This window comes from Phaseolus vulgaris, chromosome 4 (genome assembly GCF_000499845.2).
Source record: "Phaseolus vulgaris cultivar G19833 chromosome 4, P. vulgaris v2.0, whole genome shotgun sequence".
NCBI lineage: Eukaryota > Viridiplantae > Streptophyta > Magnoliopsida > Fabales > Fabaceae > Phaseolus > Phaseolus vulgaris.
In genome coordinates this window covers 37,647,205-37,719,293 of record NC_023756.2, presented here as the reverse complement: position 1 = coordinate 37,719,293, position 72,089 = coordinate 37,647,205, and the positions used below count along the sequence as shown (strand labels likewise).

General features: G+C 32.3%; 3 protein-coding genes across 3 annotated transcripts; 2 read left to right on the top strand and 1 right to left on the bottom strand.

Moving 5' to 3' along the window:
- Positions 1 to 6,850: 6,850 nt before the first annotated feature.
- On the bottom strand, positions 6,851 to 11,323 carry LOC137837582 (VAMP-like protein YKT61). Its single transcript, XM_068646607.1, has 6 exons — positions 11,003 to 11,323; positions 10,612 to 10,709; positions 10,323 to 10,427; positions 10,093 to 10,158; positions 9,496 to 9,582; positions 6,851 to 7,154 (listed from the first exon to the last, which is right to left on the bottom strand). Exons 1-6 carry the CDS (start codon positions 11,193 to 11,195, stop codon positions 7,104 to 7,106), a joined length of 600 nt encoding a protein of 199 aa, XP_068502708.1. The 5' UTR covers positions 11,196 to 11,323; the 3' UTR covers positions 6,851 to 7,103.
- A 23,324-nt stretch (positions 11,324 to 34,647) lies between these two features.
- On the top strand, positions 34,648 to 64,060 carry LOC137837581 (two pore calcium channel protein 1B). The gene is made up of 24 exons (XM_068646606.1): positions 34,648 to 35,028; positions 36,513 to 36,656; positions 36,773 to 36,880; positions 37,560 to 37,655; positions 38,677 to 38,807; positions 39,469 to 39,529; positions 39,687 to 39,853; positions 39,960 to 40,065; positions 40,263 to 40,340; positions 43,979 to 44,040; positions 45,288 to 45,360; positions 45,460 to 45,525; positions 45,631 to 45,771; positions 47,423 to 47,480; positions 49,016 to 49,123; positions 50,947 to 51,013; positions 51,297 to 51,465; positions 51,605 to 51,669; positions 51,961 to 52,051; positions 55,506 to 55,592; positions 56,418 to 56,495; positions 62,014 to 62,051; positions 62,814 to 62,922; positions 63,706 to 64,060. The coding sequence occupies exons 1-23, from the start codon at positions 34,903 to 34,905 to the stop codon at positions 62,905 to 62,907; spliced, it is 2,214 nt and encodes a 737-aa protein (XP_068502707.1). The 5' UTR covers positions 34,648 to 34,902; the 3' UTR covers positions 62,908 to 62,922; positions 63,706 to 64,060.
- Positions 64,061 to 66,746: 2,686 nt separating this feature from the next.
- LOC137838761 (uncharacterized) lies at positions 66,747 to 67,379 on the top strand. Its single transcript, XM_068647987.1, has one exon. The coding sequence runs from the start codon at positions 66,747 to 66,749 to the stop codon at positions 67,377 to 67,379; it is 633 nt and encodes a 210-aa protein (XP_068504088.1).
- Positions 67,380 to 72,089: the final 4,710 nt, after the last annotated feature.

Here is a 72,089-nt window from a genome sequence, read left to right as displayed (position 1 = left end):
TCGTCGGCCCACTTCTTCAGCTGGGCGATCTCAGCGGCCGCCCTCCTCTTCTCAGCCTCAAGCTGCCGCCTCGCCTCGACGGCTTCATTTTGGGCCAACTCCCTCTCGGCCGACTCCTTGGCAATCTTGGTAGTTAGGTCAACATTAGCGGCCAAAGACTGCTTCAAGGACTGGGTGGCCTCCGAGAGCTGATGCTCCAAATGAGACACGGTCTCCGCGTGTCGGTCCTGCCCCTGAAGACCGTGTTATACGAGGACAACCGAGAGGCACATGAGCTCGAGGCCGCCCCTGAGGAGGTCCGTAGGGGAAACATCTCGAAGCGACTCCCGAGACTCGTCGGGGAGCGCCACACGAACTCTTCGTGTGAATTGATGGCCGCGCCCCAAGAGATCGAAGGGAGTCGGCGCAGATCTCGCCACGACATCGGATGAACCCGGGCGGGAGCGGGGAGAGGGCTGCGCCACCTCGGCCACCTCTCGACGAGGAGGAGGAGGCGTCGGCATCGAGCCGGGCGACCGGGTGGTAGTGGCAATATTGCTACCCTCCCGCGGCCGTTTCTTGGACTTCTGGGAAGGACCGGCCTGCTCCCTGGACTTGACCGCCACCTCGTCGGCTGAAGGCATCACCTCCAAGTTGCGGCGACCCTTGCGCTCGGCCGCTTTCTGTCGGTGCTTATCAAGCACGCCAATAGCACTTGGTCGCTCGTTCACCATGGTCTCTGCAACAGAAAACACAAGTTAGAAAAGGCGAAGCAAAGAAGACGACGACCGACCGACCGACTAAACGCAAAGTAAAAACCCATACCCCAAACGGCCGTCCAACGCCCAGGCTTAGCGTAAGCCCCGATCAACGTCCGACATGGAAGCCTCCTCGGGAGGGCGTCAAAGAGCGAGAGAATTTCCAGCTCATCGGCACCCTCTGTCGGCCTCGGCCATTATTTGAAGCCACAAGGCTTGCGAGTCCAGTAGAGGGGGAACCTCGATCCACCGGACTTGTCAAAAAAAAATGGCCGTCGCCTCCGGCCGAATGATGACTTTAACAAATAGCTCCTTAAACCTTTTGTAAGAGCCGGCAAAGAGGTCGAACAACACACTACCCGTCCGCCCAACCAACGAGTGCCACGAGGCCTTCTTAGCGGGGTGAGAGGCATAATAACAAAGAAAGCAAGAGGGAGAAGGATGGAGGCGCATCACGTCACACAACAAGCGAAAGGCCTGAAGGGACGCCCAGGTGTTCGGATGAACCTGGGTGGGCGCCACGTTGAGCGCCCGAAAAACGCCCATCGTGAACGTGTCAAAAGGCAAAGACACGTGGAGGTCAGAAAAAAAGCAAGTATACATATAAAAGAAAGGGGGACCGTCGCCCCATGCACACTCTCTCGGTTGGCCCACAAGGCACAACGTCGAAATAACTAGAGCGACCGCCCGGCTTTAATGCTGGGTTCTTGACGAAGAACTTGGCCACGCACTCCGCAGTGCTATAGCTGGAGGACTTCTCAATCACGTTGGAATCCACCCAGCTAAAGTCCATAAGAGGTATGGCCGAGGGAGGAGAGTCCGACCGGTCGCACGCAACCGCCGGGTCATCCTCCCTCACAACTTCTACCGGGGACGACCCCTCGGCCAACCCAACCGACTGGGAGCCGGTGGTAGAAGAACAAGAAGAAGAAGAAGAGGAAGAAGATGAAGAGGACGACCGTCCGATAGGGGAAATCGGACGACTAACAGGACACATAGGATGGGCGGAAGGAGAAGATGTTCGATCGAACGAAGATGATGTAGGCCGAGACCGGCTCGACATAACTAACCTTTTTTCTAGGAAAGGGAGTGTGGACGAGAGTTCACTCGGCTATCAGAGCTAAGGGCGAGAGGTCACTCGGCTACCAGTTCGCTCAAATAGGAAACACAAGGGTGCGACACTGTGGTGGACCACTACTTATAGGGCCCATGGGCCTCGGAATTCGAAACGTCAAATTAATCCCAACCGTTGGATCTCTTAAATCTAACGGTCCACAAATTCCCCCGCCCAAAAAACCCCTCATCAATGCACATCACATCGCGCCGTCTGAAGTCATGTCACGCCGCCCAGTTAAGTCACACCTCGAGAAATGAAACGACTGCACGCCCAAGGGAGGCAGACCGACTCCCATTATTAAAGACTCATCGGACATATCTGACACATCTGCCCTTGAGCCTGGGGGGCAAGTGTACCGGTATGGGCAAGGCCGGGTCCACTTGACCGAGACCAAGGGAACCTGGCCGAGACCTCATAAGACTTGGCCGAGAGGCCGAGACCTTAGAAGGCTTGGCCGAGACAATCAAGACCACTGGAATATGGCCGATGGCCGACCCATGTCATGATGATTTGGCCAACGGCCGACCCCCATTACAGTTAACGCTCAAAGCAATATCAGTGAAGTTAATCTATCATTAGGAATTAGGTAATGCGACCCTAAGCGGTATACACCTCGATAAACGGGCCCAACAAGGTAGGCCCATTAGAATAATATAAATAGCACGCATCCCAAGGAGTAAGGTATGTCATTTATTACTGTTCACCTACCTGAGAGCTGACCACCCGCTTTACTGACTTGAGCGTCAGAGTGCCTTCGCAGGTACCCCCACCATCCGGTGATTTGCCCGAAGATCGAGTGCTGAGTACCGAAGGATAAGTAGGAGGACGAGAAGAATCACAGTTCATCACCCAGTCATTTGCCCGACCGAAGGAAGGAGAAGAAGACTTCAACAGTTCTCTAGGTCCCATCTCCCTAACAGGAACAGTTTTTATTTATTATTATTTTTTATTTTAAAATTTTATTATTGTTTATTTGATTTTATTTTCTTTAAAAAAAATTATTTTACTCAAAATTAAGTGGTGACAATGATTATACCATTTAATCTCTAATGATGATTCTATTTATTTATTATTTATAATTATGTGATTTAATCTCTAACACTTTTACTTATTTATTTGTTTATAATTATATAATTTAATCACATTTTTCTCTTTATTCACTATTTATATTTTTTTTATATTTATGTTATTTAATTTATTTTTACTTACACATTAATCTATTTATTAATTTGTAATCGTGTTTATTCATTTATATTTATCTTGTTTACTCTGTCCTGTCGTTGTCCTCTTTATTCATTTATATTTTTGTTTTTTTATTTATTTGTGATATACTTATTCATATTTGATTATTTATTTAAAGTTCTTGCTTTGATTCTTATTTTATTTTGTATTATTTTAAACAATTTTTTTATAATACAAAGAAATACATATAAAGTAATTCTAAATATAAAGTAAAAGTAAATATTTTTTTATTTAATAAACTTTTACTATTGTTTTTATACCCTTTTTTTTATCTATTTGAATGGTGTACATAGATTATTAGTTAAGACAAATATAACATCTTCATAGTTACCATATTTTGTGATACTTGATAATGTCAAAAAAGTATGTTAGTTGAGAAAGAGTCATAAAATTCGTTACATTGGATTTAAATCATGCTAATGCATAGAGTTTTTATGTTTATGAAGTCACAATTTGATACATTGGGGGATGAAAGATAGGAATTAAACCCTAAACCCTAAACCCTAAACCCTAAACCCTGAGGTCTAAGGAAATATTTACCAAATGAGTGAATATATAGATAATTCATAATAGTGTCTTAGACTAGGATACTCATAGGTAGAACTTGATACTATCTGACACAAGCTCAACATCGTTAAGATAAGATAGTGAATATATATATCTCTTTTGTAAACTGATAAATGACCAATATTCTCAAGCAAAGTAATTATGATTGTACTAATGTTTTTAAAGAGAAATACTCAATTATCTAATCACTTCCCAAATTATCAAAAGTGAAATATGGATCCACATGTTTGATAAAGTGACATTGAGTCTTATAGTTGTTGGTCAAATCCTAGGCTCTCATTGTACATATTGTATGTTAAGTTTATTATAATTGATATTTAAGATTTACAAAGACCTTACTCTTTTTTGTGTTTTTCTTTCATATGTACTTGCAGTACGAGTAGAAGCAAAATTTGTTCAATAAAATTTGTTTAAGAAAATTTTGAAAGATCTTTTCCAAAAATGCTGACTCATGAAAAACTTGGTTTTAATATCTTTAGGGTATATAAAATATACATAGATAGTCATTTATTCTAATGTAAAATTCTTATTATTGTATAAGTTATATATTTTTATAATAATTATGAATAATTGTAAGGATGCAAAGTGTTGACATACATTTATTTGAAGTCATGTTATCACTATGTTCTATTTAAGAAAATCTTATTAAAAAATATACTCTCATTTTCTAATTAAATAACAAGTATTTATATAATAGTGTGGAATATTACATGAGTGATACAAATTGACACTTAAACAACAACTCTTGGTTTGAGCAAAGAAGATTTCAAATAAACTCTATTTCATAAATACACCACTCAAGAGTTGAAGACATTCAAATGACATATCATATTTGCTTAAGCGAGAGTTGTGTTATTCAAGTGACATATTCACAACTCAAGTGACATTGCTTTATTTCCTCTTATATACATAATTTGAAATTAAATTATCCTTAATTGGTTGATCTAATTTTAATACTTATTTACTTAATTGATGTAAGTTCGTTTAATAATGTTGGTGTGAAATTATAGAGTGTGATTGATGAATAATGTATGAAATTGATATCGTGTTGTGTAATTAATTAAGATATTCAATGATATTTTAATTTCTACTAATACATTGAATCACATAAACAAACAATTTCGGTGATGAAAGTTGATGAAAATTTCTTACATAAAGTCAAAGGTGAAGAATTAACGATACTCGATTATATATAAGAAACTATCTTATAGGAAGTTATTATTGTTATTATAAAACTATCTATTATAATAGGTGTTAACCTCTAATTAAGAACCGAGCCAAGGTTATCTTAGCGTAGAAGTGATTTAAACGAGATAAAATATAAAAAAAAAATTATTGCTTAAGTTAAAACACTTATAAATGAAAAAACTTAAATATTCAAACTTCATTTCATAAAACCTAAAACACGTTTTCTTTCCCTTATGTCTAACCTTGAGTTCATCATGGTGAAGTTAGTAAAGAAGAGAACAATAATTACCAATTAGATTTTTGTTTAAAGTTGACTTTTACCCTTTACATGTCTAGCTTATGCTATTAGACAATTGATGTACCTTATAACAGTTAAAATCAAAATCTTTGATTATGACTCAACTCGCTTAATTGTGCAACTTGCAATCTCCCTAAATAATTGTGCAACTTGCAATCTCCCTAAATAATTGCTTTAATGGGAATTGAATTCATGACATTGAATTTGATACCAATTGTTGGATTGAATATTTACCACTAGATCAAAAATTAGTCACGACGCAACTCTTTTTACTTAATAACATAACAAAATAACATAACAACTTAAGCACGATAACTCATCAACCTATATCATAAGACAACTAATGTATACTGCAACATAGTTTTATGTGCAAAAATTATTTATCATTCATGATATGTTAGGAATCTATCATAGAAACAATGTAAAAACTATATTTAGATTGCTACTAATTTCAAATACATATTCTTGTAAATCAATGGAAATATTTTGAGAATAATTGAACAAATTATATATAATTTCACTCTTTCATCTTTACCATAATATTCTAAACAAGTATAGATGTGTAGATGTAAAAAGAAATGGTCCCTTTTCGTGTTTCTCTTCTTCTATATTCTTATCTATTGATGTTTGTTTCTCTTTTGTTTTTTTCCGTTTCTGTTTTATAAAAAAATTCATTTACACACACAATAAAAAGAAGTAATGCAGATAAGTCAATAATTACTAATAAAAAATCTTATTTTATTAAATATCGAAATGGTATAACAAAACGAGGAGTGTACACGAAAACAAACAAAATTTACTAAATAAAACGAAGTGTCTTTCTAAATTTACATGTACCTTTAAAGACAATTTTAGGCTGTTTGATGTTTTCCTACCAAATTCTAAACTTTGGATTGTAGCAATATATCATTAAAATAATTATCTTGTCAACATTATTTATTAAATATTGATCACTATTTATTAGTTTCTATATTTCCTAAACCAAAATGATGCGTTCCTTGTAGGCACAACTGTTGTTTCTATAATCTTTATCGCCAAACAAAGTGACGTGGCACTGGTTGCTTCATGAACAAGTCAAGATTGAGTTACTTACTAAGAGATTAATAAAGTTTAGTACAAGGTAATATTCAAATAATATATGGAGATTATGAAGATGAGTGTGAAGTTAATATCCATTTCTCTCTTAACAAAGGTAAGATAATTTAATATGCTAAAGCAATTAAAAAGAAACCATTAAAAAACCAATCAATACTCAATTGACCTCCGAAGGATTGAGATACCGATGGATAGATAAATTTCTAAAATAAAATTTACATGCAAATAATTCATAAATAATATATTTTCCACGTCTAAATTGTTTCCGTTTCTCTACAAAATTTAAAAATCTGTATATAAAAATGTATTCTCTAGTTCACCAATCAACATCTCAATTTCCATCTTTTACATCTTTCATGAACCAGATGGAATATTTATTCCACAAGAAACCATATCTCACGCAATAACATCTCATCGCAGCTATTTTAATTGCAATATATTAAAGATACAGTCGTATGTTGGAAATGTAATGTCGAGAGTGTGACATCACTAAATGTAAATTCCAATTAATTACATGAAGCATTTTGTTGTTCGCATAGGATGGGAAAAACCACTCCAAGGTCAAGAAAATAAAGAACATGAAAGAGGGTACATGATAATGTCAAATTAACATGGAATGACTCCACCAAAACAATAACTTATGCATACTATAAATTATCATAGTAAACATCACAACAAGGTAAATGGGTATTTGAATTTGTCACACGGTAAGACAATACATATATCAGGTAAATCACATCATAATTTCAACAACCAAACAATGTAAAGTGATAGACACATGAAGCTATTTTCTCCCATCCAACAGTCTCCATACCGGAACAGGATTTAAGTGAGCTCGCTGCATACTGATGGTCAAAGCCTACAATATAGTACAACACTGATTGGTTTTCTTGGCTTGTTTGTAGAACATCTGTTTCAAACGCCAACGTCAGATTTTGAGTCCGTAAAACTAACTAGAGTAACAAATAATGCATTCATGATTAACACAAAGTTATCTTCCAACCAAACAACCAAACATTAGTGCATTAAAAGCATAAACAAATCACATTCCATATAAAGGAAACAACCACAAAGCTAACATATTCATATTAAGTCTAAAAAACACCACCTTTGCATCAACTAAGATTCTGAGATTAAATTAATCGATATCTTAATATTCAAAGGAAGAAAATGGTCATTTTTCTCTCTTTCAGAAACCAATGTGACATCTCAAATCTTTAGGCACCAAAATGGAGTTTAATTCAATAATTAAACATCAAATAAATAACCAAAAAGAAGGGATTGAAATAATTACAAGCATAAATAATCCCAGCCTTATAAGTTTACTACTTTAAAGAGTATATATAGTCTTTGCAAGAAATGATTGAAACAAAGGCAAAAAAGGAAAAAACAATTAAAGAACCTCTTGTATTTCAATTTTGCGCTAGAGCCAAAAAAAATGAGAAAAAAATACATCATCTAAAATAGACGACAAAAGATCAAGTGAAGAAATAAAATCTCATCTAGCTATTGTGCTAACTTAGGGTCTGGATGAACATCTTCATAAGTGCTTTTCAAGAGAGAAAAAAAGACAAAAATAAAAAATGAAATAAGTTTCTCAATTAAATAAAATTAGTTTATTCATAAATTAAGATGCACAAACTCTTCGGTATTAGCTTTCCCAAAATCTAACTTTTTTTTAACTTTTGCATGAGCTAAATTTTAGTTTATGAAGAACCTTATTTTATTTTTCTTATTTACTTGTCCAACCAGCACTTACGAAAAATTTATCCTAGCAGAACCTTAGTTACAATAAAAAGATATTGATTATAAAATAAATAAAAAAATATACCCTCACCAAGAGCCTATTCTTCCTTCTAATACACACTACCAGAAACCCTAAACCCACAATTTTATTATACTAAAATAATACAATTAAAAAAACAAAAAAGGGATAATTTCATAAGACTGGTTTCAAAAGGAATGTGTGGTGAAATTAAAGTATTTGATAGTGTGAAAGAATCATGTTCACTTCAAAATCATTGAATGTTTGTAGTAGTTGCTTTTGTGTGAAGAGGTTATACAATTATTTTTTGGTAGAGGTTGTACAGTTAGCCATTTGTATTTTTATCAAATAATGAATTTTTTTATATAAACGATAAAATAGCCTAATTAAAAATAACACCTAAAACAATTAAATAAAACCTATCCCCTCTATATAATGGTAAAAACACGCTACTCAAATCATCACTAGGCAGGCGTGACAACAGTGTTTTAAGATGAAAATGCACATCCTAAGAAATATTTAGAACACCATAACCTTGTCAATAATCATATTAGCAGTAAATGTCAGTTTTCAACAAAAAAATGCAGTGGGCTGGACATGTCAACCCACTAACTCAATAGGCATGTCCTGCATAACTCAATAGGTTTTCTAATTATCCATAGATGAATAAAATTGCTAGTAGCTAGAATATGACTAAATATTTACATTCACTATTTCATACACTATTAGTACATCTTTTGTTGATGGTTGATAATTGTTACATGAAAAATTTATCAATTCATGGGTGAGTTCAATGATAAAGTTGTACTGTAATCAATTATTTTGTATTATTACTTTAATTTTCTTTGTACAGTATATACTTTTATTTACTTGCAATAAATATAAAATCCTTAATTTTTAAATTTTTCCTTTGACTGTTTTAACATCATTTTAGTTGCAGTAAGCCCTCCTAAAGATTTGGATTTGGGATGAAAAAGTTGTCAATGACCTTGTTGAAGTTTTTTTATAATTGTTTTTTCAAAAACCCATGCCAGCATGATGTTATGTGGGATGGCCCAGGCAAAGTAGTCCGCAAGTCTTATATGTGGATCGGCCCATTTTTTGGCAGGCCAAAACAAACTAGGTTGACCTGCATTCTCACCCCCACGATAGCACTTTCATACATAGACTCAAAACCAAAAGCGCAGATGTGTTCAGTTCAGTGTATTGTATAAAACAAAGTCCCAAATTGACATGTTATCTATCACACATGATCCATGTTAATGCACTTTGTAAGATCACCCAATGAAAAAGCATATGTAAAAGTTTTGAAGCAATTAAAGAGATTAATCACAAAGCTACACAGTACATTCATCATGCACGCATGCTCAATGATGACCATAAACACATAGACCAGATAAAAAAAAAAATGTATGCCTGACTGTATGTAGCATTGCTGTACTAGTCCCAAATGCAAAGTTGTATAAAAGGAGTTGTTTAGATGTACCTGGGATGCGGCACTCAGATCAGAACTCTTCTCAACTAAACTGTCCAGCTTCTCCCCTCTAGCCAGCACACTATCAATAGTCTTATGCTGTTCATAAACAGAAAGAAATCATATGGTGAAAGAAACCCTCACACCAGAAAACCAGAGTCTAATCAAGCCTATTGGGTAGGACCCCCCCTCAACCCACACCTAGAATGCCCAATTCACAACTACCCATTTATTGTAACATAACCAAGTAAATGCACATAATTAGAAACAGCAACAGATCTTGAAGAAATAAACTAATAGCAACTAAATTATTGATGACCCACAGACAGACATAATGCAAAATCGAGGGTATCACAAAACAATGCCAGGAAGGGACAAATTCACATTACTTCGTTGCATTTGGGTTCATTAAAACGATGCTTAACTCGCATGCTGCTGGTATTGTAATCTAAAGCTAAATGTATTTGGGAACCAATGCCAAATTCTCAAACGAATTTCTAACAAAAATTACAAACATATAGCTATCATGTTTAAAATTGAACAACCTCATGACAAAAGATGCAGGGAATCCGCATACTGTTTTGCAAATATAAAACAATGTGTGCTTACAAGAATGATTTTTGTTTCATCTAACTCTCTCTGGATTTTCAACAACTTGTCAGCCTCTGCAGGATCCTGATGATTTTGACAGGAACAGATAAAAGGGGGTTTGAGGCATAAGTAATTATGTATAAAGGTTAGCTAAATGCAACCATCTATTACACTGAATAAAAAATTAAACAAAAAAGAACAACTCCTTTAGCTGCAGGTAATAAAATATATAGGAGGAATTTACATGCCTGGAATTTTTGCAGAGCTTCATTCAAATAGGGCCATGGTTGAGTACTGTCTTCCTGTACAGTTCTCCAAGATTCACCAAAAGCTTTTTGATATTCATCTATCACCTGCATCAGTTACAGTCAGCTCTTCCTGGCGAATCTCCACAAATTAAATAAATAAAACACAAAATCCCTTACACAATTATAACATCCTCAGCATAGTTATCATGTCTCATCCTAACAAAGGAAGCAGCAACAATCCGTAAATACAACATAACACTGAACCCACACACGGTGCTCTGACTCTCACCTGGTTTAGAAGAGAAAAGGCACTTCGAATCGGGTAATGATCATCCATAAATCCCAACGCACAAAGACCATTTCTGTTGTAGGTGTGCACCTTATACTCTGCAATAAAAATAAAATAAAAGAAACACGATTTCAATCATTTACAATTCGGCAGAAAATAAAAATCAACCCTAAAGAAAATCAAAGAAAACACCGCAGATCACAGAACACGGTTATATTCTATAAAAGAATTACGATTTCTATTATTCTCAAGGGGAGCAAAGAGGGCAAATGATGTTAGACCGAATCAGGATCAACGAAAACGACAGCGCAATAACCGAAACGCGGTGTCGGTAAACAACAAGGTTGGAAAAGAAAGAAACCCTAAGAAACGGAATCTAAGGGAGAAGAACCTTCGTGTTGTACGGATTGGCGTTGGCCTTGAGGGGTGCGTTTGGCGACGGTACGACCGACAAAGATGATGAATTCCTTGACGCTGTGGCGTTGGAAGTAGCCGAAGTGGCTAACGTCGGAAGCGTTCACGAGAATCACGGGATCGGAACCTTCGCCTGTGCATTTAAGCACCAACAACGCTGTGATCTTCATCGTTTTCTCTCTCTCGCTCTAGATTTTCTCTCTCTCTCCCTCTGTAAAAAACTCTGTAAACAGTACAAAGAGAACCAAAGAGAACAGATTGGAAACAGAAAAAATGGGTCTCTATTGCACAAAATATTGACATGTGTATTCGCATAACTTTATTTATATATAAGAATAATCTATACCTTTCTATTTAATAATATTTGAAGAGAATATATTATTTGATATTTTTTTTCTTTATTTACCATCATCTTTTACTGGAATAATTTTATCTTTTAAAAAATAAAAAATACTGTATTTATTAATAATAAAATAAAGAATTAAATATTTAAGATAATTAAATAATATATAATTATACTTTTGTTAAATTATTTTATTTTATTTTTAATTAATTATTTATATAAATAATAAAGTTATATATTTTTTTATTTTGTTAGTACCAATAATAATCGTTTGTTTGCAAGAATTATTTTGTTAATTTTCATGATTATGATTTTCAGTGTATCTAAATAGGAAAATATAAGGAAATAAGAAATAATATAACTAAAATTGCAGCAAAATTAAGAATGTGAGTAAAATAAGGAGTAATAAAATTAGATATATTTTAATTTAATTAAAGATTATTTAGTTGATTTGGTAAGGAAGCTTCAAAACCAATCTATTTGAAAACTGAGTGATTCAATTGAGAATGGTGGAAACATGGGCCTAGTATCATCGTCCTTAAGGTTGTAAATTCAAACCATGCTTTTTGGTAGTGGAGAATTCGCATTTTGAAAGTTGCATTGGAATTTATAAGATAATATTTTGAGACAATTCAAATTATAAAAGTTGGATGTGACTTCATTCTCTACAATACAAGTAACAACAGTGGAGCATAACATTCCACTTACTTTGCTTCCACCTTCCCCCTTACAAAGCACCTTTTCTTTTCTTTTCTTTTCTTCTCTTATCATTTTTCATCCACTTAAGCAACCGCAACCTAACAACATTTATAGAAGCTCAAATACATGGCACCTTCATATTAAGTTTCTTATGACAATATGATACACAATATTCCAGATTCAGGTGAAACGGGTGATGCAGGTTTGACTATAACTTGTTTCTATTTTAGAAGAAAAAAATTATATTTATTTCTGTATTTATGTTTGATGAATATAAAATTTATATTTCATTCTAATTCTTATTTTTTATTAAGAAAGTAATATCTGATTCTATATTACTGGTAATTATTAAAACACCATTATTTAATATCCTCACCTCACAAGTTGCAAATATCATATAACCAACAAAGATAACACAACGCAGCAATCACATCAAAGAGAGAAGACTCCATGCTCTGGAAATTTTCAAATCACACCATTTTCCTACCAAATCTTATGTATTAACTTCAGGACAAACTTGAATTTGTTTATCATGATAAAACTAACTCATACAAATCCAATTAACCACACACGAGTATGTCCGATTCGTTGCTTTGCCAATACCAATATTCGAATATGTATTCCATTCTGTAAACTCCAAAGTATGAAGCTAAACAAAATAGCATAAAAAAATATTTATACCTACTACTATCTGGTGGCCTACACAAGAGCTATATATATATTTTATTTCCAGAAAGTCTGAAAACCATATAATAATAGTCCCGTAATATTTGAAAAAACTCTCTCTAATTTTCCTAATAGAATAAATAAGAAAAAAAATTGACATATTCCCTCAGATAAATTGTTCTCTAAAAAAGACGATGGAAACGAATGAGTAACAAGCACGAAGCACGAAAGCGCAATTGAATGAGAAATTCTAAACCACGACTCATCTATGCGCAGTGACTAGGGTTTCAATAAAACGCAAGCCATCAAATTTTGGAGCGAACTTCTCCATTAAAGTAGATTTCTGCGACGAAGTGTTCTCTCGGATTCTACTCTCATCCTGCAAAAAATAAAACCCGCCAAACTCAGAAAATTAACCTTATTCACAAAATAATAATTTTTCTTCTATTTTGGGCATTGAAAATGGCGAAACGTTTTCGGAACCTGATGGGAAGAGGAGGAAAGGGAGACGGCGGTGGCGGATGCGGCGGCGGCGGCCAGGAGGCCTGATTTCTTCATGCAGACTGTTAGGTATGGAAGGGGAAGAATGAAGATGAAAATTTAGGGAAAATGTGATCGGAGAAAGAGAAAAAAAATGGAGTTTTGGTCTCTCAGGGAGAGGGTTTGACGGCATTACATACGTGTATATATATATATATATATATATATATATATATATATATATATATGGAAAGTCTCGGAGGTGGTTGTGGTGGTAATCAATCATACTCAATTATTGAAAACTAATAAAATAGTGCAATTAATAAATAAATGAGAACTAAATTATGTAATAACTGGATAATAAAATATAACATACACCTAAAATATTATAAACCTTTATATACAATATTAAAATAGGGCAGATTTTTTTCCTCTGAACTTACGTATTTGCCCTTCTTCTTCCTCCATATTGTGTCTCTTCCGTATTCCTTTGGTTACAAGTGTTCATTTGGAAAACTCGGGTTTCACATTTGCTTTTGTCTTGTACGCTATTTTACCTTTGTTATGGCTGTTTGTTTGTTCTAATCGCTTTTTAATATTTTTAAACCTTTACTTAATTGATGATTAAAAAATAAAATAATTGAAGTTTTATGCTCGCTAAAAGGTGATTTGTGTTGTTTAACTAATATTTGTCTTATGCTTATTATTTACGTCACTCTTTTAAGAGATATGCATCTTTAATTTTTATACACAAAGAATTTTACATTGTTAAATAGTTGAAAAGTATGTATTAGGGGTGAGAATAGAAATTTTTTATTCAATTATATTAAAGTTTAAAATTTTTGGATGGGTTGGAATTGGATTATTAGATTTATTATAACATGCGAAAAAGAAATTTCTGCGTTTTTCTGCGTAAAATTGGGGGGTGATATATTAATACGGTAAAAACAGTAAAAATATACACTTCACACTTTAATAAAAAAAAAACTAATTAAAAATATTATTATAATCAATGTTAAATATATGAAGAAACTTTTTTCGATAAAATTAGTATCTTTTTCTTATCATAACATGAACGGGTATTTATTGTTACAGGTTCTACCTACAAAAGCAGCCACTTTGATTTAATATCAATCGGTTTCCAAGTGGCATATACATTATATAATAAATAAATTATGTAATTTATTTTTAGGGTTTAGGATTTAATTGTAAAATTTATTTTTATATATTTCATGTCTTTATATTTAAAATAATAAATGATTTATTTATGCTATAACTGGGATGGTTATGCTTGATATCAAGTTAAAAATATTACAACTTAAAAGGTTGCAACAAAAACATTTATAGAGTTATATATATATATATATATATATATATATATATATATATATATATATATATAAACACTTTTTAAGTGATTTTGGTTTAGGGAGAATTTATTACTAACACTGCTCATTCTCCTAAAAAATTCTCTCAAGTTGCTAATTCAAGTTGCTCATTCTCCATATGATTCAAGTTGCTAATTCATATTTTTTCAATGGAAAATAACTAGGTAATAATGTGACAATATTTTTAATTACATGACAATATTGTTTTCTCCAACCATCAATTTTATGGATAAATAATTCATACTTATAGTACTCATTTTAAAAAAAATACTCTTAACATGTTGTTGTGGAGATACCATGCAATTAAAAGGAAATTAGAAAATCATTGTTTAAATATTTTAAGTTGGAGATGGAATGAGGTCTCTTTAAGTCATGGTTCCTAGTTATTCGGATTTAAATCTTCCATCTCTTATCAACTCTCCCAAACATGTCCAACCCAATATTAGCTATGAACAAATGTCCGGTGTTTTGGGAAAGTTTTCATTTTCGGCAATATATTGTGATTACAAGTGGGCAAATTTTTTTCGTTCCTTTATTTAATTTTGTTTGGGGTTTTTTTTTTAATAAACTAACTGCTTCAAGGTTAAATTCGATTGTTTTATTTTTAATTTGCTAGAAAAAAAAATAGAGATGAACAAAAGAGAAAAAGAAGATAAAGAATATGAGAAGGAATATAGTTTCTATTTCTTATTGAAAATAAAGTAGATGGTCATTATATATACAAAGAGTACACTCACTCCATGTCTAGTTAAAAAGAGAGAATGTAAAATAAAGAACCAATAAAGACTAGACACTTGTAAAAAAAAACCTAAAACTTAGAAGAGACAAAAGTAAAGGCTAGACATATGTATAAAGAGAAACAACTAAGAATCAAAATAGACAAAGTAATCATTAATATTAGTTTCATTCTATAAGCCTTGTATCCATATCCTTCTGTACTCCCGAAAGCTAGGGAGAAAATATTGATGAGACCTAACTTAAAACAAATAAAGATTGAGGACTTCAGACTTTGGTATAAATGTCTGTCAGTTGTTCTGTGGTGGAAATGAGAAACAAATGGATGAGATCATTCTTCAATCTTTTCCTAACAATGTGACAATCTATTTCTGTGTGTTTCATACGCTCGTGAAACACTGGATTTGTCATTGTCACAATATAAAAGAGATGGCTGCTCAAAAGGAACTTTGAAATCTTGAAGAAGATAAGTTAGCCATTGAATTTCACTTGTAACAAAGGTCATTGTCATGTATTCAGCTTCATAATAACTCTTTGATATTGTTCCTTACTTCTTTGATTTCCAAGATATGAGGGAATTCCCAAGATACACACTAAAATCAGTCACTGATTGTCTTGAATCACTGTTGGTGCCCCAATCACTATCAGAAAAGGTTTTTATGAGCACAAGTGTTTGAAGAGAAAAATAAACCAAGACTTGAAGCTCCTTTAATATATATGAAAATTATAATTGTGGCAAAATAGTGAGCAATTACAGGCTTAGAAAGAAATTTAGAAAGGTTTTGCACATAAAAAAATTATGTCAAGTTGGGTATTAGAGAGATACATAAGTCTTCCAATCAAATCTTCTATTTCTATAGGCTTGAACATATGTGAAAGGAACACTTCTAATAAAAGACAATTTTGTATTATTATCAATAGGAGTGAGTGCATGTTTGCAGGCTAAAAGACCTGCATTTGTTAACAATTTAATTGCATATTTCCTTTATTCATTATTATTACTTTCTTACTTCTTGTTAGTTTAAGACCAAGAAAATATCTTAAATCTCCAAGATCTTTAATCTTGAATGTCTAATTCAAGGCTTGTTTGATTTGATCAATCTCCTCTTTATCATTTTTTCCCCAATATTATATCATCCATATACACCAATAATTTTGTAAAAGATTATTCAGAATAATTAATGAACAAGGAATGACCATTCATATATTGAGTATATCCCGCAAAAAGCAAAAAGGATGTCAGTTCGGCAAATCATTATTTGATGGCTTGCTTAAGGCCATATAAAGCCTTTTTTTAATTTACAAACTTGTCCTACTTGAAAATAAATCAATCTAGGAGGAGAAACCATGCATACATCTTCTTTTAACTCTCCATCATAGAGCCTTAAGTCCTTAATCTTGCAAAAGTATTTGTTTTAAGCTAGGTCTCATCAATATTTTATCATCAGCTTGGGTGGAGTATCAAAGGATATGGATACAAGAATTTTACAAGGAAGCTAATATTAGTTTTTTATTTATTTTATCTTTTCTTATTATTAGTTGTTTCTATTTGTATAGGTGTATAGTTTTTTTTTTTGTCTTTTTTTATTCTTAGTTGTTCCTCTTTGTATAATAGGGGTGGAAATGTGAGCTGGCCTGCCCCGTGCAAGGAGTGCGAATTCATTTCATTGGCCCGTCCCGCATAAGAGGTAGCCCGCAGGCTTGCCCGCATAAGAAAAATATTTTTTAAGAAAAAAAATTAAAATTTTATTAATTATAAAAAACTATTTCTGCTGTTGAAAAATTAAAATTTTATTGTTTCAATTCAAGTATGAAGGTTGCTAGAAGACTTGATTAAAAATAATTAAAGTTTTTTTTTGCATTTATTTTTTCTATATATGTATGTAAATGTATCAGAGTATCTTATCAAAGTTTTGTTACAAAATATTTTAATGAAGATGACTCATTTTTTAACAAGTATCTTATTGAAATCTCTTCTTTATATTGTTTTTTTATTAACCAAACTTTATTTAAAACTAAATCCACTGTCACTCTTAATATTAACTCATTTAGATAATTAAAATAAAACATTCATTTTTTAGTACATTAAATTCAATTTTTAAAATAAAATAAAATAAATGTCACACTACAATAAAGGTGAGTGATGTATGATTTTTTTTATCTATTTATGCAGGATAACAGGCCAACCTACCTCGCCCCGCTGTTAGCCCGTGCAGGTTGTGGGTTATGTGGGACAGGTCTAAGCGGGTCAGCAGGCTAGACTAGTGAGTCTGCCCCACGCTTTTCAGTAGCGAACTGCGGACCGACCCGCATGGCCCATCCCACATTTCCATCTTTATGTACAAGTGTCTATCCATTATTACTTCTTTGTTTTACATTCTATCTCTTTAGCTATACCTAGAGTGAGTGCATTGTTTGTATATATTCAGACCATCTACTTTGTTTTCATTAGAAAAACATAAGAGATATTATTTCTCATATCCTTTGTCTTAAAATCTTGTTTGAAAGAAGAAATCATCTCCTAAAGATCAAAAATACGAATCATGTCTTTTTGTGTGAATCTCTCCTTTAAATCATTCCATATGTCAAAGGCATTGTCCATACAAATGATGTTATGTGCAAAGTATGGAGAAACAACCTTGAGCATCCAGGGAACAACCAACATATTGGCTCTTTGTCATGCTGAAAACAATCTTATTCTTTGAAATGAGGCTCATTTGAAATAAATGAGACAAATGATGATAGTTTGGTCCCTTAAGAATAATAGGGACAAAGAGAAAGGAAGGATTATCTTAAGAACTAACATGGTAAGGTGAACAAAAATCTTATGAGGGATCAACAACTTCACCCATGGATAAATGTAGCAACTAGAATTTTGGTTAGAGCTCTGATACCATATTATAAAAAAGAGCATAAATGAACAAAAGAGAAAAATGAAGGCAAAGGATGTGAGAAAGAATATCTCTTCTACTTTTTTTATTCAAGACAAAGTAAAGGGTCTGAATATATACAAGCGGTACACTCATTTTAGATCTAGCTAAAGAGAGAATGTAAAAAAAAAACCAGTAAATGCTAGACACTTATACAAAGAGAAATAACTAAGAATAAAAAAGGAAAAAAATAAAGGCTAAACACATATACAAAGAGAAACAACTAAGAATCAGAAAAGACAAAGTAACAAAATTAATATTAGCTTCCTTCTAGAACCCTTGCATCCGTATCCTTTGATATAGTACAATGAAAGTCTTTTTTTTTTATGACTACATGCATGGATACACAAGATGGTTAATTAATAGCAAGATGAAAATAAGTAATATATCAACTGGTTTGTCGTGAATAAAATGAAGAATGTGTTGCTAATATGACTTAAGTTTGGGAAAGGTGTTTCGCAATTTTTTAGGCATTGATGCGAGAATGATGAGGCTAATTGGTTGGTAGTAAAAAAAATGAAAGATGAATTTGTGTTAAAGTGTAGAAAGGGTAGCTTTGTGCAAATTGTGTTGTGAAGTTCCTATCCAAGGGTTGGTACACTAGCGGATGAAAAATAACTTGTTGCATGTTTGATATGTGCATTGGACTTTTTTATCGTGTTTTATTTTAACTTAATATTGATATAGTTGACATTACTTGCTGGGATAAAACTTTTGTTAATGTGTTGATTGATCAATGGCCAATATGAAATGTAGTTGGGTTCTGCCTTGTTTGCATATTAATAGTATGTCAATACAACTTAATTATATCTAGCAAATTTATAGGCAATGATCGAGGTGGGAAAAAAGAAAGACATATTAAGTTTAAGAGGAAAAAGAAAGGCATGGAGTAGGTTCATTGTGTTTAAGTTGTTATTCTATGTATTTTGAATTTCTATTAACATAAAGTTGTTTTGCTTGCTTTGTTCTAAATTGTTTTGATCATTCTCAAGTTGAACATTTCTTAGATGGGTTTTTGTACTTGTAATCAAAATGGACTTCATGTAATTTTTATGCTTATAAAGTGATTCTAGATCTCAAATATGCAAATTCAACCTTTTAACAAGATTTTCATGCATCAAGAATGGCAATAACATTTATAGTTCATGTTACTTCTTATTGTTCGCATGAATATTCTTTGAGTCAGGATGTGATTATCACGGTTGAGAACATAATGAAAACATATACTAACAACCTTATGTGGTTTCTTGAGGGAATCAGTTCAAGCATGTCTAAGTTGGAATTATGCTACTACAATCTTGACAAATCAATGAACAATTTGATTTGATTTAAATAGTGACCATAAAGAGGCAGATTCAAAACTAAAATATCTTGACGAACACCTTCAAGAAGTAAGTTTTATTTTTAATTGATAGAATCTACAATGTCCTTTAAGTTAGCTTTGATTTCTCCTTTTGTCTTGCTTGATGAATAGTTTTGTCTTAAAGTGACAAAATATCTCTCTGATGGATGAATACTTGGAATATGGTGTTCTCATATTGTACAATAAAAATTAGAATGAAGTCCTAATCTCTTGGGTTTTTTTTATATAGTAGTAAAAACTCTTTTTCCGTCTAGATGGAAAATATCTTCTTTGTATCTGCACACCAAAGCATTCAACTTGCTTGGTTTTGGAAATCATTATAATATTATATTGTTAATATACTTTATTTTCCTAGGTTGTTAATTACAAAACAAATACGTTGTTGTTACTAAATTAAGAATCATTTATTGCTAGAATAATGTTTTTACTTGTTGATATTCCTACCATCATGAAATTTATGTTGTTTGGGTAGCTGGAAGTATACTAAGTTATAAAAATCGAGCAAAGTAGTCCTTTATTAACATCACTAACATGTTGCATTGCATGAAGCTATTCAATTTTTTGTTGACTGCATATTCTTTGAGAGTATACATAATTTTACATTAATTTATTTTCTTGTGTTGTTGATGTAGGTACACAGATTTGTGCAAATTTGAAAGACAAGCAAGAATTGATTGAGACTAAAAAAGAATTAACCAAGCTTCAACTTGTTCGTAAAAAAACATCTTCCTCATGCCATTCACAGTCTAATGAGAAGAGATATTCACCTTCTTCCATGGATCCAAGAAGAATTGATAATGAATTTTTTTTATATGAAGTAAATCTTACGAGTTTACGAATCCAGATGGTAATAGTTCCACAAAAATGTATATAACACATGAAGAGCTCTTTTTAGCACAACCAAGTGATATGTTTGGAACTAGCGGGACCTACACCATGCATCCTTATACCAATTCTTGCATGGTGTATGATGGTGAGAGTGCAAGAACACATTCTCCATCATAACAACCTTCTCATACTACTCAAGGTATATCCTTGAGCTAGTGCTTCCCTTCACAACCCTGCACCACATAATGTTATGGCTAAGAGCTCTAGCCAACCCACATTTTATTCATATGCATGCCTACAATGAAATGATTGAGAAATTTGGGAGCATGGGATTTAAAGGTGATCATGTGGTAAGCACGGTCCAGAGTATGCAAGAAATTGAGCACCCTAAAGATTTTAACTCTCTACTTGACTGATTAAACGTCCATAATACTTAAAGGGAATGATCAGGGTATAGTACTTGTACTACATTTATCGTTTGAAAAATGGTGTGCACCAAATTTGGTTTAAATAATGTTATTCAGCATGTGTTCTATGAACAAGATTGTTAACGAATCGGGGTGATTTGTTCAAAATCTAATGTCATTACAAGTTTTAATATGAAAGTTGTGATGATTGGCTTTAAATTGAGGGCAACAGACTACCTATTGAAGAGCTCAATAAAATAGTTAGACCATCTAATGGAAGGACAATAAAACTATCTAGTACTGGTGTGACAACTCATCTAGTGCATGCATTTATTAGGCTTTGTTATCTTAATGATTTTATGTTATTTCCTTAGTTTATGTTTCATATATACAAACCATTATGAGTATAGACTATACACTTTGAAGATGTTATACTTTGTGTATAAAACCATCCAATTTTAATAAAGTATTTTCTTTCAAAAAAATTATTGTGTTTTCTTGCTTATTTTTGTTAAGAACCTAACAATTTGTGTAGATCTGTAAAGCAACAAAGGGAATCAAGGAGTTAGGAAAAAATTTGTGAAGAAACTTAATAGGGTAAATGTTAGAAATGTAGGCCTTAAACAATAGGAGGGGTGAATTGTTTATGAAATATTTTTGCAAATATTGAAGGTAGATAGAAAGCCAATGAGGAATCAATGAATTAGAAATCAGTTCAGCCAATTTCAAAATTGATTTTAATGTGATTGCAGAAAATCAACCGGTTGTTTTTGCGAAACAATCGGTTGCTTATACCAACAGTGTTAAAAACAAAGCAAAAACAGTTTTAAAAGAGAGAAAGGATAGAGAAATTAACAGAGTTTTATACTGGTTCAATTTTTACCAATAGCTACATCCAGTCCTCAGCAACCACCCAGTCCTCAGCAACCACTGAGAAATCACTAAGCAATCAGAAACCTTGATTACACATACAACACACCAAAGTGGTGATCTGGAACCCTTCAAGAACACACACCACCTTTGGCAAATACACCACAGATTTCATAACAACATTTGAATCTGCCCAACAACAATTCTCAAAGAAATAAAGTAGTTAAGAGAGAAGGAATGAAGTACACATGGGTACAATCACATATTAAAGTACAATTGATACAACACAGTCCTATTCTACTCTTAGAAAAGATCCAAAGCTTTTAGCAATCTTGGAAAACTGATTTGAATAATTTCTCTTGAATCAATTAAGATCAGGAGCGTAAAACAACTTATTTAAACTTCAATCAGTTGGTCAAAGCATTTAATGAAAGAGCCAAAACATTTTAAATCATTTAAAACATATTAAAGCCACTTAACAAAATTTCGTTAAGGTTTTCAAAAAAACAATTGATTGAAAACACAAAACAATCGATTGAATTGGTTTGACAGCAAAGTCAAACAAATTTAAGCTTTTACAAATCCTTTTCAAAATACATTAAGTGTAAAATAACCGGTTGAATAGAAATTTGAACATATTGGTTTTTCACTTTCCTTTGAAAACACATCTTTTTCAAAAGGATTAAAATCAAGCAACCTTGGATCATCAATTAGAGTGGATTAACAAATTCAACTACTCTAGACACACACACACAACCAACAACAAGGATCTTCATGCATTCCACTTGAATTTGGAGACAACAAAATACCTTATTCAACAGTAAAGAGAAATGAAAGGTTAATGAGACATTTATACAAACTTAGAAGAAAGCATCAAAGGACAATAATTACCATTTATATGAGAAATCTAGACATTCATAGAAGGAATGTCCAAAACGTAAGGCTTTGTTACAAAAGAAATGGATTCTTGGCAATCCAAACCATAAGGTCATTAATTTTTTTTATCTTCATAGGAAATAAAATGAAAGGTACATTAGAATCAGTTAAGATTTATTGTTTAATCCTTAACATTGGGAAACATATAGATTTATCGAAAACTCTTTTGTACCAAATTTATTCAGAAATTTGGTTTTGTTATGTAAACTTTATGTTATTGGATATTCTTTTAATTTTGGTAATTGATGTTTCAGTTTAGTTAAGAATAATCATCTCATTGGTACTGATATTCTTTGTGATGGTTTATATAAATCTCTCAAGTGTTGAATCTTGCTTCAGATTTCCTACAAAATAATTTTTAGGGAGCAATTTATCAAAAAAAAATTATTTCCTTCTCTTTTATTGAAGGAGGATGAGGATATGATAAATCTTTTTCAAGAACACTTCTCTCCTTATTTTTAATTCTTTCTTTCTCATTGCTTTTCTTTTCTCTCTCTTTCTTTCTCCTATCTCTTCCCCTTAGTCCCATCTTCTTTTTCAACCACTATATTATTGCAATGCTCTTTTGGGTTGGTTGTTGTGTTGCCTGAGAATTGGCTAATTTGTTCCTCTACAATTTGTGCAATTTGTTTGGTCATCTGTCCCATCTGGATCTCTATACTCCTAATCGTGGCCATGCTATTTTCCTACACGATCACAATCTTTTCCAGAGCGTCTTCAACTTTACTCATTCTTTCAAGGACGGATGGATACTCAGCTTCAGGTGAATTGTTCTAATAAAAACAGTGACCATTAGGATGATCACCTCCACAAAAATCACACCTGATTGATTGACTCTGACTTTGAGATGAATGAACAACATGTAATTGTTGGGGCAAGTTATCCATTTGTGCGGTTAGTTGCTCAATTTGTTGTGTTAGAATTTTATTTTGAGCCAAAAGTGCAAACAACCCTTTATTCTGAATACCTTGTCTATCATGTTGGGCTTGATAATCAATTGACGCCAATGCATCAATAATCCTTGTCACTTGTTCTACATCAAGAACCATCATTGTGCCACTTGTTGCGGCATCTAGGAGCATCTTTATGTCAAATCTGAGACCATTCAGGAATATGCTCAGTTGAGTAATATTTTCAAACCCATGATTTTGGCGTTTTCTCAATATCATCTTGAATCTTTCCTGTGTCTCACAAAAGACTTCAATTGCTCTTTTTCTGAACATAGAGATTTCAAACTTTGCTTTGATGTAGCAAGAGATTGGAAAAAATCTTTGTAGAAATTTTTCCTCTACCTCTTTCGAGCTAATGACGCTCTGATTTGGAAGTTATTTTAGCCACTCTTTAGCTTTACCTGCCTATGAAAAGGAAACAAGTGCATAAATTTTCAACTTCACCTAATTTAAAGCTCATTGTTCTCACCAATTCATAAAATGTATCCAAATGTGAATATGGATCCTCATGTTCCATTTCTGTAAATTGATAGACACTGATGAGAGTGAGAAAATCAGGATTTATTTCCAAGGCCTTGACGGTAGCATGTATTGCAATACTAGAAAAATGTCTTGGTCATTAATACATGACATAATTTCCAAGTGTCCTCCTAGGGAGTGATGCTAGTTCTTCTGCCATGCTGCTATCTTCCTGACAAATATTAGCACCAAAAAACCAGAGTATTTTTTTTTCTTTAAAAAAACAAAAAAGTAAATTACAAACAAATTAAAAATATCAATTCAAAATAAATCTAAATATAAGAAACAAATAAATTCAAAAATCTGAAAATAAATTAAAAACAATTAAAAGCAAATAATTTCAAGATAAAGATTAAAATAATAAAAGCAAATCTGCAAATTAATAGAAAAAAAAAACTAAATCTGTAATAAAATAAAATAAACAAAATAAAACAATTATGTAAATAAAGCAACATAAAAACAATAACAAATATAAACACCATAAAAAATATAAACAAAAAAGGAAGAACTATTAACAAAAAAATAAAAATAGTTAAAATATTCACAATATGTAGGAAACTATACTTAACAAATCAAACTTGTTCCCGACAATGGCGCAAAAAACTTACAGCAAGTACACCGTGTTGTCAAAAGTAATAATTGTCCCTAAGGACGAATATCGATCCTACCAAAAATAGTGAATTATCAAGTACAATAATCACTAAATATAGAACATAACAATAAAAAGAGTGTTGAATTGATTGTGTTGGCAATGATCAATAAGAAAACAAACAAAGAATTAGTTGCTTCAAGTTGGAAAAATAGGGATTAGGTTTCATCTCTCTCACTCTCATGTATTTAGATTAGCATGTCAATATATTAAGTTCTTGGATTGAAATTGATGCCCGTAGAAAAATCATTTATATTGATATCTCGCATATAAAATTCTTAAGAATGTTTCCTAAATATCGATCCCTCGCATACTTATAAAAACAACTTAGGAATCACAATCATGCGTTAATGGCAAATAACATTTCAAGTCTATCTCTAGCACTCAAATATGTTAAGTATTGTTGTTTAGGTCAGAACCCTAAAAATATCTCTCAGTCAGATTTAAGATTCTCAAACTTGTCACGACTATTTATAAATAAAACAACAATACGAATGATCAATCAAGAACTTAATATTATAATATATAAAATATCACCTTGATACATAAGAGTTCGAACAGATTACTCTCAATCCCAAATGATAGAATTAGCCACACATACTTCTATCACCTTCCATTCTTCCAATTGGTTACAATTCACTCAATGGTGTTTTCCTCTCAATCTGGCACACTAGGATTGTGCCTATAGCCCCCTATTTAACCTAATTTACTAGGTTTAGGTGACTTCGTATGTCGTGCTGATGAGCTAAGTGATAAAACATAAAAAAAAATCCAATTTATCTGACGCATTCTCGCTTAAGCGAGAAAAACGTTATTTTTCGAAAAACTTCACTGAGCATTCTCACTCAAGGGAGAATATCTCGCTTGAGCGAGAAACTTCGCTACTGAGTTGGACTTTCTTTCTCTTTTTTTTTGCGTTCCGGGCTTTCCAGCTTTCTCCTTTTAGCTTATATTATTCTTCTTTAATCCAAATCTCCATTCCTCCCTAGAAACCTGCAATTAACACCAAATATGGGAATAAAATGCTCTTATTCAAATCAAGATAAAAAAATGTAAAAAAATATAAATTTATAAATTAGGGATTATTTTATATGTATTTTAACGATTAATACTCATAAGTGCCTATATTTTAATATGAAATATTACGGAAATTAGGCACTTATCATATAATAAAACACGTATGGTCAATGATCTGACAGGACACCTAATATAAGACATCTAGATGTTTGGGTTGTTAGACAAAAATATGGTGTGTAATCCATAAAAAAAAAAAAGGAAACAAAACAAGAAAAGGACAATTAATAACTATTTAATTGTTGTAGATTTTGCATATTTCAAAAGGTACAAAATTTCTAGATTGAATAATTCATTCTCTTTCAAAAAAGTTTATATGTCAACACACTCTTTATACCTTTAAAGTGGATAGTATACACTACAAAAAAATAACGAATTTGCTACGAGAGAGTCTCGTCATCCAAAAAAAAACACAAATTACGTTGACTAAACCCTAAACAATAAAAGAAAACGAAAAAAATATTGTATGTCGGCTAATGCAACACAAATGAAAATAATATTTATTTTCTGGAACGCCTATCGTTGATAAGACCAACACAATGGTTAGATTTTTTTAAAAAAATAATGGTGTTGACGAGTATTAAATTTATAAAATTATATAATTTTGAAGATTTGTGTCAACTAAACCGACACATAAGTGTGATTTCTATGTTTAAATTTTTTGTGGCATAGATATAAATATCTTATATGTTTCTTTGGAATTGTTTTCAGTTTATTGTATTTGTAATTTTTTATTCAAAATTAATTTAATTTTTTAATACTTTTTTTAGGAGATGAAATTTAAATTTTTAATGATGATATGGTTAGTTAATTAAATGTAGTTAAAATCATTTAATTATTTAGTTGGTGAAAGTGTTAAAAGTGAATTGATGTAGGATTAATTTATAATATAATTAAATAAGAAGTATTAATATTAAAATTATTTAAAGGAAAATTTTGAAAAGGTTAAGAAAAAAATAAATAAATAGAAAAATAATAATTGAGTAAAGAAAATAATATGCATTTAAAAGTAAGTAGAAATTAGTGAAAAAAATAAATTTTAAAAAAAAAACAGGTAAAATCTTGTTTTGATAATGATTTTTAATATGAAGATAATAATTAAATTAAAATTGAAATATAAAAGTATAAGTAACATGTAAATTTTCAAGTTGGATGGTGATGTATAAGATGAAAGTTTTTATTTAAAAAAGTAACATATAAATTTATCATATTATTATAAACTGTTAAAATTTGTTAAGTTAATTTGTATAATTTTGTTATAAAATAGTTAGTTGTTTTACAATTTCTTAACATAAATATTTAAATTTGCATGTTATAAATCTAAAAACACCTTACTTACTGTTTTGTTGGAACATATTTTGAAAAGTTGAGAACATTACTAATTTAATTTTTTTTATAGTTAATATTGTTGTATATTATCATTATAAATATGAAGTTCATAGATTGTCTTTGTCACATGCCTCACTTTATGTTGCTTGTGTTTATTAATGAATGGTTTTATCTCAATTTACTATGTAAAAAACCTTTCATTAAAGATAAATTTATCCCCGCAAGCATTGGCATATTAAATTTACCAATTATTTAATTAAAAAATGGTTTATAAAAATAGAAATTTTATTTTGAGGCTTTTATTGATGTGTGCACCCTTAATTTTGGGCAAATAATTGTTTGTTTGTCATATTTCACAACTTGAACTATTCATTGTTGTTGGTGTGAATGTATTAAATTTTACAGTTCACAACAATAAATCTAATATTGAATATTATTATAAGTAATAAGATCAATTTATATATTTTTTTAAATAATTATATTGATAACTAATAAGTTGATTTTATATAAGGTTATTATACTAAAATGTGTATTGTAACTTTATTAAATTTTGAAAAATTATGCTGATATTTTTTTGTTATTTTAGCAATGACACATAAAGTTAAAATCGAGAAATGAAAAACATTTGTACATAATTAAAGTGGGGGACAAATTCTCCTTGCACCTTCATACATTCTTCCTACACAATCATATATATTTTTTAATTACAATTATATCCTTTTAAGTATATGTTAAGATTTTTCATTTTTTTGTTGTGTATTTTAAATTGTAAAATTCGTAATACCCCTACTATAATATGTATTTCAGATTATACAATCTGGAAGGTATTTTTGTATAGGATTCTACAATCCATAATACATTTTAAAATTATATTTCGAATTATACCATCCATAAGGTATTTTTGAATGGACTGTATAATACAAAATACATATTATAGTAATGAGTGTTATTGATTATACAATCCAGAAGATATTACCGGATTTGGAAATACTTTCCAGATTTTATAATCCAAAATGATTTTTTTAAAGGAAAAAAACGTATTCCAAGATGTGTAAATAGAAAAAATGGTCTTTCTTACAAAATATATTTTTTTAAGGATAAAATGATATTTTCGTCTGACTTATGGGATGTTCAAAAAAGTTATAAAGGTGCAAGAAGAAATAATGTTAAAGTGGGTAGTACATATATAAACTTTGTGGGGCTTCTTCTTCCTACACCCCTACGTTTTTCTTCCTGCACCCCTACAATTTTCTAAATCCCGAAACTGACTTTAACCTTTTATTTGAAAAAGGGCACCATGGTTACTGGAAATTAGAATCTGGGAGTGTGCTACGGATTCATCAATCCATAACTAAATCATTTTTGTTCCGGATAAGGGGGTATTCCAAAAGTAAATTTTGCATAAATTATTAATTTCTGAATTGTTGAATCCGGAAGCCTAATTCTGTTAGGAATTGGTGGATCTGGAATGTTTTTTTTTTTTTTAATTATGGATTTTTGAATCTGGAATGCATATTTCTGTTACAGATTGGTAGATCCAAAATGCTTTTTTTGAATGATGGATTTTTTAATGTGAAATGTATATTTTGAATTACGAATTGGTTGATCTGAAATTTTTCCGGAAGTGCCAATCCAAAATATTTCCGAAAATGCAAAAAATAAATATAGTTCAAGTGCATTGTAGGGTTTTAAAAAATAATAGAGACAATTTGATTTTTGCATAACATCGTGGGGGTGCAAGAAGAAAAATGTAGAGATGTAGGAAGAAACTGCCACTTTGTGGTTGTTAAAAATATACTCAGATTATAATTCAATATGTTTAGAAACTAAAAATTTGAAAAACGGAAAATGTAAGTAATGAATTATTGTGAATATAAAAAATTATAGGTAAACTCACAGAATTCATTGTTATTATAAATTAAGGGTTATATATAAATGAAAACATTTTATTATTTATTTATTATAAATCATATTCTTTGTAAAATTGTATTATTTTAAATTTTTATTTCAAAATCCTCTATAGATAATTATTTATGTTTTTCTATTTGAAATGGTGTAAAGTAGAAGATGATAAAGTTTAGATTAAATTAGAAAAACATAATAATTAAATTAATTATAATGATGAAAATTTTAATATTAATAAGTTTTTATTTTCACTCGAATGCTTAGTTTTGATTTAAATAATTTTTCGTGTTATTATAAAAATCATGAATTGAATATTAAAAAAATTTAGTAGATTTATTAAAAAAATTGATAGGAAACTTTTAATTTTGAGATTTGAGTTCATGTATCTCTATACAACTCTTCAGTTGTTTATTTGCGTTATCATATATAGTGAATAAATTTTTTATGATATAGATAATATTTTTAACAATTTGTATATTTTACTTTCAAATAAAAATGTATATTTGTCTAACTACAAATGTAAACTTTGAAATAGATGATTAAATTGATGTAGTAATTTTTTTTTTATAAATTTTAAATATTATAATTATACTATTTATTATGTTTATTAATATAATAAGTTAGTAATAATGCAAAAATCACTTGGATCGAGTATCTTCTTCCACTCTTTTAGCTTCATTCAATTAAGATGTTTTAGTGATTATGAGTGAGCAACTTGTCCTACTACAAGAAAATGCATTACTGGATTTTCCATATTTTTAGACAATTCTCTCATCACATGGAAATCCAAAAAGCAGTAGACCATCTCAAGAAGCTCCTCGGAAGCAGAGTACATAGCAATGGCTGCAACTACATGTGAGATACAATGGTTAATATATATTTTTCAAGATTTTCGGGTTCCCTATGTTCAACTTACCATCCTCTATTGCGACAATTAATCTACCATTCTAATAGTCAACAATCCTATCTCCCACGAACGCACCAAATATATTGAAATTGATTGTCACATTGTTCGTGAAAAGGTTGTCGCTGGACTTCTCAAACTTCTTCCTATTTCTTCCTCCATGCAAGTTGCTTACATCTTCACTAAACTCATGCCTCTCAACACCTTCACCTTAATCCTTTCCAAGCTGGGAATGAAGAACATCTATTCTCAACTTGAGGGAAACCGATAATATCCTGTTTTTTTGTTTTTTTTTGTTTTTGGACTCCATGTAGCTTTCTGGCCCATTTTTCTTTTTGCACCTATCCTATATATAGACTCTTTCTTGTATCTTCAAAACACAATATGAATAATACATTCTCTCTTTTCCTTATTCTCCGTCTTTGCCCCTTTTTCACATTTTGATTCTAGCCAATTCCCCTTTTTGTGTTTATGTAGTTTTCTGTTGTGGTTTTGTTCTCTCTTCACTGGACTGAGATTCTACCTTCAAGCAAAAGCTTTGTTGCACATCATCCTTGGTTCATAACACAGGAAGCGCCACTATCACTTTCTATCTGCTTCAAGAAAATATCTTGTTCATATTTTTAACCATATTTTATTAATTTAAAGTAAACATTTCTTATATCAATAAATTTGAACGAAGCAGCTCATTATTTTGTTGATTATGATAAATGTTAACTAAAAGTACAAAATATTTTAACAATTCCAAACATTAATAGATTAGTATAGTATACTACGAATTTTAGTACAAATGTAAAAACAAATATTGAATTCTATGATAACATTAATAAATAATTTTTCATCTTAAAAAAATGTAAATTTTAAACTTCGAAATAAATAAATGAGGAAGAAGAAATAATGAAAATATAATTATCTATAATGATATCGAATTTACCATGTAAAAGCACATTTCAATGGTTTTCATGTATGCCAATCTTTTACTGATAAACAAGTTTAACAAGAAAATTATAAACTTTCTTTTTTTCAACTCTTGAATGAAAGGGTGCAAAAGGTGTTCTATTCACATTATGACAATGAACCATGAGTTGATTACCATTTTTTAAGCTCAATTTGTCCCTATTTTTATGGACAATTCAACTTATCGTGACTTAAACTTGTTGATAACTTGAAATTGTTTTATAATATATAGTTGTTTAAATCGATTGTTTATTTTAATTCAACTTATCGTTGCTTTAACTTGTTGATAACTTGAGATTGTTTTATAATATATAGTTTGTTTAATTCGGTTTTATTTTTAAATTATTATGATTCTACGATTATCAAAATAAGTATTTAGTTTATCTCTTTCATATATATATATATATATATATTAATGTTTAAAGTATTTTTATTATTAATATGTATTTTAAATATGAAAAATAAATAATAATATTGTTTATACAAACTATCAAACTTGTATAAATAATATTGTGCATACCATCTTATCAAATTTTTTGTTAAGGTCAAACCACCTTAATAAATTGATAGGACCTTTGTTTTTCACATTTTGTGGTAGTGTTGTTTTTGGTATAGGGTGTGTTTGGATTGGGAAGAGAATGTGTAAAGACTTGAAGAAGTGAATGTGTGAGGATTTGAAAGGAAATTGTGAAGGAATTGAGTGTGTTTGAATTGAGTTATGTTAGAGTAAATATGTAAGGAAAATTTAATAGAGTTTGTAAGTGATATAATAATTGTAAGATTTATGGTGTTAAATGTAAGATTACAAATTTATCATTGTAATTAAAAATTTATAAATAATAAAACATGAAATGATTTTTGTGTATATTTTAATTAATTAAAATTTCTAAATTATTTCAAGTACCATTGAATTAATATTTTCGAAAAAGATATGAGTCGGTTAATATTGTTAGAACATGAAAACTTGTCATAAAAATGATACACATCTTTTTCATAAACATAATTTTTTAAAAAATATGATTTATTTATTTAGTTGTTTGTAATTCAAATATTATTTTCAAAACTATGTTGGAACTCACTTTGGAACAAAATCCAAATTATGTCAATTTATCAAAAAAATAGAAATTTTTCAGAAAATAATTGTGTTTGCATTAAAAATAAAATTTGAACTTTTCTTAATTGTAAAAATTCTTAGGTGGAAAATTATCAACATACGTAAACATTTTAAATTATGAAATTTAAATAAATAAATTGAATATTCATAATTTTATAAAATATAATTATTAAATTAATTTGTATTGAATTTAAATAATATTATTATTTGTAAACACACTCAACAACTACTAATCACATCCTACAGCTATTAAGTACATCACATGTAACTACCAACCACACCCCAACAGTAACTAAGCATACCACCATAAAGACAAAAATTAAAACACATAATCGATTACCAAAAGGTATAATCGATTATCTCTATTTTTTTATAAACATAATGAATTATTAACTAGTTATAATTCAAGTATAATCGTAATTCAAGTATAATCAATTCGTCTCAAAAGATTTTCCCCTTTTCACATCCACACATCAATGCAAATGGATCCAACATAACACATCCTCCATATCCGTTTTTAAACACAATAAATTGGTTAGTCCAAACACAACGTGAACCGATAAGAAATTTAGGTCCCTAACTACACGTTGTTGGTTTTGCATTTTTTTTCATTATTAAATGTGGGTTACACATAATTTAATTTTTTTTTATCTAATTTAATTTAATGGTTAGATTTATATTTTTATATAACAATTTAATATAATCCCATTAATTTAAGTCAATTTAATCTAATAATTGATTTAACTTAATTTAAGTCATTAAATTGAATAATTTTAAAAATAATTATTTATATTTCAAAATAAATATTTACAATATTTTTTAATAATTATAAAGTAACACATTATTTAAAATATATATAAATATTATTTACATGAGAAAATACATGATTTATATTAAAATTATTATATATATATACATATATTATATTTTTATTATATAGTTTGGCAGGATTATAGAGTTTAAAATCCATAAAGAAGTTATCTAACCCAATTGTAGTTGGGTGCCCTAAAATAAAATTTACACTAATACACAAAATGTAATTTGATTAAGTTATAAAAGAATTGCAAATTGAATACAACCATAGAGTAATTATAATTGAGTATTTGACTTTTTTTAATAATTTTTGTTGACAATTTAAATATTTAAATGTGTATATATATACAGACAGAATTAATGTGTATAATATTTTAATACAATACGAGTTACCGAAATAAAACTTTAATTTTAATCGGTAAAACTCAAATAATCTTTTATGTATAGAATCATATATAAATTTTGTCTGAACTACAAGTCCGAAGAAGAAAGATAGGAAAAAAAATACAGAATAAAGAGAAAATAAATAAATAAACAAACCTGAATAGGTATAATGACATCAAATAGAATTAGCACGACGTAATAAATGTTTTCTGAAAAGTTTGATTTTTCTGTGAAGACTGTCTTTAATAGATCTAATCATAGCAGCGGCAATTTCTGACCAAATGAGTTGCCGACAATAGGAGGTTGCTAATTTTTAAGAGTTATTTATGAAATAAAAAAGGTGAAATAAATATATTAAAAATAATAAAATTTGAGAGTTCTATTATTTATTTAACAGATTTTATTTATAGTCAGTAATAAAGTTTTAAGTGATAATAAAAAATTGTTATATATATATATATATATATAATGGAAGCAGAAAGTTCTCCTTTAATAATGGAAGGTTTCACTTTCAACAAACCTCATGCCAAGTGCAGACAAGTTGAGACTGCATGTAGGTCGTGGCACCTATTTTTTATTTTATTTTAATTTGTCTTTCTCTCAAATAAATAAATAAAATAATATCATCTTTAAATCGTGGTCACAGTTAATAATATATGATGTATCTCATCCTAATCTACAATTTTAATACAGCATCTAAAAATCTCTATTTTGTGAAATTAATTTTAATTATAAATTTTATTTATATTGAATTACAATTCTGATATTCATTAACTAAATCAATTTCTAGTTCAAAGAATTTCATCGTCGGTGAACTCGTAAATTAATTTTCCAAGTGTAAAGTTTGGACACGTGTCTCCATTCGGCAAATACCACCCAACAAAGCACCATGGCAGTGACTTCCGACATTATGATAGCGAAAGAGAGAGACAAATTCATTTTAAAATTAGAGAATGAACTTAAATAGTAAAAAAGGAATATCCGAAATTCAACTACAGAAATTTAATTATATTTGTATGATAAAAAAAGAATGAGAAATAACAAAGATTCAAAATGCTAGTAAATGGGAGAAACAAAAGGACACAGGGAAGGTGTGAAAAATTGAAGTTCTTTGACTTTGAATGATACCTTATCCAGTGTTGATGCGGACACGCGATTCATTCGTATAGAATAGCCTGGATCTGAATCAACATCCCAATCACATCTTCTTATTCAAAAACAATTATCAAAGGACATGGATACTACTTCCTTCTATTAAAGGTTGATTCAGTTAAGCTAACTCTAATAAACCATTTCGAGTTTATTTAATAAAAGTTTGTTCGACATATCAATTATTTGTTATTTATTTATAAATATATAGTAATATATTCATTTTAAACCAATTTTATAAGATTGATACAGAGTTTATAAAACTTCTTATCTCAATAAGAACGAAGTCTACTCTTGAATTCGGTCGTTATTTTGTTGGGGCCATACTTTCCGTGTGCCAAATGTGTGATCCATAAAGCATTCTTCAACTGTATATGTAATAAAAAATGAAACAGTTGTAATAGTGTTTTCAGCGCGCATCACTCATCCTTTCACTCTTCTCTATTCTCTCTTCTCTCGCTTCGTTGTTCTCTTCTCTCCAGAAGATGGAACAGTCTCTGCTGAGAGGCGAAAGCAGTGGCCTCAGCTACCGGCGGCGAGGACCGTTCCGGCGTTCGGATGCTTTAACCTACGGTTCCAACTACGAGAAAGCCGCTGCGCTTATCGATCTGGTTCGTTTAACTCTTTCTTCTTTCGTTTATGTGTTGTTTGGAATCTGTTTCAGTGAACTCATAGTGCTGCGCGTTTTCGGTTCTATTTTCCGTTTATTGCGAACTGTTGACTTTTATGCGTTGATTCAGCCGTTAACTTTTGTGCTTTGTGATTGCCTGCGAGTTTCTATCGTGCATTGTGTTGGAGTTAAGTATTGATCATATTTAGGTAGATCTTGTCATCAATGGCTTGTTACGGACTCGTTAATGAAGGCTTCTTAAGAATAGTCAATTGAATCTGTTCTGGCGGCAATGTGAATTTTATTATTATATTTGAAGTTGAGTTGCATCGTCTCTTAAGTTGGTCAGCGTCGTTCAAATTTGGAAAGTCTTCAATTGTAAGGGAAGTGGTTCTGTATGTTGTAGGGAAAGTTGTCACTTATATTGCGGTTTTGGTAAAGCGAGAATTACAAAATTGCAAAGTGCAGAGATAAATAATTGTAGATGTCAAAAAACATGGAGAGGATGATGAAAAATTGCAAAGCAGATAAAGTTAAAAAAAAGAGAGTGTTTTTGTGTGGTACTTAAGCCTTGAAGTTCTCCCTCCTAATAGAATTGTCTTTTGGGTTGAACTCTTTTGTTGTGTTTAAGTTCTATTAATTGATTCTTTCATTAAGAGTTGAGCTATGGAAAAGATTATCTATAAGATGGATTATGGTGCAAATTGAATATTGAAAAATGAGTGAACTGTCGTAAAGAGAAAAGAACTACTACAGGGTCAATATCGATAGAGTGAAAGTCATTGTGAGAGTTGGCTCTTAAAAGAGGTAATGTTAAGAGTCCCACGATGAGTACGAGCTACTTGATATGGTACTTAAACCTTGAAACTCTTTTACCTAACGGACTAATCTTTTGGATTAGACTTTTCTTTTGTGCTTATATTCAGATTTTGATTATATATTTCAGTATAAAACAATCAGGACCACCAATTCTCTTTCTAGGTCTCTAAACTCAGGTTTGCTCGGTGTGTCCAGTCAGTAGGTTAAGGCTGCTAGGTGTTTCATGTTAATAAATTAAAGGAGGAAAATGTTTATAAACTACTCTGTCTTGATCTTCTACAAGAACTGAGATTTTTTTACTATACCAGAACGGTGGTCTTCTGTCAAGGCTAAAAGGGCCTTACTACCCATGTGTGTGATAGCCTTGACTTTCTAGGACCAGTTTTCTAACCTGAAGGACCTTGACTCTCCTTCTACGACCAATAATTTTTTTTTTCTTAAAAGGTGTTGCATCTAAGGGAAGATAATGTTATTATGAATTACATTTTAATCAATTCTTAAACAATGTAGACTTTTTTTTGGTGGATTGGGACAAATTTACTGAAGTATTTAACTTATATACATATATTCTAATAACTTCCCCTTTACATTGATATGTATTTATTCATGGACTTTCTTTCTGGTCATTTAATTGCTTGTTATTCTGGTTGGAAATGCTTTATGCAGGCTGAAGATGGTGTTGGTCTCCCTGTGCAAATTCTTGATTCATCAAACTTCCAAAATTATGCCAGATTTTATTTTATATTTACTAAATTCAATCTCATATGGTCTCTTGGTTATTTTGCTTTGATAGTCCTAAATTTCCTGGAGGTAAGTAGTGGCAAGCTCCTTATGAACTTTTGTTCCAGTTTTATGTATTTGAGGCTTTCATGCTAAAGAAAATATGATAGAAAGAATATATTGCTAATGTATTTTACTTGGTACAGAAACCTCTGTGGTGTAAAAAACTCGTCACACATTCCTGCAATGAGAGAGAGTATTTTTATTTGGGTCAATTGCCGTATCTAACTGATGCAGAATGTCTTACTTATGAGGTAAGAGTTCAGTACTTCAGACTCCGTTACTTTTATTCGGTAAATTATCAGCGAACCTTTTAGTTGTTGTCACTTTAAAAATGGTGAGTACCTTAGGTAATATTTGTCATCCCACGCTGAAGTTAAGTTATTTATTCAGCTACACTTTGAAATTAAAATGAAACAGCTACTACTACCTGTATATGTGATATTGTTTCCTTAATGTCTCATTTTAGATCTTTAGGAATGTGTTATTGTTAAGCTGGCATTCTAGAGTGATAAAGCAAGTGCAGGCTCCTAACTATCCTTCCACTGCATACCTACATCACTTTATTGCTTTTATTTTTTTCTTTTGTTATTTATGCATATCTGCTGAGAGTCTCCTTTTCCTTTGGTAGTGCTTATTTCAATAAGATTTGTATCAGTGACTTGCAAAAGCTTTTTCACATCTTTTATCCAATTTGGGTTGATAAGTATTTTTCCCTTCCTTTTAAAGTTTCTTATCCTCCAGGAGTACATTCTATCTTTACTTTCTAATAATTTTTTCTTCTTTTATTTTAAAAAACGGAGTGTTTTTCACCGTAAGGAATGGTATGGAGATATTGGTTGATTTGTGGAGTTGTTGAAGTGTCCTTGTATTTATTTGTCAACTATCTGTACAGTTTTTTTTCTTACGATGGCCTTTTCTTGTGTAATGCAGGGAATAACTCTTCTTTTGCTAATCATACATACTTTCTTCCCATTGTCATACGAAGGATTTCGTATATATTGGAAAAGTACTATTAATCAATTGAAGGTATGTTGCTTCAAGATCCTATTAAAGAATATAATATGGTAAGAGACAACAAAGTTTTATCAGCTCTAATGTTGCTTTAGAGGACCAACTTTTGAACAAAGGACTCCACCTTTGGGAGGTAGAGTTGCTCAAGACCTAACTAGTTCCAGTCAAAACCTATCAGGGCGAGTTTTGCCATCTGAAAATTAGACCTAATGTAGTTTTCTGTCGGGATCAAGTCACACTTTGGGTTGACTTGGCACGACCAAATGTTACATATTATTTCCTGAGATAATATCTTTTGTAAATTAAGGATAAATTATAAAACTTACCTTAAATTAATACTTTATGCATAACATGATAGTGTTTTTACATATGATATGTATATGTATATACGTGTACATATATTTTATGTATATGTTTGTTTGTTTGTTTACATACACAAAAACATTTTAAAGCATCTCAAGCTTTGTTTCCCTTCTAAATTTTTCTGACACAGCTATGCATAATTTCTAAATTTGTACATTTTATATCTTGGGTCAGCCCTATCCTGACCAGATCACTAGTTGTTTTGGGCCAATATTAACCTGGTGCAAACCCAGCCAATGACACTGTAGTTGATTGTCCAGACTCCAAAACTCAAATTCTTTCTTAAGAAGATTTCTATTTCTCAAATTAAAGACTGGGTTGGCTATTGCTGGTGTTAAATTTACCAGATGCATTCCAGCGGAGTCAAGGAATCCTGATCCACCAACTAAATTTGGTTTGGATTTGGAAGACAAACTAGTTGAATCAAACGTAAATAAAAGAGATTTTAGTTGAGAGTTTTTTCTATCATTAAGGTTCCTAGGTGGAAGTTTCAGACAACTTTAAAACCTTGAGTACTGTTGAAATATGTATTGGGGTTGGTTAAAAGAAGATAGATGATATGGGTGTAGGCCTTTGAAAAGGTTGATATCCCTCTCTCTAATTTCTTCATAAAATCTAATCTAAAGCACCTGGTTCTTTAGTTTACTGATAAATTTTTTGTTGGTATTTCCAGGTTTTCTGTCTATTAGTTCTTGTTGCTGATACGCTGCTCTATGCCTTTTACTTGTCTCCCCTGGCTTTTGATTTTCTACCTTTCAGAATTGCACCTTATATCAGAGTTGTTCTTTTTGTTCTGAACATTAGGTATTGCCTGACCTATCTCAACTTGTTTGTTTCCATTCGGAGTAAATATACTGCAGCAGATTATAACTTTGGGCCCGTCTTTGAATTTTTTAATAGTCATTGTTTTACTATTTCAAATTTAGAAACTAAGGTTATTATTATATGCGCAAGAATGGAAGGGAAGATAATTGAAGGGACAGAGTAGAACTGAGTAGGATATAACATCTCTCATGTACTCTCATCCTTTTTTTTTTTCTGATATCAATGTTTAAAGGATTCCTGTGCCTGAAAGTTTATTTTCTTAAATGGAGGGACATTTTTGACATGAACAACACAAAAACTTAAGCTGTTTCGTAGAGACTTAGTCGGGAGCTGATATCTCTGTTTTATGGAGGCCAAGAACAGTTTGATCGTTAGCACTTTCATTTAAACTACACTTTTATGACCAATTGTGCTTGTCTTGTGCTCTGTACGTGCTTCAGTCTTTAAGGGGGGTTTCTTTATTTCATGTGTGGTGGCAAGTTAAGCTTTAGGTTATTTAGTAATTTATGACACGAGGTTACTTGCCATAGTTCACATGCCTCACAATGTGAATTCTTGTTTGTTCATTATTCAGTAAAAAGGCAAAATCCTTTATAACCTATTTTTGACAGTCAAATTCTACATTTGAATTTGATGTTAGGGAGCTACGAGAAACCGTCGTTATCTTGGTTGGGATGCTAGACACATACTTAAATGTCTTGGTTAGTTCACTTTCATGTTTCTCCTTGCCTTGTTCTTTGATGTTCCTGTTGCAATTCTTACAACAATTTCGCATGAATGCTACTTTTGGATTATTTCAATTTGTTATAATCATCACTCTTACTCAGATAGTGCTTTGTCAAATTGCGTGCATTGCAGGCATTGGGACTTTTGTTTCTTCTTTTTGCTAGTTGGGTGGCATATGTGTTTTTTGAGGATACAATACAGGGGAAAACAGTATTCACTTCCTATGGTACTACGTTGTATCAAATGTTTCTTTTATTTACCACATCCAATAATCCAGATGTTTGGGTTCCTGCATACAAGTAAGAGTTTTGAATTTTATAGTTTTAATTTGTCTGGCTAGATGACTTTTATCCTTTCAATTTGAGATATCATCAACACTCATAATTTTTATTTTTTGCTTTAAAGGTCTTCTCGTTGGTATGCCCTGTTCTTTGTACTGTTTGTGCTGGTGGGGGTTTACTTTGTTACAAACCTTATCCTTGCCGTTGTCTATGATAGTTTCAAGAGTGAGGTAAATGTGTTCATACAATTATTCTCTCTGTGTAGATTTAACGATAAAGTTACTTGAAAGGATTGGAGCTCTGTTGACCCTGTTCCTATTAGCTACCCAACCTTGGAGTATATTATAAGAATTTTGATGTTCATCACGTACTCTAGGATGGATATTCATACAAATAATAACAATAATCAAATATTCTTTTGTTGTAGCTTGTGAAACAAGTTTTTGAAAAGGATCTCCTGAGAAGAACTATGCTGGAGAAAGCTTTTGATCTCTTAGATACACATGTAAGTGTAATTTTCATGTTTCTGTTTAATTTTTCATTATCAAACAAGGCTAGCCTGCTAATATCAAAATAACTATGTTTTATTTTACAACGATTTTGATATGTGGTTAGCTATATGAACATGAAAGATTCTCTACTTTCCCTTCATGAAAGATTCTATACTTTCCCTTCTTTTATTTCTGGTGGGTTATCTTTTCATATCCTTTGATATTCAATATAAAATTTGTTTTTACTCCTTTATGTTAAAAGAGAATTATTAAGAAATTAAGATTGACCTTTATCTTTATTTAGAACAACATAATGTTCTAATCTTTGATAGTTACAAGGAATGTAACATCCCACTAATAGTTTCATTGCTAGTAATCATCACAAGATAAAATAAACATATATATCTAATATTCACATTACAGTTTAAAGTCTTTTCAAAATAAACTTTCCTTCTCATAGGGAATTATCGTATATACATATCCCAAAAAAAGAAATTTAACAAAACAAAATAAATTTTGTTTCCCTTTCCTTAGCTTATCCCTCCATACATTTTCCTCCCGAAATAACATCTACTCCAGTGTAACACACGATCATCACAGTTTAGAAAGAAAACAACACACAAGCATACAAGATAGGGTAAGCTAGTGTTTAAAATTTTGCACACATGCATATATTAAAACCATTTACATATTGTTGCATAATTAGGAGAATGATTATGTAATTAAGTGCAAATTTTATTCTCTAATTATTAGGACAAATTTGTTAGTGATTTGATTTGATTTGTACTGCTTTAATCACCCATTATTTCTTGCTTTCATTACCTATTATTTCTTTCCTTAATTAGGTTGTAAATAGTCTATAAATTGAGACTATAATCACATTTGTAAATAACATCAGAAATACATTCCATCCATTTCTTTCAACTTGGTATCATAACTCCTGATCTGGTAGACTCTACTTTTGCAATCTTTGTTTAGCAGTCTTCATTGCTGCAATTACTTTTCTGGGCAGCCTTCATTGCTACAATTACTTTTCTGGGTAGCCTTCATTGCTGCAATTACTTTTCTAAACAACCTTCATTGTTGTAATTTTTTTTCTCCTCCGTTGACCACTACCACTTTGTGCTGTTGATCGTCACTACCACTGCCAGCCGCCGACCACCGTCGACTGCCACCGACCACTGCTGACTGCCGCTGACCGCAGCCGTCAGAAAAATTTTCCGGCATTTTTTTTCCAAACATAACCACCACCAGTTTTTTTTTTCCTGCAAAGCCCAATCGGTTTTGTCTTATTGCTGTCAACTCTTACCAATGTCGGCTAAAAATACAACCCCTTTAGCTCCAATGATTTGTAGGTGTTGCAAAGCAACTACCGTATCGATGGAAACAACTACCTGCAATGGGCCCAGTTGGTTCGTGCTACTCTCAAAGGAAAGAAAAAATTGAATCACCTAGAAGGGAACCCTCCAGCCAAAACCGATTCTAAATATGAAGATTGGGACGATGAAGACTCTCTTATCATGACTTGGTTATGGAATTCTATGACACTAGAGATTAGCCGAAATTGTATGCTCTTCTCCGCTGCTAAGGAGATTTGGAAAAACCTTTGTCAAACATACTCTATGAAGAAAGATACTGCAGCATGTTATGAGATAGAAAACAAGATCTTCCATACCAGCCAAGGGAGCCTGTCAATAACAAGCTACTATGGTATGTTGAATGGTTTATGGGTCGAATTAGATCAATATCAAATTGAAAATGAAGTGCACACATGACTCTATCGCACTAGCACAATTCCTTGAAAGGATGCAAATATTTATATTTCTTTCTGGATTGAACTCTGAATTTGATCCAATTAGGATTCAAATCTTGGGTAAGGAAAAACTCCTTTCTCAGTAATGTTGGATGGGGGGCAACTCCGTTGATAGTTCATCTCTGGCCTAGAGGTTGCTTACTCGAGACAGGGCATTTTTCAAAGGAAATATATCCTTGATCTTTTCAAAGAGACTGGTAAGTTGGGTTGTAAGATCACTGGAGTACCAAAATAACAAAATCATAGGATTGGAAATGATGAGGAAAACCCAAAAGTGGAGAAGACACAATATCAAAGACTTGTGGGAAAACTCATTTATCTATCACACACTAGGCCAGACATAGCCTATGCAGTTAGTGTGGTTAGCTAATTTATACATGATCCAAGAGAAAGACACTTGTAGGTAGTAAATAGAATTATTCAGTACTTAAAAGCCTCTCCAGGGAAGGGATTGCTATTAAAAAAGGGAGAAAACTTATCCATGAAAGTATATACTGGTGCTGATTATGCAGGATCAATTGTTGATAGGAGATCCACCGCAGGCTATTGCATGTTCTTGGGTGGAAATCTGGTGACATGGAGAAGCAAGAAACAAAATGTAGTTCAAGATCAAGTGCAGAGGCATAATTTAGAGTCATGGCTCAAGGGGTTTGTGAACTATTATGGATGAAGATCATACTTGATGACCTCAAAATAAAATATGAAGCTCCTATGGGTTTGGCGTGTGATAATAAGTTCGCTATCAGTATTGCACACAATCCAGTTCAACATGATCGAACAAAGCATGTAGAGATAGACCGACATTTTATTAAGGAGAAGTTGGATAATGGTCTTATAGCCACAGAGTACATCCCTTCAAGACTCCAATTGGCAGATAGATATGTTTACTAAGGGACTTTCCGTAAAACAGTTCAAAGATCTTACTTGCATGTTAGGAATGATAGATATACATTCACCAACTTGAGGGGGAGTGTTGCATAATCAGGAAAATTATTTTGTAATTAAGTGCAAATTTTATTCTCTATTTATTAGGACAAATTTGTTAGTGATTTGACTTGTACAACTTTAATCACCCATTATTTCTTGCTTTCATTAGCTATTATTTTCTTCCTTAATTAGGTTGTAAACCGTCTATAAATTGAGACAATAATCACATTTGTAAATAAAATAAAAAATACATTCCATTTATTTCTTTCAACTCATATTTTCACAATTCACACAATCAATTCATATCTTTTCATGGGTACATATTCAATTCGTTCAATATACATGTATTAGAATCAAGTATCTAAGTCTCAACCCACTGGCTACATCTCATGTCATTAATCACTGACATTAACATCGCAAACACTTGATTCTATTTTCGGAAGACACATATATTAAATTAGACTCAAAGATCTCTGCACCTTTCACACTACCTTCACTAAGTTGTATTACACAGTAAAGTTATATAATAAGAATGTATCCATTCATGTGACAGGGTGAATCCCTATGACCTACCAGACATAGTTCTTTTTCACATCGTGAAAGAGTGTATTTGAGATCCCACATCAATTAAATATATGATTAAATTATAACTTATAGAATCTTTATCTTACAAGTTAGTTTTGTGAGGTTGAGTTAGGAATAAAACTCAGTTTCTAAGAGTTTTGAGTAAACAATTCATTCTGCTGTGTTAGTGCCGTGTAAGTGTGTAGTGTAATTGTCCTTGTTCTGCTGTTTTTTTATTATAAAGTTGTCTTTATATTGATTCTTGTTCTTTGATATAGGTTTCTTTTGTGACTTTGCTACTTATTTTTATTGATTCTAACGGTATTTGAGATTGTTTTGTGGTTGCAGAATATTGGAGCTCTCAACAAAAATCAATGCATTAGGCTCTTTGAGGAGCTCAACAAGTACAGGTATTATTTTATTCCCCAGTGTTAATTATGCTTTCAATTTATCATATTCTTTGTTCTCGGATTACTCAGTGATATTGAAAAAATCAGGTTGTTTTTTATATTTTTGAAAATTTGTATGTATTACGTATTTCTTGACGAGACTGATGCCTGACTTTCATGTCTCATCCGTATATATTAGCTCTGTTCATCTTTCTTCTAAACTTGGAAAGCACACGCATAGAGGGTTTTCTATAATAACACAGCTGTAGTTGATATACGTAGGTCAACGGAATTTAGCATATGTTCATCTAAGTTTGCCAAGATGGGGAAATTGGACATCAAGGCTTTGAAGGAAATAAGGAACATTAAGTATTTTTGTTAGCTTCCCGTGCAAATTAATAGGATGTCAGATAGCACATGGAACCCTTGTTTTAAGGTGAGTTTGGTAGAGAAGATGGGAGAGGATGAGTGGAGATAGAATTAGTATGGGGTTTCAGTGGAAGAGAAGGAAGAGAGAAATAATGTTAGAAATAATGGGACCCATTGTACTATTTTTACTCATCACTCTCCTCATCTCTTCTCCATTTCTCTTCAATGAAACACCTTTAATCTCCACTTGATTCCCCAACTATTTACACTCTACCCACTTGTTTTCATCCAACCAATTTCTTTCATCTTTATCAAACAAAGCATTAAGAAAATCTTACATTGACCAAGGCTGGATAAACTACAAGGTTAATTGAATTATGTTTAGTAACACATTAGTGGCGAAGATTCATATACCTAATATTTTAAGGTTTTGGGTTGGATGTAGTTAACTTTTCTAGATTGACTCATTCATAGAGATCTTCCCTATGTTTTACCCAATCCTATTGCCTAATAGTGGTATTTATTTCCCTTTACCCCCATTCTTCTTTCTCTTGAATGAAACATGCACACACAACACTTCATATCAATCAAAGAAAAATGTTGGAAGACAGAAATTGTTTTTAAGGATTAAGAGAAGAGGCTGCTCTCCCTAAATGATGTATTGCTTGGTTTGCTTCCATTTGAAGCTTCACATATTTCTCATGAAATTTTAGGAGTTACCAAGTAAGCCACTGTTCATATTATTGTTGCTCATAGATTTTCTCTACTGTTTCTGTTTTGTTTTCTCGGTAAACTGGCACTACATTTTTTTGACACAAGAAGTACTCGTTAAATTCTAAGTTTTCCATTGTCTTCCTTTCGCTTTATGAAGGTTGAAGCATAAATTTTGTTTTCTTTAGGACTTTGCCAAAAATCTCCAGTGAAGAGTTTGAGCTGATATTTGATGAGCTGGATGATAGTCATGATATAAAGGTAAAATCTGTTCTTTTGTGTTTGGTTATCTTCTATGCACATACTGATGCCTATGTGTGTAGATGCATGCTTTAATGTAAATGCATTTTGTACTTTCAGATCAACAAGGATGAATTTGCTGATATTTGCAATGCAATTGCTTTAAAATTTCAAAAGGAAGATGTTGTAAGTTCCAAGACTCCAAATTTAAAACATCTTGAAGTTTAAGTGAACTGTAACTAGGAAGGTAAACATTTGTAGCGCATGTAATACTTTGCAATTTGGTTGCAGATGTCTTACTTTGAGTATTTAGCGTTCTACCAGTGGCCCAGCTCAAAGAGATTAAAAGAATTTGTAAAGAGTCCTATGTTTGGATACTTAGTGTCCTTCATTCTCATAGTAAACCTGGTTGCAGTTATTATTGAGACAACGGTACGACGTGTTTTTCAATGAAAATATTTATTAACAGTTTTCCATGCTAAGTAATTTATTAATTCATGCTAACCACAACCTGTAATATCATTTGTTGTGATGTGACTATATGCTGGATATACTTGCATTTTTCAATAATGTTGTATATAGGTGCTATTTTTATTAAAAATCATGTAAGAATGAGGTCTAATGAATTCATTATGTACTGATGCTTTAAATATAGCCACAGTTCAAATGTCTGATTGTTCTACTGGCAGCCTGATATCGGTCCCATCTTTTCCAGCTTTAGTGGTCATAAGAATATTAAGAACTTTGTGTTCTCTACTTACATTAACATATTTTTCATTTTTTCTGTCGAGCACTTGTATCTACAAGTCAGATAATTTTTTTATTTATATGTGATCTGGCAACAACTCACAAAGAATACTACATTCCTCTGGATTTTGGGTTTTGGAGTTTGAGATGTTAGTTTCTAAAATTTAGGCCATCCACATTTCAAAAAATACACTCAATTTGACTTCAGAGTAGTTATAGATACAGAAGAGGATAGAATAAAGATTAAATACTCCGCAATTGATCAAAACTTGATGTGGTACATGTGTTGCAAAGTACTAAGTCTTATTTTATTTATATTAGATCATAATCCTAACTAATTAAGGAAATACATAATTAATATTAGGTAATATGAAAACTAAATTATAAGCAACAGTTTAAGATATTCTAAGTTACTTTATTAGATATAATCAAGATGTTACTAGATATTTTGCTATATTATTATTAAGAACTCGAGGTTCTACAAAGATCAATAAGACAGTTCCACGAACTTTTCATACTAAAACAGGCTGAATGTTATGTTCTTTTATAAATTATCCTACACCATCATATTAAATGTGTGATTTAAATGTTAATGTTGTCATATTGGAAGGACAAAAACATGGTTCCCCTGTACTTTCAAGCACAAAAAGGGGAGGCCATATGATTTTTTAATAAATGAGTCTCAATCCTTTTGGTAAAAGTAAAATGTATAAAGTGAGCTGATCGTATCCATTCTATATTATTAGATAATCTTCCTCACACAAATGTAAGCATCCACAAAACAAGATCTTGAATGAGAAGTTCAAGCTGTTGTGTTTATTCAAGACAAAGTTTAATCGGGATAAAAGAAGTAATTCATTTAAGAGAGGAAAGTTAGTCTCAGAAAACATTTTCGTGTACCACTACTGTATCTGTAATTTTAACATAATATTTTGCAACTTTTTATCTCTTGCTTCTTTTCTGATTACACCATTATTTAACTGTGACATCCAGGTAGATTATTTTTGATAAATTTAGTGGTGGTAGCTGATATGGACTCTGCAACCTAAATAATTGATGATTTCCGTAAGCTTAGCAAATATTGTCTGGGTATGTTTATCAAAGATAATTACAATCATAACAGGTGTACAAAAATGCACCATGTTCTTTGTGTTTTTGAACCATGATACTATATTCTATTCCAGAGTTTTCTTCTGTGATGTGTATGTGAACATGTGCCATGCCTGTAAAGGCCTCATCTTGTTATTCCTAGCTTATTGTGCTGTTACTGATTCAAATTTTTGGAGGCATATAAGTATCTTCATGTTGATTATTTTGTATTAATTCGCAATCGCAGCTTGATATAGAAAACAATTCTGGTCAAAAGCTGTGGCAAATGGTTGAGTTCGTTTTTGGTAAGGACATCTAGATTGTGTTTTTACTTGTCATTTCTTTGACCTTGCAGTGTGAAGTCCTTTTCTGTACTGTACAAAATGCTTCTGATTCTTTAAAGTAAAATATCTAAAGCTTGAATTGAGTAGTTAAGTTCCCCTGACTAATTTCCTCTGCTTCACTATTTTCATATGCAGTGGTGGTTTAATTTTAAATGTAAAAGAATATATTATTTTGAATATTTAAGTAAGATTGATATATTAGGGCCAGGAGATGTTTTAGAGCCAGGATATTCAGTATAGTTTACATTAATTTTTTTGATATTGCAGAGTTAAAAACAGACTAGAGAAAATAAAGAATTCCAAATTTCTTTGACTGATAGCAGTGGACTAATTTTTATTGGTTTGACATGCCAAACAATTCTGTTTTCTGATATAGAATGATTCATTTTGATATTATTTATTTAAATTAAATATGAGACAATGTGAGAGAAAAAGTTAGGATTAGTAGGTCAAGGTGGTTGAAGGAGATATGGGTCTCTGAGGTTCTGGTTGAAAAAAGGGTAACCAGTATGTTGAAATAACTGTTAAAAGTAAAGTGGTGTGAAGGGTTGAGAATTTAGACTATTTTAAACCCCATTTAATTAATTCTGTATGTATATAGAGGTGAAACATCCTTCAACGGAAGAATGAGAATTCCAAGGTAAAATTACCCTGAAAACTACATAGAGTAAATGTCTCTAACTAAATTAAAATAATTTCTTAATTTAACCTAAATCACGACAATATTTCAAGTATAATCTAAAGAGATTAACCAACAAAAATATTGGATATGAAAGTAAACCATGAGTACATAATCTCTTCGTCTCTATTTTGTTTATCAATTAAAGTTATAAGTTTTTAATGGTTGTTTTCTATGACATTAAATACTGAGAATTCTTGTGTCTTTGGGTTCTGCCTAAACTAAAAACTTTTTAGTCGGGCAGCATATTTTTGAGAGAAAAGAATCGGCAAAACTAAATGAGTTTATCTCTATTTTGTTTATCAAGTAAAGTTATAAGCTTTTTTATAGTTGTTTTCTATGACAAATTGACAATATATACTAAGAATTCTTGTATTGTATCTTTCGGTTATAACCAAACTAAAACTTTTAATTCAGGCAGCGCATTTTTAAGAAAAAAAGGATTGGCTAAACTAAATGAATCTCACTTATTTTATTTTGTCAGATACTTTCTACGAGAATGCATAGCTTTCACTGAGATTTTTTTATATTCTATTTTATTCATTTTTACATGACATGTTTTTGTGCTTGCATGAACAAATAATTGTAGCTCAGAATTTTAGGCTATAGGTTGATTTTATATATTTATCCGTTCTTAGCGCACAAGAAATAAAATCAGTGATGGAAATATGCTATCCCTTTTATTGTTGTTAGTTTCTAAAATACTGTTGAGTACTTGGGGGATTCTTTATTTTGCTTTGGTGCATTTTATTTTATTTTAATACACAAGACCTTATGCTTTTACTCTCTCATATGATCATTCCTTGCTTTTTTTCAGGGTGGATATATGTAGTAGAAATGCTTTTAAGGATTTATGCATATGGATTTGAGAACTATTGGCGGGATGGTCAAAATCGCTTTGATTTTATTATCACGGTGATAATTGGTAACTCATTATGCTGCTTGATACTTTTTTCTCTTTAAACAACATGTGGTTGAATGCATAGAATCTGTTCTTTTGCTTTTCCATGAAAAGGGGATATTCACAGTTTAGTTTAGGTCAGTTGGAATACAAAACCAAATTCAATCCAATCCAATCTGATTAGAAGTAGTTTGGATTAGATTAAGGTCTGTTTGAACAAATTTATCCATAAGCTCCTTCTAAAAGAAAAAATTAGGTGTCTAAGGGGTCTATGATTAAACAGCAAATAAAAATCAACTTAGTTGGTGTAGTGGTTAAAAGTTTTATGTGTGCTCATGTACTTGTATTCAAACTCCCTCCTAGAGAAAAATGTTAATAATAATATTATTTGTGGAGCAAAATGTTAATAATTTGTAGAAGCTCTCTCATACAACTTCTCTAGTATTTTTTTATTTTTAACTTATGCATAAACTAATTTTAGCTTCTTGAGTAGTCAATTAATATTTTTTCTTCTTATTTTTCTCTCCTAGAAGGGCTTATAGAGAAACTTGTTCAAACAAACCATAAGATGATTTGGTTTCTTAAAATTATGAATTTATTTTCATTATTTTATTGTTATTTCAAATACTACACTATTATATCAACACTTTCTAAATAGCACCATTTTACATGTATTTTTTCCCTTTCCCTTTAGTATAATTATTTTTGCATGTTTTTCTCAAAGAACTGGCTACTTCATTGACTAGTTTGTTTTCTATACCACTTAAATGTATGAAAGTAATTGAAGGACTTGAGTTTGCTTATTGTGAGTAACAATGAGATAATGATCTTTTAGAACCTAAACAACTTAAAAGGTTTCTAGCATCCTTAGCATTATTGTAATGATAGTGATTCATATGGTCACTTTCAATAACTAAAAGGGATGTTTACTTGGTTTAGGGTGTTAGTGAAAAAGGAAATGTATAATAATATTAAAAGGGAGGTCGTTTTATTGGGTTTGGTTATAAAAATAGTGTTTAAAATCTGATCCAAACCAAATAAAAACAAGCAGGTTTTTAGTTTTAGATTTTTTTAGTTAACACTTTAATTGGTTTAGTAATTCTTCGATTGGGTTTAGCATTCTAGAATAGTCTGAGTTGGATTTGAAAGCCTGATCATTGAAATAGTAGTGGTAGTCTCGGGTGTATGAAAATAGAGGAAAATGTACACAGTAGGATTTAGTCGGGCTTAATAAATAATATAGTAGTTTGAGTGTTATATGTGACAGAAAAGTAATGTACAAGCTTACGGGAAAGTTTTATTACTCAATTATAAGACCTCTGATTCTTTTTGGTGAATTTTAAGACCTCTAATATTGTATGATATTTTGTGTTGGGCAAGAAAAAGTCAACAGACGAATAAACAAATGAGAATCTTTGTTGAGTTATTAGAAAAGATAGACAAAAATAAAATATTAGGAATGAATGCATTAGAGTAAGTTGGGGTAGCACCTAGTTTAGAATAAAACTGTAAAACTTGCCTTAGATGGTTTGAGTGTGTGGGGAGAACACACATTGGAAGTCGTAGATAAGAGAGAGGAAAAAGAAATAGGGCAAAACCACATAGAAGGAATTTATGGTCAATAGTTTCTTTATAGACATGATTTATGATGTTACTTGATCTATGTAGCTGACCTCACCTAATGAGAAAAGGTTTGGTTGTTGTTGTAATATTAGGTGTCTAGAATCTGCTATTCTAGTTCATAATACGTTGCATTCATTTTAGGCTCTGGATTTGTATTTTTTATGGGAAATCTAGTTTTTAAGGCCTTGCTATGCTGCACTGGCTGATAATTCTAAATTTTGCAGCCATTGGAGAAACTGTAACTTTTGCTGTACCTGATGACGCTCTTCCTTTTATCACAAATGGAGAATGGTATGAACTTTTACTATGAATATTCCAATGTTTTAAATTTCTGTTTCTGGTTCATAATTCCTAATTACTGCATGAAACATAATGCTTAATGTTGCACATTTCGGGATTTATTTCACCGAACATCCCTTCAGTCCCAGTAGAGTGTATTTTCAGGACCCATTTTCATTACTAGTGTGTCTGAAAAATAGTATATTCATTTGAAGATGGGAAGTTGTTTGTCCTTTGGTTTTGTAACATTTATTTGAAGGTGCTATTACACATTGCTTTGCCTGATTCCTTACAGGATTCGTTACCTTCTTCTTGCAAGAATGTTGAGATTAATAAGAATCCTAATGCATGTCAAGCGATACCGAGCCTTTGTGGCAACTTTCTTGACTCTCATACCAAGTTTGATGCCATACCTAGGGATCATATTTTCTGTCTTATGCATTTATTGTTCGCTTGGTGTACAGGTGAGTGAAATGCTAGTAGTGGTTGATCATTTTCTGAATAGATTTACAAGTTAAATTGAGGATTTATTTCACCTTTTCATACTAATGATCCATTTCTTTTTCTAATAAAATTACTCCTGTTCTATCTTTGTATCTGCAGATTTTTGGTGGAATTGTTAATGCTGGAAACCCTGAATTGGAATCAACAGCTCTTGCCGAAAATGAGTATCCTTTGATCATCTATAAAATTGTCTCCTTTAGCTTGTAATGGTTTGTCTGATCGGGTAATAATTATATCTTCCTTCACGCCAACATAAATTTCAAGCTCGTGTAATTTCATTATTCTCACTAAACATGACATTTCTTGGGGGTGAAGGTGGGATTTGGTCAACAATCTAGGTCTGAATTTAATACTGGTATTTATGTTGCTTCTTAAACGGAACAATTGCTTACTGTAAAGAAAATGGAATAATTGAGGTAAATGTTATTTGGAGTGTCATTCTTGACAGAAAATAGCTATTTGGTTTTCAATTTCAATGATTACCCGAATGGAATAGTGACACTTTTCAATTTTCTTGTCACGGCAACCTGGGATGAAGTGATGACGGTATGTGTGCTGTCCCGTTTTCTTTTTTACTTACACTGTGATCTGTTGATTTTTGATAATGTAATTAGGCTAATAGTTGTTGCAGGCTAGCCACCATTGGTATGTGACATATATTTCTTTGTTTTCATAACAATTTGTCTTGATTAAATTTCTGGTCCCAGTAGTATTTTACTAAAAATACAAGAACTAAGTCTTACAACTAGGTGAGGTTAGTTACATGGATCGCATCATGTCATTTGGTTCGGTTGAAGACCAAAGTTTTAACAATGTTATTTACAATGAGATCCTGTTTGACCACATCCTCTTCTTGGCCTCACTCTCCTCCTCATAGGATTAAAACTAATTTTATTTTCTTTTCTCAGTAAAGCATTTTATTGAAAATACTACAAGATAATCATGTTTTAGATCTATGCCAAATATTTGAATTTAATACTTGTGTTTTTGTAATAGATAAAAGTCACTCAAGCAATCCTATAGTCAGCATTGCGTTTATAATGATAGCAATTGGAAATCAATATAGTATTATCCAATGTGAGCTGGCTATATGGAAAACTTGATATGCTTACTAAAAAGTACTTGTGAAGCATGATGCCTACTGGCATGTTTTGATTGTGTTTTGAGACTCAGTCAACATACAATCTTCCTATGTTATCAACCAGTTACATTTGGTTGTCTACTCGGTCAAGTTTAGAATAGTCCATATGAATCCGTCATTCAAGTTGTCTTCAATCTATCTTTTAATTTAGGTTGACATTCATGACCAATAAGTGGTTTCGGTAAAATATATTTGACTAGTTGTACTGAAAGTTAATAATGAATGGACGTTATAATTTGATGTTTAGTGGATTAATTATTTGCATAAAGACAAAGTAAAAGGATTGTTCAGTGTCCTAGTATGTTTTTGAGGAAGTTTGAAGTGACCTACCTCTCCCTCTTTGGAAACAAGGCATATTGAGTTTTGTACTATGGTTCTAAGGTTGTTCTCTTATGACCAAATTAAACTGATATAAGCTGAATTAGAAAAAAATAATAATAATATATATATATGTATATATATATATATATATGTATATATATATGTATATATATATATATATATATATATAAATACAAGTTTCTTGTTTATGACATGTACCTACCTAGGATTAAAGGATGATACATCTCTGACTCAGCATAACATAATACACTTTTAGGCGGTTTGCATTCCAAGTCCTCGATGAGTTTTCCATTTAATTCCTCGAGTTTATATGTCCCATTTTGCAATGAATCAAGTACTCCGTATGGACCGTCTCAGTTGGGTGCTAAATTAACAATTTTGTCCTTCTCAGCTTCTCCAAGTTTGTGACAAATTAGGTCACCCTTATGGAAAAGACGTTCTAGGATACACGTGTTGTAATGTCATGCAACTCTTCCCTTTGCGGCCTATTCTTTGACCAGAGCTTCTTCTCTTATCTCATGGACAAGGTCTAAGTCGACTATAAGGTTGTCATTATTATGGCTTTCATTTCATCAAAATTTTGTCTTCCCATGACAATTCACTGAGCTCTATAGGGATCATGGTGTTAGCCCCATATGTTAGTTAGAAAGCTGTCTCTCCCGTGGATGATTGAAGGGTACAATGAGGCCCCCAGAATATGCAAGTATCTCTTTGGCCCATAGACCTTTGGCATCGTCGAGTTTTTTCTTGAGTTCTCTAGCAAGCTTAAGCCTAACAATCAACACTTGTTGGATGTTTTGAAAGTGAAATGAATAGCTTGCTTGAGAATTATGTCATTGGGTCCTTCCAAGATGATTCCATCCCGGCTACCTTTTTTGTTCAACAAGCTATCAACACTAAGTGACCATCAATCACGTTTTTCACTGAGTTTTGGTAATTCAACCAAGAAATCGGCCAAGTCAGGAACATACCAAAGATTTGTATGAGTATGTAGAGTTTAATAAGTACTTTTAGAAGAATATTTATTTCTATAGGCTTTTGCTTATTAGACAGTTGAATATACATTAAAAGGGTTGTTAGGACTATAATGTGATTGTTTGGTTGTGTAAAGAGCATTAGTTACTCATTATCGGGTTAAATGTATTGTGCTGAGTCAGAAATGTATTATCCTTTAATCCTTTAAACCACTTTATAGACATGTCTTAGACCTCTTTATAACTTGAGAGAGAATTAGGGGTGACTCGACCAAATAAATTGTCCAATTCACCCATAGGTAAATACGTTTAATTCATTCATTACCATAAAAGAAATGGATTGAATCCAATCTATCTATTCAAGTTTATGAATAGTTAATGATTCATTCATTAATTTTCAAAAATCTAATTGATTATTTGAGATAGTTTATGGATCAAATAAATTCAATCTAATTTTTTCTTATTTAAATCTTTCTTAATTTATTTGTAAAATGTCCAAGAAATATATTTTATTTTTTTTAAAATATTTTACAAAATATATTTAAAAAAACATGACTAATTTCAAATGCATTACTTGTTAATTTCATTTTATACCCTAACCTTATATTGAAGTATATGAATGAGATATCTATTCATTAATCTTTAAAGTGGATGCATTTATTTTTCATTAAAGAAATAAGTCATTCTTATTGATTGAAAAATAATTAATTGAATTATCATTAAATAAGATAAGACCATCCCTTAAGCCATTTAATTCTACGTGTATTTTGAAATAAAATTTAAATTTATGAAATTATAAATAAAACCAACTAATTTAACTATTTTTTAATTATGATGAATTAGGTATTTGTTTCTTATATATAACCTAAGATGGTATTATTTTTGTGGATTGATTGGATATCATCCATGAACAAATTCTAAATGTATAGATTTATATCAGATGGATTATGGATAGATTCAATTTTTCAATTGAATTTTTAATATTTCAAAATGGATAAATAGATTATTTAAATTCAATTTGTTATAATCTGAACTAAAATTTATCCGATTTATCCATTTTTCCACTCCTAAAGAGTATGATCTGGTATCGGAGTATATGCTGTTAGTTCCCTCTTGGATGTATTTGAAGTTGTGATTGTTTTACAAATTTATGGATTTTCATTTATCTTTCATGCTAACATGGGATTGAAAAGTGTTGTCTAGGAATTCTAGACTTGTCCTTTTGTTAGAGGGTAAGTCTCTCTGTAGAGTTCAGTCAATGGCCATATCCCATCTCTGTTGAAGAAACCTAATGATCAAGTAAAGATAAATTGAATAATATTATAACTAACAAGCATTTTGTGCATAGTTGTTCGATGCTGGGTTGTTTGTAAAACACTTATTGAAATTAACAGTAATCTAAAATATGCACAGATTACTTGCAGCATGAGTAATGTCATATCTGTTAGTAATCAATTATTGTATGATATCATCATCTTTGATATTGTGAAATTATGACTTTAACATGCACTTACAGCATAGGTTCTGTGGTTTTCTGTTTCAGAGTTACAAGGAATTAACTGGGACTTCTTGGACCTATTTGTACTTCATTAGCTTCTACTTAATTACTGTTTTGCTGCTTCTGAACTTGGTATGGTTTACTTTGTCCTTATCTGATACCTTGTCAATTTTGTGGAATACGAATTATATCTCAGGAATGAGAACATTGAGAAGTTACAATGTTTCTCATATGGACATGCACAATGGAAATTCTTTACAATTGTTTATTTAACAGAAAGCAGTAACAAGGACTCATTTTTGCTGGGATCACATATCAACTATAAATATGACCAAAGAGACTTTAGACAACCCTTATTGTATGAGCTAGACTTTAGAATTGATTTAGCTGAGGATGACATATCATAGATCTTACATTAGGCCAGTACAAAAATCAATCATGACTTTCCTGATATTGATTTAGGCACTCCTCACCTCAAGAGTTTACTTTTAGAGTTGAGTAAGGTTTAAGCACTTATGCACCGATACTTCAATTTGTGTCGTGTATCCATATCCTAATCCGATATATATGTGATGATACTCCTGGATACTTCAATGATACGTATTTATGAAGTATCCATACTTATGAAGCTCAAATATTTTTGTTCTAACAAAGATTTATAATTTTTTATTATGGCAATATCTAAGAATTGTGATTTTAAATGGGATCTGCACAATTGAAATTATATACTTCATGTTTGAAGATTTTATAGATTTTTAAATATGTATCTGTCACCGATCTTATCCACTTATTTTTAAAATAAGTGCACATGATATGTGCATCGTATACGTCTAAATAAAAAAAATGTTAATATTTTTATGATTAATCAAAGGGAATACCATTGCCCAAATTATACCATCTTAACACATTGCTTATGCTTAATAAGTTAGAAATGATTTTGTCTTCCCTGCTTTTCAGATTATTGCTTTTGTCTTGGAGGCATTCTTTGCTGAAATGGATCTTGAGTCATCAGAAAGTTCTGAAGGAACGAACAAGGTTTGTATTTAACTGTGAACTCTTACCAATAAGGAATTATAAATTGCTTAGCCTTTCAAGCAGCTGTGTTTAAGTATTAACTAATAAATGATAAGTATTTCAATTAAACAATATAATTGAAAACAGCTGCACCAAATTTTATGGAGTGATTCATATCAAATGCAATGATTGCAAACTATTACAGTTAATGAAGATGAATATTTCTTGTTTGATGTGGTGCATCAAATGGAGCGCACGTAATCACAATGGAAAAAGGGAGGTTCTGATGAACCTTAATTGCAAATGAAAAAGAGACAATGACTTAAGTATAAAAAAGAGAAAAGCAGAGAAAAAAAATATAAAAGAAATTCTTACTTACCTACTTGTGTATTGGAGAGTAAAATACATGGTATATATATAAGAAAAAGACTAAGACCTAGCTGAAACAGAAAAGGAAAGTTGGGTCAAAAGCCCAATAACTTAAAACAGAAAAACTAAATATGATAACGCAAACAAATAATGCAACATTTGCAAGTCTGTTATTTTAAATCAATGGTTGGTTACTACTCCTGGAAAATAGCTAAGAAAATTATTTGACATTGTTAGTTGTGGCCATAAATAAATCCAATGCTTATGAGTAATGGTATTCCTTCACAGACTCCTCTGTCAGCTACATGAAAACAAACCTAGTCTCACTGCAACTTTTTTTGAATAGCCGTAATTATCCACACGCCCTACTGTATGCAGCAATCATTGTCCTAATATTATCAATGGGTGTGTGTAGGAGCTGTTTTACTAATTTTAGTGAGTAATGGGTATCCTTGAATATGAGTGATAATACCCCGACAATACTCACTTAAGTGTTTTTATTTATTATTTTTCAGTTTTTTTGTTTTGTTTGCTTTTATAGTCACTTAAAAATAATAAAATTGGAGTGTTAGATGGGTGTTGAAACTATGTTGGGTATCTATCTATCTTTTTCTTATTTTTATTTACCCTCATTCTGGAAGCTGCTTATTACTTGATTCTGAAATAAATGTTGTTGCATAATCAGGAGAATTATGTTATAATTAAGTGCAGATTCTATTTTATATTTATTAGGACAGATTTGTTAGTGATTTGAGCTCCTGATCTAGGAGACTCTGCTTCCGCAAATTTTTTTTTAGCCTTCATTGCTGTAATCATTTTCCTTGACAGCCTTCATTGCTGCAATTATTTGTTGGACAGCCTTCATTGCTGCAACTTTCTATTTTCCTTATCCTTTCTCCATTGACCACCACCACCACCTTGCACCATTGACCACCACCGACCACCACTGCCGTCGCTCGCCGGAAACTGCACCGCTCGCCGGAACTGCCACTGCTCGCCGGAAACCGCCGCTGGCCGCCTGAAACCGCCACCGGAAAATTTTTCCGGCAGATTTTTTTTTCCTGTGTGTGTGAACAGGATCAAATTTTGCCAATCTGAAAAACTCAGTTGGTTTTGAACTCTCATGGACTCCCTTAGTAAGCCATCTAGCTATTGTTCCTTTACTATGAGTGGTAAGAGTTCTAGTTTTTTATCCTTTAATGCTTCTAGTACTGAAAATATCTGGATTATAGACTCTGGTGCTACTGATCATATGACACCTCATTCCTCTTCTTTTTCATCCTACACTACTTTATCCGGTAAGCCATATATTACTATTGCTAATGGTTCCACTACCCCCATTAATGGTCGTGGTAACATTCACCTTCAACCTTCATTTCCTTTAAAAAATGTGCTTCATGTTCCCAAACTATCCAATAACCTCTTGTCTATTCAAAAGATTACCCAAGATTTAAATTGTACAGTGGTATTTTTCCCTTCCCATTGTGTTTTTCAGGATCTTGTCACGGGGAAGACTATTGGAATTGCTAAAGAGCAGGGCGGGTTATATTATTTACAGCATGAAGAAAGTAAAAAGGGTGCTAGACTACAGGCACACACTTCTAATCTTCAGCAAGGTCGTGAATCTTGGTCATCCTCTCAGATATGGCTTCAACACAGACGTCTTGGTCATCCTCCATTTAGTACCCTAAAGTCCTTATTTCCTGTTTTATTTACAAAAGTGTCTGCTGAGTCATTTCATTGTGATGTTTGTCAGTTTGCTAAACACCATCGGACAACTTTTCCTCCCAATGGTAATAAAAGTTCTAAACCTTTTGATCTTATTCATTCAGATGTATGGGGACCTTCACCTATTCCTAATATCTCGGGTACAAAATGGTTTGTTTCATTTATTGATGATTGTACTCGGGTTACTTGGTTATTTCTCATGAAAGATAAGTCTGAAGTTTTTCACTTGTTTGTAAAGTTTTACAGAATGATTCAAACACAATTTGAAAGTTCAATTAAGAGATTGCGTTCTGATAATGGAAGAGAATATGTGAACCAAAACCTTTCCAAGTTCCTTGAGGAAAATGGAGTTGTTCATGAATTAACCTGTGTGGACACTCCTCAACAAAATGGGGTTGCTGAAAGGAAAAATCGTCATCTCCTTGAGGTTACTCGAGCTTTACTTTTCCAAACATCTGTTCCTAGATCTTACTGGGGGGAAGCAGTCCTGACTGCCACTTATTTGATTAATAGATTACCCTCTCGGGTTCTAGAGGGTGTTACTCCTATTCAGGTTATGACCACATTCTATCCTTCTATTCCCATGTTGAATAGTCTTCAGAATCGTGTCTTTGGTTGTCCTGCTTTTGTCCATGTTCATAGTCCTAATCGGGGTAAGTTAGATCCTCGTGCCATCAAATGTGTCTTCATCGGTTATGCCCCCTACAAAAAGGGGTACAAATGTTATCATCCTCAAAGTCGTAAAGTTTATATTTCCAAAGATGTCACCTTCCATGAAACAGAGTCTTTCTTTCCTAGTTCTCAGCTTCAGGGGGAGAGTATTCAAGAAGCTGAGGACCTTGAGTTGCCACCTTTTCCTTTGTTACAGGATTTCGTTCTTAGGAAGGATGACAAAGACCCTGCACCAACATCATTACCAGAGAAGAATAATGAAGACAAATATTTTGGAAAACAATATCAGCGAAGGCAACAAGAACCCGTCCTGGTCGAACAGCAACTTCAATTGTCTGAACCGGAGGTAAGAACTCATACCAGTGAGACTCTTGAGGACACCTTAAATACTGCTTTTGAACCTAACCTAAATGATTTACCTATTGCCTTGAGAAAAGAAAAAAGATCTTGTGCCAAATATCCTATATCCCAATTTGTGTCTACAGAAAAACTTTCTATGCAGCACCAGAGTTTTCTTTCAGCTATTGATTCTATCAAAATCCCTACATCGGTACAAGAAGCCTTAAAAGATGATAACTGGATTCGAGCCATGAATGAAGAAATGAGCGCGTTAGAAAGGAATGAGACTTGGGAGATTGTAGAGAGACCAAAAGATAAGAAAGCAGTGGGTTGTAGGTGGATATACACAGTTAAGTATAAGTCTGATGGCACACTGGATCGGTATAAAGCAAGGTTGGTTGCAAAAGGGTACACTCAAACCTATGGGATCGATTATGAGGAGACTTTTGCTCCAGTGGCAAAAATGAATACCGTCAGGATTATTCTCTCCCTGGCGGCACACTTTGGTTGGGCAATGCATCAATTTGATGTTAAAAATGCCTTCTTGCATGGAAGCTTGGAGGAAGAAGTATACATGGAGATTCCACCTGGGTATGGTATTGTTAATGAAGGGAATAAGGCGTGCAGACTTAAGAAGGCCCTATATGGTCTTAAACAATCACCTCGTGCTTGGTTTGGAAGGTTTACTCAAGCTATGGTATCTTTGGGGTACCGACAAAGCCAAGGTGACCATACTCTGTTTATAAAACATTCTCAGAATGGTAAACTCACTCTACTTTTGGTCTATGTAGATGATATGATTATTACAGGTGATGATGAGATTGAAAAACAAAATTTGAGGGAGAGACTAGCTGCTCAATTTGAAATGAAGGATCTTGGGAAGCTGAAGTACTTCCTTGGGATAGAGGTTGCTTACTCGAGACAGGGCATCTTTATTTCTCAAAGGAAATACATCCTTGATCTTCTCAAAGAGATTGGTAAGTTGGGTTGTAAGCCCACTGGAGTGCCAATAGAGCAAAATCATAGGATTGGGAATGATGAGGAAAACCCAAAAGTGGAGAAGACACAATATCAAAGACTTGTGGGAAAACTCATTTATCTTTCACACACTAGGCCAGATATAGCCTATGCAGTTAGTGTGGTTAGTCAATTTATGCATGATCCAAGAGAAAGACACTTGCAAGCAGTAGATAAAATTATTCAGTACTTAAAAGCCTCTCCAGGAAAAGGATTGCTATTCAAAAAGGGGGAAAACTTATCCATGAAAGTATATACTGATGCTGACTATGCAGGATCGATTGTTGATAGGAGATCCACCACAGGCTACTGCATGTTCTTGGGTGGAAATCTGGTGACATGGAGGAGCAAGAAGCAAAATGTAGTTGCAAGATCAAGTGCAGAGGCAGAATTTAGAGCCATGGCTCAAGGGGTGTGTGAACTCTTATGGATGAAGATCATACTTGATGACCTAAAAATAAAATATGAAGCTCCTATGAGTTTGGCATGTGATAATAAGTCCGCTATCAGTATTGCACACAATCCGGTTCAACATGATCGAACAAAGCACGTAGAGATAGACCGACACTTTATTAAAGAAAAGTTGGATGATGGTCTTATAGCCACTGAGTACATCCCTTCAAGACTCCAATTGGCAGATATGTTTACTAAGGGACTTCCCGCAAAACAATTCGAAGATCTTACTTGCAAGTTGGGAATGATAGATATACATTCACCAACTTGAGGGGGAGTGTTGCATAATCAGGAGAATTATGTTATAATTAAGTGCAGATTCTATTTTATATTTATTAGGACAGATTTGTTAGTGATTTGATTTGATTTGTACAGCTTTAAACACTCATTATTTCTGGCTTTCATTGCCTATTATTTCTTTCTTTAATTAGGTTGTAAAACAGTCTATAAATAGAGACTGTAATCACATTTGTAATATATCTCAGAAATATATTTCACTTATTTCTTTCCACTAATGTCCACATTACAAATTTGTACTGCTCCATAGACAACTTTGTACAGTCTCTTATTGAATGTAAAAATAACTTTTCGATTTTTACATGATTTTGTTCTCTTTCTGACGGTAGCCTGAGATCCAAGTACTTTTGGAAGGATCCACTGATTGATTGATATAATTATTATTTTGAGTATGACATGAAATAACTTATTTTGTGTTGGTGATTCTGTATTCTCTTAGAAACTAAATGATGGTAGTTATTCAGTAGGATTATATCTTTAATAAAAGTATGTTGTTATTTTCTGTTTGTGGGTGGAGAGCACTCATGGCGGAAGACTTTTGTCTTTAAGACAGCAAATCTACTATTATATTGTGTGATTTCTGTGTTTAGTATTATATTTTATCAAATTATTAATTGGTGTTTCATCAGTTATTGATTGTACTATATTTTCCATCTATATACAGGATGTTGGAGGAGATAAGTATCGAAAACGGTCTATTGGGTATGTATAGCTTTCAATATTTGTTAAGGATTCAAAGCACAAAATAAGCTACTCTTTTATATTAATAAGAATTTTGGGAGAACGACACCACTAAAGCTAGTTATTGTAGTTGGAGAGTCCAAGGTCTTATAAAAGCCCCACACTAGAATCCCATAATTCCATGGAACTCTGAGTCCCATACCTTGTAATTGGATCCTAACTTCTCACCACACTGCACATCCCTGATGCCCACGCAGGTTAGTTGTGCACTTGCCCTTTGACTAGTCCTGAGTGAACCTTGCAATGCCTATGTCACCACCTGTGCCACTTGTTTTTAGCTAAGAGACTTGATGGAAGATTTTGATACCAATTGATAAAAACCTTGGGAGAACTACAACACAAGCTACCTACAGTAGTTTGAGACCTCATTGCCTTGAATTCCATAGTTCCAATGTGGGAATCCTAGACCTTTAAATTAGATCTTTACATGTATTGAACAAAGACCAACTCATCCTAAACGCTTTTAGTTGTAAGATGAAGGCACGAGAATAGTTCTATATCCCTAAGATGCTTCCTGAAACAAATCCCTTTGGTTTGAAGTGTATATAATGCACAGGCTCATTATACCTATGCTTAAATTTAATTAATTTTGAGGAATGGAATGATAATGATTGAATTTCTTGCCACTTATAATACCTTGTGAAAGACTAATTGAACTTAGAAGCAGATGTTAGTTGAAGGCATGTTGATGGTGATCTTATACTCTTAACATTATTGCTGCAGCACTAAAACACGAAGCCAGAGGGTTGATACTCTTCTTCATCATATGTTGAGTGCCGAGTTGTGTCAAAATCAGCCTTCCAATACAGAAACTTGATAGAATCATTTACTGGTAAAACAGTTAAACTTCACAAAATACTCTGAGATTTCAGTATTTTATTTGCTAGGAATATAATTCATTCTTAGCCTCTGGTAGATTATCCTGCAATAGAGTGCGATCAGTGCGTATTTTGTTTCTTTATGGAGGATTCCTCAATCTCAGTTCATGTGTTCTGGTTCTTCTATGCACATTCATATTGTACTTTGTCTCCCTGTAATAGTAACTTCTCTCTTGGTTTCTCTTTTTTATTAAAATATACTTTTAAAATGTTTTCCTAGCTGAACTGCTGGAGTACTATACTGTAACATGCATGGAGTTTACAAAACGTGTGATTTTAGGTGAAGCAAGAAGGCTTGCATGCGTTCTGTTTGTGAGTGTGATTATGTTTACGGATTTTTATGTTGACGGTGTCCTTCATTGTTGGATAAAACGACAGAGTAAAATAAAGGAAAGAAAAAGATCGAAAAAACATGTCTTTAAGATTGCAAGACAACACGCCTTGGTTATTGATGAAATATAGTAATTAGTCCTGCATGTACAACATCTACCATGGTCATGGAAAATGTTGTGATAACATGAAAATCAACACACTACTCTCAAGTTATACGTCCATATAGTTTCTCATCTTAAGGGGAGAATCCTATGATTTTGTTTCAGACTCCTGCTATCAATTCAATTTGTTGATCAGTGCCTAAGCAGTAGCTTGTGAATCTGTAATCTTTATTTTCTTACTTTAGGTACTAAAATATTTAAGTGAATTTGGTCTTTGGACTCATGTGATATTTATTGATACAGAATATACGAAGAAGCGCACCTCTTTCTGATCTTTCATGTGTTTTATATCACGTGTTGCTATACTGTACGATAGAACCCGAAAGCGCGGAACAAGATGGAAAGAATTGCAAACGTGCAGTAATTTGTAGGTAAGGTAGAACTTAATTTTCCCTGTTTGGTGTTGATAAGCGTTTGCTGAAGTGTGTTGTGTGCTGAATAGAACTAAATCATAATGTGATTTTTGTATTTGTAATATTAATAGGTTTAGTAGGATCGCAAACTTGTATTTAACTGTTCATGGAAACAGAACAGCGTGTGCTTGCATTGGATTTCACCTTTTTAGAGTGAGAAAGAAAAAAGTGCTTGTTGATTTAAATGTTCGTTGAAATTTAAAATACTTTAATTAAATTAACTGCAGACATTCTTTACCTTTTTCATCACTTCATGCTTTTTCGCACTTGAAAAAGTTAATCCCTTTGTTCTCTCGACACAAAAGCAGCATAGGATTTGAGCCTTCAAATGGTTGTTTGGGAATTAAAACTCCTTTACCTTAGGAATCTGACAATTTGGAATGGAGCTACATGCCAAACCTCATCTCAAGTTTCATGTAATAAAAATGTATTTGTAATAAATTAAAATGAAATGTTTAAGTTTTTCTATAATATTTAATGGAATATTCTAGAAATTCAAGTTAAAAACTATATTTCAGAATATTAAATTTAAAATATATTTTGATTTGCAGTCCTTTTTATTTAAAAATAATAAAAAAATACATTTTTATCATTTCAGATAACATAATGAGTGTAGGTTCAAATATATTGAGTGCAGAAATCAATTGTCTGTCTTTAATTAATGAACCAAATTGAGGGGTTAAATTTGATATAACATAAAAACCCAAAATACATAAAATAAAATCCTCTAACGTTTTAACCAGTATTTTTAATTTACATTTTACTCTTTTTTATTATTTTATTTACTTGATAAATACTCTTAATTTAGTCATATTTGTAAGTTGAAAATTAATTAATTCCTTAAATTTATTTTTTTAAAGGAACGTTTTAAACTTCAATTTTATTTCAACATATTTTAAACTTTATTTCATTTATAAATGAATACTTTAAATTTCACTTTTATACTAATCAATCCTTCGATCTTACCTCTTTCGCACATAAAAAACTGATTTCAATTACATCTTTGCAACCATTAACTTTAATATTATGTATAAATTATACTAAACTAAGAAGTATAAAACTACAATTAAGATATATTTTATAAAATATTTCAAGCTAAATAATATCATATTAAAGACTTCTTATTAAATAAAAAAATTGTGCTTAGTGCATAATTATTTCAAAAGTTATGATTTTGAAAGTATAAATTACTGGCCCAATTAGATACAACTAAATATTTTAAAAACGCACAACAACTTTATATCTTCACAATGCAAAAAAAAAAGTCAAATTATTTTATTAATTGGTTGAAAGCATCTCATAATTTAAAAATACATTTTCGGCTATGCAATTCATAATAAATAAATATATTTTGGTTTAACAATTCAAAGAGATATTTCAAATCGTATAATGCATAATCCATTTTCAGATATCAAAATTTATTTTTGAATTGTGTAATTCATAAATATATTTTAAATTATACCATTTAAAAATATATTTTATATTATATATTTTTAAATCTTAAATATATTATAGATTATACAATTTGAAAATGATATAGATGATATAATATGAAATTCGTTTTTGGACTGTGTAATACAAACAAATATATTTTAAATTGTGTATATATTCATAAATATATTTTACATCGTAATTAAAATTTTAAAATATATTTTTGAATTTGGAAATATATTTTATATTATATTATTTAAAATATATTTTTAGATTATAAATTTATAAGTATAAAAAATATATTTTAAATTGATTTAGAAGATGTTTCTAAATTTTGTAATTTAAAAATATGATAAAACCTGCAGTAGAAGAAGAAATAGCCTCAAAATTAAGACTATTTAATTTTGCACCTCATAATTTCCTCCCAACTCCACGGAGTATGTAAAAGACAAAATTACTCTTTTTGCTGCCACCCTTATCACTATCACTCCCTTGTTGTCCATCACTTTCTTATCTATATGTTGTGTCATAGAGTTATGGAAGAAGTGTTCTGATTGCATAATTAGGAATTTACCATAAAAAATAATTTTCTGATTGTGCAATTCGAAGTGTCACTTATATTCATAATTCAGAATATTTATTGATGCAAACGATTTTTTTTAATGTACAATCTCGAAATTCAGAATCTTTATTTATGTAAGAGATGAAATAATCTGAAAATTGCTTTTTCATTAAATAAAAAAGAACTCTCAAATTGTGTAATTCATATGAAGTTCCAAATCGCTGGATTGAATAATTTGGTATATCTTTTAAGTTGTGGATTAATGACCAAATGAGATTTTAATATTTATGGAATGTAGAAGAAAGGTATGAAATTAAAAAAAAAAAAGTTACCAAAACTAACGGACCACGAAGTAAAAGCATTTGCCAAATTCTTCCTACACCAAACATTTTTCAACCTGCACCCAACACAATTTAAAAAATTTCAAAAATAACCTCTATTCCAAAAATGAAAATCCAAAATAAAAAATAATACATTCCAGAAAAATATATGCAGAAGAGTTTTTTTGTATTCAGGATATAAAAATCCGACGGAAAATAACAATGAAAACCCATTCTGGATAAAAAAATCCATAATATAAAAAATAATACATCAAGGACATTTTCGTCTTTTTATTGAAATTGGGTGCAGTGGTGCAGAAAGCAATTGTCAAAGCATTTTTGGGTAGCCCGTAACAAAAAAGTGTACAAATTTTTACCCCAAAATTTTCCCGCGAAGGAGTGTTCCCGCCATCGCAACCTTCTCTTTCTCATTCCCTATTTAACAAACACACCCATTTCGATGCATTTCACAGTCACTATCTTCTCCTTTTTCCTATTTCAATTTTCTTTAGTTCTATTAGGTTAACTCAATCTCCGATTTCTCAACCCATTTAGAAAATGATATCTCTTGGCCCTAGCAAGTTCTACGGCACCAGCCTCCCCCGTCCCCGCATTTACACCGACTTTATGTTTAACGACCACCGTGTCGATCCACCCGCTCCCGTCAGCGATCCGTTAATGTCTTGGGCCGAAGAAGCCCACTGGTCCATGGGTGGCCTCAACTACAAGCGCCTCCGCCTCCAGGGCAAAATCGAGGGCAACGTCCAAAAACTCCGCTCCCAGCGCGAGAAGGCCCAATCGCAAAGCCCAAGCTCAAGTCCAATTCCCTCGGCCCACTCTGGATCAAAAAGGGACGCTTCTCCTACGCCACCACCGGCTCCGTTTGCGACGAAACGTCGAAGGTGCGTGGATCTGATCGAGGTGGAAGTCTGTGAAGGTCGGAAGAGTCGGTTGGTGAAGAAGCTTGGTGATGATTTTGATAGGGTGGCGTCTTTGGAGAACGAGCGATCTGATACGATCTTGTTGAAGACTCCGAATCGGAAATTGGTTAATGGTGGTGAAACTGTAAAGAGGACGGTGGCTGTAGCGGCGGAGAAACCAAATCCCAAAGCAAAGAAGAGTAGCAGTGAAGGTGAGAAGGTTCGAAGGGTTAGAACTTCACCCAGATTCACTAAGCGCGTGTCCAATTAGCGTGTTTTTAATTAGGTATTTTGTGAGGACGAAGATGCAGAAGAAATTATAATCCATCGTGTACTTATTTAGAAAATTTTACTCTAATTATTGTAAAATTCAATAGTCCATTGTTTTATAGTTTTATATATATTTGTAAAATCGAAATGTTAATATAACCCTTTAACTCCTTTATAACTTATAAATCAAGAAACATAATTTAATAATTTTATTAATGCTTCGATTATGATTTAGTGACTCCATAATTCTATTATTTAGTCTGGTGTTGGTTTTCTTTCCTTACCTATTTTTTAAAAGTTTTAAATGAGTCGATTCATTAGTATATAAAAAAGTATATCTACTTTAAAAATTTAACCCATTTAAAGGTCATTAATTTTGAAAGATAAAAAATCATTCCTACTGTATCACGAATAAGATGAAATTTTCTCAATAACACTAATTATCACAAGCTCCAAACTAAAGCTCATGCCCAGGTAATAGATATCCTGTTAGAAGATTATGAACAAATTTTCTAAATAATATTAAAGTCAAAGATTACTTTATAATGATCCAAATTTTAAGAGCCTATTAAGCAATAGAGCTGTTACTTTGTTAATAGAGCTGTTAGTTGTTTTAGTGGGTCTTTCTCTCTTGTATATATTAGGTTTTATCTCCTCTTAGTAAATACTTTTCTTCAATAATAATCTTCTTAAATCTTCTCTGTATGAGCACTCATTCTCTTATCTTTACATGGTATCAAGAGCATTGATTTTTTTTTCCTCTACCCCTCTTTTACTTCCTCTGTTTTTGTCCTCATCACCATGTCCGTAACATCTCCTTCCGCTGCCTCTTCTCAAACCACCATGTCTCCTTCTTCTTCCTCCACACAATTGCATACCTTTCCGGTTCCTCTCTTCTTAAAACTCGACGATGATAACTATCTCATATGGAAACAACAAATTCTTGCTCATGTAAGTGGTCTTCAGCTTTTTCATTTTCTTGACGGATCTGCTCCTCCTCCACCGCGTTTTCTCACCACCGACGATGCTACCGCCAAAAAGGTTAATCCCGCGTTTCTGGTTCATCAACAACAATACCATCTTCTGGTTGCGTGGCTTCTTGGCTCCATGACCACACCGATCCTGACCAAAATGGTAGGGTTATGCTCCGCATCAGAAATTTGGGGGAAGTTACAGGTTTATTATGCATCTCAGACCCGTGCTAAAATTGTCAAATTAAAGACGCAATTGAAGGCTCCCAAGCGTGACCGATCCATCTCTACATATCTTCTTGACATCAAGAAGATTGTAGATACCCTTGCTGCTACTGGCTCCTCTCTCACTAATGAAGAACATCTTGAAGCCATTTTTTACGGTTTATCCGAGGAGTATGAATCCTTCATCACCGCGGTCACTTCTTGTCTTGATCCCTACACGGTGGAAGATATTGAAGCTTTGTTGATGGCTCATGAAGAACGCCTTGAACGGTATAAAACTCAAGATCACATTTTGCCTCAAGCTCATCTTGTGACTACTCGGTCTTCATCCAACCCTATTTCTAGACCCATGAATGGGTTCCATTTTTCTCAGAATCGTGGTTCACGTCCACCGTTCAGACACAACAACAATAAACGTTTTAATGGCCCTCGTCCTCCTCTCAAGAATTCTTGGACGGCTACTTCCGTGCCCAATTCGTCTTCCTCTGCTCGCGTTCAGTGCCAACTATGTCAGAAGTTTGGCCATACGGCTCTGGAGTGTTGGCATCGGTTTGACACTAATCTTTCTTCCCATATTAGTGCTAATTCTTCTCAATTTTATTCTTCAGATAATGACTCTGGTGAGCCATCTTTGTTGGGTACTCCCTCTACCCTTAGTGACCCTCTTTGGTACCCGAACAGTGGTGCTACACATCATATAACCCATGACAGTAATATTTTCTCTTCCAAAACTCCTTACACTGGATCTGAAATGGTTCAACTGGGTAATGGCACAGGTATGCATATAAATCACATTGGCTCTGCAAAATTTACTAATCCTACCACTATGACCACATTACGCTTACATAATTTGCTGCATGTACCTTATATAAATAAGAATCTCATGAGTGTCTCTCAATTTGCAAAAGATAATAATGTCTATTTTGAGTTTTATCCTAACCACTGTTTTGTTAAAAATCAGGACACCAAGGAAATAATCCTCCAAGGAAAAGTGAAAGATGGCTTATATGTGTTTCCCACAATGCAATGTTCTCTCAAATCCTCTGTTTCCAGTACCACTTTCAATCCTGCATCTTCTACTTTTCAGTTGTGGCACTCTAGGCTAGGACATGCTTCCTCTAGAATTGTTCATAATGTGATGAAACTATGTAATGTTACTGGCCACAAACGTGATTTCTTTTGTCAAACATGTGCTATAGCTAAATCTCATCAGCTTCCTTTTACTGATTCTCTTACTGTTTACACTATACCGCTTCAATTGGTTTTTATTGACATTTGGGGACCTTCTCCTGTTTCCTCTTCTAAAGGATCCAAATATTATATTGCCTTTCTTGATGCTTTTTCACGTTATACATGGCTTTATCTTTTGCACTCAAAATCCCAAGTTATGAATGTCTTTATTCAATTTAAGTTGTATGTTGAAACTCAAATTGGTCACATTTTAAAATCAATTCAGACTGATAATGCAAAAGAATTCTTATCTCTTAAAACTTACCTTGCATCTCATGGTATTCATCATCGTCTCATTTGTCCACACACACATGAACAGAATGGCTCAATTGAGCGCAAACACAGACATATTGTTGACATGGGTCTTTCTTTACTTGTTGGTGCATCTTTGCCACTCAAATTTTGGGGAGAATCTTTCTCTTCTGCTGGTCACATTATTAACAATTTACCTACACCTGTTTTACTCAATAAAAGCCCTTATGAAACGCCGTTTTTACATAAACCAGATTACACTTTTTTAAAGGTTTTTGGTTGTGCTTGCTATCCGCTTTTAAGACCATATAATCAGCATAAGTTTGATTTTCGCTCTTCTTTGTGTTTGTTCTTAGGTTATAGTACTCGTAACAAAGGCTATATTTGTTTACAACCTTTTGGAAAACTTATTTTATCTCGTCATGTGCTTTTTAATGAGTACTTGTTTCCTTATTCTTTATCTGATAATCCGTTTCTTCCTCCTATTTCTCCTCCTGCTTCTTCTCCTCATGTTTCCTTCACTAATCCTTTAACTGTTGTTTCCCTTTCTCCTTCTGTAACTGACATTTCATCTGTTGCTCATGATAATGTTACTAGTACTACTTTTGATAATCTTTCTGCTAGTACTTCACCTGTTTCTGCTAGTACTTCACCTGTTTCTGCTAGTTCTTCACCTTTTTCTGCAGGCACTGTCCCTTCTTCATCTACACCACCTCCTACTAGTACTAATATGCATCCGATGACAACTCGTGCTAAGGCTGGCATCTACAAACCCAAAGTTCTTTCCACCTCAACTACTCAATCGGATCTAGAACCAACCACATACAAACAAGCAATGCAACAACCTCCATGGTTACATGCCATGAAAGTAGAGTATGCAGCCCTTCTTGACAACAAAACCTGGACGCTTACTCCCTTACCTGCTGGAGCACATCTTATTGGTTGTAAGTGGGTTTTTAAACGTAAGTTTAATGCTGATGGTACCCTACAAAGGCATAAAGCAAGACTGGTTGCCAAGGGTTTTCATCAAACTGAAGGTTTTGATTTCACTGAAACATTCAGTCCTGTTGTCAAGCCAACTACTATAAGAGTTGTTCTCACTATGGCTTTGTCTGCACGCTGGCCTATACATCAACTTGATATAAACAATGCTTTCTTGAATGGAGATCTTGCTGAAGATGTCTACATGCAACAACCTCCCGGTTTCTCCTCCCCTGACTCCACTCTTGTTTGCAAGCTTCATAAGGCGATTTATGGCTTAAAACAAGCCCCACGGTCTTGGTTTCTTAAACTCTCACACACTCTTATTAGTTTGGGTTTTCATTCCTCTAAAAGTGATTCTTCTCTTTTTCTTCGTTTTACACCTAATGGAACTCTCATTATTCTTATTTATGTTGATGATATCATAGTTACTGGCACCTCATCTAATTTAATTGACTGTTTCATTGCACAGTTAAGTGACAACTTTGCTTTGAAAGATCTAGGCAAACTTCACTATTTTCTGGGTATTGAGGTAGCTTGGCTTGCTGATGGATCTCTCCATTTGTCTCAAACAAAATACATACGAGATCTTCTCCAACGTGCTGCAATGCTGGACGCCAACCCACAACCTACACCAATGGTGTCCACTTCACGGTTAACCATTGATGGCTCTGTAGCGGTTGAAAATCCAACTCTGTATCGTTCCATTGTCGGAGCTCTTCAGTATATCACTCTAACTCGTCCTGAACTTTCTTTTTCAGTTAACAAAGTCTGTCAATTTATGCACTCTCCTCGCCTCCACCATTGGAAAGCTGTCAAGAGGATTCTTCGCTATCTTGCGGGCACCTTACATCATGGTCTTCTCCTTCGTCCCATCACTGACTTCTCCATCATCGCCTTTAGTGACTCTGATTGGGGCTCTGATCTCGATGACAGGAAGTCAACATCAGGTTACTGTATTTATATTGGTCGCAATCTGGTTTCGTGGTTGTCTCGAAAACCTATTTCCCCCATAAGTTTAAGGGGGGATATTAAGCAATAGAGCTGTTAGT

Coding starts and splice junctions, on each gene's coding strand:
- LOC137837581 (XM_068646606.1), top strand. CDS start 34,903: ATGGAACAGTCTCTGCTGAGAGGCGAAAGCAGTGGCCTCAGCTACCGG. Junction 40,066..40,262: donor ATGATAGTTTCAAGAGTGAG/GTAAATGTGTTC, acceptor CTTTTGTTGTAG/CTTGTGAAACAAGTTTTTGA. Junction 45,361..45,459: donor ATGATAGTCATGATATAAAG/GTAAAATCTGTT, acceptor TTGTACTTTCAG/ATCAACAAGGATGAATTTGC.
- LOC137837582 (XM_068646607.1), bottom strand. CDS start 11,195: ATGAAGATCACAGCGTTGTTGGTGCTTAAATGCACAGGCGAAGGTTCC. Junction 10,159..10,322: donor AAGCTCTGCAAAAATTCCAG/GCATGTAAATTC, acceptor CAAAATCATCAG/GATCCTGCAGAGGCTGACAA. Junction 9,583..10,092: donor ATGAAACAAAAATCATTCTT/GTAAGCACACAT, acceptor GTTTATGAACAG/CATAAGACTATTGATAGTGT.
- LOC137838761 (XM_068647987.1), top strand. CDS start 66,747: ATGATATCTCTTGGCCCTAGCAAGTTCTACGGCACCAGCCTCCCCCGT.